At 48.4% G+C, this 66,903-nt stretch overlaps 9 protein-coding genes across 18 annotated transcripts in view; 3 read left to right on the forward strand and 6 right to left on the reverse strand.

The window, feature by feature from the left end:
• Positions 1-1,493, forward strand: part of LOC136964449 (zinc finger protein 25) — a 2,985-nt gene extending 1,492 nt beyond the window's left edge. The window contains exon 2 of the mRNA XM_067258573.1: positions 1-1,493. This exon is cut by the window's left edge and continues 814 nt beyond it. Coding sequence (XP_067114674.1) covers positions 1-655 — 655 coding nt within the window. The 3' untranslated portion in view covers positions 656-1,493.
• Positions 1,494-2,264: 771 nt separating this feature from the next.
• On the reverse strand, positions 2,265-3,467 carry hcar2 (hydroxycarboxylic acid receptor 2-). Its single transcript, XM_067258404.1, has one exon. It carries the CDS (start codon positions 3,437-3,439, stop codon positions 2,558-2,560), a length of 882 nt encoding a protein of 293 aa, XP_067114505.1. The 5' UTR covers positions 3,440-3,467; the 3' UTR covers positions 2,265-2,557.
• A 4,985-nt stretch (positions 3,468-8,452) lies between these two features.
• On the reverse strand, positions 8,453-16,253 carry sapcd2 (suppressor APC domain containing 2). The gene is made up of 6 exons (XM_067258403.1): positions 15,367-16,253; positions 13,422-13,552; positions 10,801-10,947; positions 10,455-10,556; positions 9,905-10,015; positions 8,453-9,790 (listed from the first exon to the last, which is right to left on the reverse strand). Exons 1-6 carry the CDS (start codon positions 16,169-16,171, stop codon positions 9,662-9,664), a joined length of 1,425 nt encoding a protein of 474 aa, XP_067114504.1. The 5' UTR covers positions 16,172-16,253; the 3' UTR covers positions 8,453-9,661.
• A 3,921-nt stretch (positions 16,254-20,174) lies between these two features.
• On the reverse strand, positions 20,175-22,320 carry tmem141 (transmembrane protein 141). Of its 2 annotated transcripts, none has more exons than XM_067258439.1 (5): positions 22,160-22,320; positions 21,859-21,925; positions 21,597-21,680; positions 21,186-21,293; positions 20,175-20,815 (listed from the first exon to the last, which is right to left on the reverse strand). In XM_067258439.1, exons 1-5 carry the CDS (start codon positions 22,211-22,213, stop codon positions 20,730-20,732), a joined length of 399 nt encoding a protein of 132 aa, XP_067114540.1. In that variant the 5' UTR covers positions 22,214-22,320; the 3' UTR covers positions 20,175-20,729. The 2 variants fall into 2 exon arrangements, with proteins under 2 accessions (XP_067114540.1, XP_067114539.1); XM_067258438.1 differs by having other exon boundaries at positions 20,175-20,821.
• Positions 22,321-23,024: 704 nt separating this feature from the next.
• zmynd19 (zinc finger, MYND-type containing 19) lies at positions 23,025-29,791 on the reverse strand. The gene is made up of 6 exons (XM_067258499.1): positions 29,596-29,791; positions 28,301-28,360; positions 28,084-28,190; positions 26,806-26,946; positions 25,173-25,353; positions 23,025-24,705 (listed from the first exon to the last, which is right to left on the reverse strand). Exons 1-6 carry the CDS (start codon positions 29,644-29,646, stop codon positions 24,562-24,564), a joined length of 684 nt encoding a protein of 227 aa, XP_067114600.1. The 5' UTR covers positions 29,647-29,791; the 3' UTR covers positions 23,025-24,561.
• A 1,429-nt stretch (positions 29,792-31,220) lies between these two features.
• bspry (B-box and SPRY domain containing) lies at positions 31,221-35,870 on the forward strand. The gene is made up of 6 exons (XM_067258498.1): positions 31,221-31,694; positions 33,283-33,381; positions 33,546-33,776; positions 33,984-34,009; positions 34,116-34,240; positions 34,763-35,870. Exons 1-6 carry the CDS (start codon positions 31,296-31,298, stop codon positions 35,296-35,298), a joined length of 1,416 nt encoding a protein of 471 aa, XP_067114599.1. The 5' UTR covers positions 31,221-31,295; the 3' UTR covers positions 35,299-35,870.
• A 3,181-nt stretch (positions 35,871-39,051) lies between these two features.
• On the reverse strand, positions 39,052-52,520 carry coq4 (coenzyme Q4 homolog (S. cerevisiae)). 5 transcript variants are annotated; one of them, XM_067258645.1, is made up of 7 exons: positions 52,512-52,520; positions 44,203-44,349; positions 43,103-43,199; positions 42,395-42,497; positions 42,058-42,187; positions 41,365-41,458; positions 39,052-40,023 (listed from the first exon to the last, which is right to left on the reverse strand). In XM_067258645.1, exons 2-7 carry the CDS (start codon positions 44,252-44,254, stop codon positions 39,828-39,830), a joined length of 672 nt encoding a protein of 223 aa, XP_067114746.1. In that variant the 5' UTR covers positions 44,255-44,349; positions 52,512-52,520; the 3' UTR covers positions 39,052-39,827. The 5 variants fall into 5 exon arrangements, 4 of the variants coding, with proteins under 4 accessions (XP_067114746.1, XP_067114744.1, XP_067114743.1 ...); XM_067258643.1 differs by lacking the exon at positions 52,512-52,520 and adding an exon at positions 46,014-46,091; XM_067258642.1 differs by lacking the exon at positions 52,512-52,520 and adding an exon at positions 44,959-45,119.
• On the forward strand, positions 45,106-59,622 carry traf2b (Tnf receptor-associated factor 2b). 5 transcript variants are annotated; one of them, XM_067258637.1, is made up of 13 exons: positions 45,165-46,677; positions 47,948-48,063; positions 49,444-49,651; positions 51,049-51,127; positions 51,567-51,665; positions 53,595-53,756; positions 54,431-54,505; positions 54,881-54,955; positions 55,857-56,093; positions 56,435-56,560; positions 57,433-57,610; positions 58,240-58,388; positions 58,510-59,622. In XM_067258637.1, the coding sequence occupies exons 3-13, from the start codon at positions 49,473-49,475 to the stop codon at positions 58,726-58,728; spliced, it is 1,578 nt and encodes a 525-aa protein (XP_067114738.1). In that variant the 5' UTR covers positions 45,165-46,677; positions 47,948-48,063; positions 49,444-49,472; the 3' UTR covers positions 58,729-59,622. The 5 variants fall into 5 exon arrangements, with proteins under 5 accessions (XP_067114741.1, XP_067114738.1, XP_067114740.1 ...); XM_067258640.1 differs by lacking the exons at positions 45,165-46,677; positions 47,948-48,063 and adding an exon at positions 45,106-45,153; XM_067258639.1 differs by lacking the exon at positions 47,948-48,063.
• Positions 59,623-63,487: 3,865 nt separating this feature from the next.
• Positions 63,488-66,903, reverse strand: part of fbxw5 (F-box and WD repeat domain containing 5) — a 5,004-nt gene continuing 1,588 nt past the window's right edge. The window contains exons 3-10 of the mRNA XM_067258425.1: positions 66,824-66,903; positions 66,327-66,510; positions 65,684-65,832; positions 65,253-65,537; positions 64,848-65,022; positions 64,515-64,662; positions 64,059-64,271; positions 63,488-63,826 (exon numbers count right to left, since the gene is read on the reverse strand). The exon at positions 66,824-66,903 is cut by the window's right edge and continues 78 nt beyond it. Coding sequence (XP_067114526.1) covers positions 63,547-63,826; positions 64,059-64,271; positions 64,515-64,662; positions 64,848-65,022; positions 65,253-65,537; positions 65,684-65,832; positions 66,327-66,510; positions 66,824-66,903 — 1,514 coding nt within the window. The 3' untranslated portion in view covers positions 63,488-63,546. The remainder of the gene's footprint in view (positions 63,827-64,058; positions 64,272-64,514; positions 64,663-64,847; positions 65,023-65,252; positions 65,538-65,683; positions 65,833-66,326; positions 66,511-66,823) is intronic.

The following is a 66,903-nucleotide window of genomic DNA, read 5'->3' on the forward strand; positions in this document are numbered from 1 at the left end:
CTGTGAGAAGACCTACAGCCACGCGGGCCAGCTGAGGATACACAAGCGCACCCACACCGGCGAGAGACCGTACTGCTGCCCCTACGCGTCCTGCGGGAAGTGTTTCAGCGAGCACAACCAGCTGAAAGTCCACCTACGAACTCACACGGGAGAAAGACCGTACAGCTGCAAAGTTTGCGGCAAAACCTTCAGCAACGCCGGGAACCTGAAGATCCACGAGAGGATCCACACCGGGGAGAAGCCCTACTGCTGCGGCCAGTGCGGGAAGAGATTCAACAACATGGGGGACCTGAAGACGCACTACAGGATCCACACTGGAGAGAGGCCCTTCCACTGCGACCAGTGTGAGAAGACCTTCAGCCAGGCGGGACACCTCACCATCCACAAGCGCATGCACACAGGAGAGAAGCCCTACTCCTGCTCTGAGTGTGGGAAGAGGTTCAGCGTGACGAGCAGCCTGAAGCTGCACCTGAGGACCCATACGGGGGAGAAGAAGTACAGCTGCTCCTGCTGCAGTAAGACCTTCAGCCGGGCGGGGCACCTGAAGAGGCACGCGCTGGTCCACACCAGAGAGAGACTGCACGAGTGCCAGCAGTGCGGCAAGACCTACACCGACCAGTCCTCCCTGAAGAAACACCTGAAGACACACAGCTGAGAGGCGCTGCTGCCCTGGAGCTGGGAACCCTGACGGAGTGATGAGACTGAGGACGGAATAGTGATGATGATGATGATGTAATGATGATGATGATGACTGTCCATCGCTGTATCAGTGTTCTCTGACGGTATTGACAGTTCAGTTGTCATCCGAGACTGTGCACAGAGCAACACAGCCCTGCTGTGTCGTGTGTCTGTTCATCCTGAGGAGCAGTAGACTCGTGTCTCTCCACTGTGTTACTGGATGGTGTTTATGCAACACCACAAGCAAAACAATATATCATATGAAGATTTGTATTTATAGTTCATGATTGAAAAAACTAAGTAGCTAAAGATGTTATTCTGAATTTGCATCTATTGGAGGTTTTGCTCAAATCCTCCCTGTTCAAGGACCAGTACTATAATCTACTAATCACAGCTAACTAGTATCCCAGAACAACAGCAGTGTTAGGACTCTGATATGTTAGTACTGTGGACACCTGCTGCTTTCACCTGCTGCTACATGCTGGGTCAGTCTGTTATCTCCAGTGGTGGATTTGAGTTCAAGTCAAGACTAACCATCCTTGTTATCAGTGTTGAAGTCACGGTTGTTTTGCCTGTCTTTGTAGTCACCCAAAGGCCATGATTGTAACAATACTAATGTTGTTTTGAATTGTCATGTTTTCACCACCGTGAAATGTCTTAAAAGAATAAGATGTTATATATCTTCAAATATAATGACATATGTAGTTGGCCTATGTATTGTGACATGTAATGCTTTTGTGTTATGGATTTATACAGAGTGAGATCCTAGAAATAGGTTTTTATTTGTAGTACAGGTCTGAATAAAACAGCAAAGTGTTCCAAACACCTCAGACACCTGGTTCTCCAGACAGGAAACACCTCAGACACCTGGTTCTCCAGACAGGAAACACCTCAGACACCTGCTTCTCCAGACAGGAAACACCTCAGACACCTGGTTCTCCAGACAGGAAACACCTCAGACACCTGGTTCTCCAGACAGGAAACACCTCAGACACCTGGTTCTCCAGACAGGAAACAGCTCCTCCTCTCTGGTTACACCGTTCTACTGAACATCGGATTCATTCCGTAACCAGAACCCAAATCATTTAGACACTAAATGTGTATTATAATTGAATCCTTTTAATGCAACATCAAGACATATGAAGAAACAAGTACACACATATACAGCAAACTTATCTCTCCAATACAAATACAATATCTAAACATACATTTCCTCATGACCATATTTGAGTCCTACAGCTGGTTTCACCAGATTTTCTGTTCACCCCAACATGTTCCTCACTTCATCATCATGTTCCTCACTTCATCATCATGTTCCTCACTTCATCATCATGTTCCTCACTTCATCATCATGTTCCTCACTTCATCATCATGTTCCTCACTTCATCATCATGTTCCTCACTTCATCATCATGTTCCTCACTTCATCATCATGTTCCTCACTTCATCAACATGTTCCTCACTTCATCATCATGTTCCTCACTTCATCATCATGTTCCTCACTTCATCATCATGTTCCTCACTTCATCATCATGTTCCTCACTTCATCATCATGTTCCTCACTTCATTATATCTATTACAGCCAGACTTTCAAGAGCAGTAAGATGATACGAGCCCTGGGTGACTGTGTCTTGCTCCACTGTGTGTGTGTGTGTGTAGCACCTGGCAGAGTGTGTAACATTACCTTAAACTGGTATGCAAGTGTGTGTGTGTGTGTGTAGCCCCTGGTGGACAGAGTGTGTGTGTGTAGCCCCTGGTGAACAGAGTGTGTGTGTGTAGCCCCTGGTGAACAGAGTGTGTGTGTGTAGCCCCTGGTGTAGAGAGTGTGTGTGTGTAGCCCCTGGTGTAGAGAGTGTGTGTGTGTGTCCTGGTGCGTGTGGTTACCCAAGGCTGGTCTTGCAGCAGAGCGCTGGGGCTCGTGTGAAGTCCTTGCCAGACAGGTAGAGAACAGGCTGGATGCTGCTGCTGATGTCCATGAAGCCAAACGCAAAGTAATGGATGTAGCAGCGGAACACGTCCGGGGAGTAGTAGTCCTGGAAGGGGAACAGCGCCACAGGGGGGAAGTAGTTAACCACGATGATGGCCAGGATGATCACCACCATCTTGAAGGCTCGTTTCTTCACCGGGTGCATCTCGTCCCGGCCGGGGCCCGACCGCCGCAGCGCCCAGAGGATGGAGATGTTGCAGAACACCATGAACGCAAACGCCCCCAGGATCATCACCGTGAACACCCTCTCGAAGTTCCTGATTTTGCCCACGCACTTGGCGCAGGCGTAGGCCAGCGTGACCAGCCAGACGGCTCCGGCCAGCACGGCGCGGTGCCGCCGGTCCTTCAACTCGGTGAAGGTGATGGGGTGCAGCACGGCCATGTAGCGGTCCAGGCAGATGCAGGACAGGAAGAGCGGAGAGGCGTCCTTGATGCCGTAGAAGAAGCGCAGCACGTACCAGGTGCTGCTGGTGGTCAGGTACACCAGGTTGGCAAACTCCAGCGGAGGGATGAGGCAGAAGAAGACGTCGAGGACGGCCAGGTGCAGGATGAAGATGTCCGAGGTGGACGAGTCTCCCGTGTTCCTGCGCATGAGCCACAGCACCATGATGTTGGCGGGGATCCCTAGGAACATGTTGATGAACTGCAGCCCGAGGTAGAAGATCAGGACGGCAGGCATGTGCTGGCAGCCCTCGTACACGGTCTGCACCTCAGACGTGCGGTTGTCGGGCCGGAGGGAGATGAAGAGCACGGAGGAGTTGAAGAACATTTCCATGCTGACAATCGCGGACGGGGAAGACTGGATCTGAACGACGGACAGAAGAAAAACACAATCACTGCCGTTTAAAAGCCTGTCAAACATTGACGGCTTTTCTGTTTGGTCGTCAAACAAATGAGGGCTGCTCCTTGTGATGCGAAGCGTCTCTGTTCTCTGTGGAGGAACCGGCCGGCCGCGTGACACGTTCTTACCTGATGTCTGGATCCGAAGAACACGACCGGACGGACAGAATTCTCTCAGCTCAGATGCTCATGTTTCCTCATGCAAAGACTTTCTTTGGATTGTTTCTGAAACCAGAAGTGGTCAGGGTGTGAAATCTAGCAGGACTGCTCACAGTGATGTGAACTGATGTCAAAATGTAAAAGAATATGCTGTGTCATCAGTCTGTTGCCTCTCTTCCAGAGAATCCAGTTTATAAAAGCTTCCGTTCTGCATTAATGTACACACTTTAACTCTCTGTTTGTACGAGGGTATCTCTGTATCCAGGGAGACGAAGCTGTCCATATAGAAACCCACTATCAATGAGTTTACATTGTCTGATTAAAGTCCTTGGTTTCAGCGTTGGAAAAATGTCCTCATCAAAATGATAGTTAACCAAACTCCATGACACAGAACAATGCACGGAAACCCAGCTGATATGAACTCAACCATTTGAATGAGCACTGCATGCAAATGTCAGCAAAGACGGATTAGAAAGCCTACCTTGTCTGCGGATGTCAGGAGCTGAAGGCCTGCGCTCTCTCCAGCTCTGAGACTCAGGTGAGAGTGACTGAGTCGCCTACACAGGAGCAGCCCCTCCGCCCCTCTGCCCCTCCGCCCCTCCCACCCCTGCAGGGACGGCACACACCAAACATGGAAATGTGGCACCGCACACTGGAAAAGATCCTGTTTAGTAAAAGTTCCATAAAAAAACATTATAAACCAACATGCATTGTCTTTCCATCAGCTTCGTTAAAATCTGTTTGGTTTGTATGTGTGTGTGTGTTGAAGTAGCAGTGGAGAAGCAGACAGAAGGTGAAGTGGTGGGTTTGATCGGGGAGATTTGTCATTCACCGAGACCGTCTGTGATGCAACAAAACATTGGTGCCTGACGGAAATTTGGTGGTAAACAACTGATGCAACAAGCTTGACTGATCAGCTTTGTAACAAAGTGTAACGTGTTACAGGAGGATCTCTGGTGGAGGCTCACCGGGTTAATGTGCAGCGTGGAGGCTCCCCGGGTTAGTGTGCAGCGTGGAGGCTCACAGGGTTAGTGTGCAGCGTGGAGGCTCACAGGGTTAGTGTGCAGCGTGGAGGCTCACAGGGTTAGTGTGCCCCGTGGAGGCTCACCGGGTTAGTGTGCAGCGTGGAGGCTCACAGGGTTAGTGTGCAGCGTGGAGGCTCACCGGGTTAGTGTGCAGCGTGGAGGCTCACAGGGTTAGTGTGCCCCGTGGAGGCTCACAGGGTTAGGGTGCCCCGTGGAGGCTCACAGGGTTAGTGTGCAGCGTGGAGGCTCCCCGGGTTAGTGTGCAGCGTGGAGGCTCACAGGGTTAGTGTGCAGCGTGGAGGCTCACAGGGTTAGTGTGCAGCGTGGAGGCTCACAGGGTTAGTGTGCCCCGTGGAGGCTCACAGGGTTAGGGTGCCCCGTGGAGGCTCCCCGGGTTAGTGTGCCCCGTGGAGGCTCACCGGGTTAGTGTGCAGCGTGGAGGCTCACAGGGTTAGTGTGCAGCGTGGAGGCTCACAGGGTTAGTGTGCAGCGTGGAGGCTCACAGGGTTAGTGTGCCCCGTGGAGGCTCACAGGGTTAGGGTGCCCCGTGGAGGCTCACAGGGTTAGTGTGCAGCGTGGAGGCTCCCCGGGTTAGTGTGCAGCGTGGAGGCTCACAGGGTTAGTGTGCAGCGTGGAGGCTCACAGGGTTAGTGTGCAGCGTGGAGGCTCACAGGGTTAGTGTGCCCCGTGGAGGCTCACAGGGTTAGGGTGCCCCGTGGAGGCTCCCCGGGTTAGTGTGCCCCGTGGAGGCTCACCGGGTTAGTGTGCAGCGTGGAGGCTCACAGGGTTAGTGTGCAGCGTGGAGGCTCACTGGGTTAGTGTGCAGCGTGGAGGCTCACAGGGTTAGTGTGCAGCGTGGAGGCTCACTGGGTTGGTGTGCAGCGTGGAGGCTCACTGGGTTAGTGTGCAGCGTGGAGGCTCACAGGGTTAGTGTGCCCCGTGGAGGCTCACAGGGTTAGTGTGCCCCGTGGAGGCTCACCGGGTTAGTGTGCCCCGTGGAGGCTCACAGGGTTAGTGAAGCCTTACAACAGCAGCCTGGGTTCAAGTCCGACCTGGGCCCTGGGCCTTGTGCTTCATGGCTCACACTCTCTGTCTCTGCCTGCGTACTTTGTCCAGCAAAACAGGAACGTCTAAACAAGTGCTTCTCTGACCGCCACACAGAGGAAGTCTTACAACGTCTCAAACTGAGACTGCCACAAGATAAAAAAGGGTTCATCATGTGTTATTATAATTAGTTGCTAATTCGAGGGCATTACTGCTTTGGGAGGAGATCATTTTCAGCTACGTCCGACCTCATGTTGTCAGCTGGTCTGTTTCAGCCCGGCGGAGCAGGAACTAGTCTGAAGGTTCAACACATTCTTACACATCAGAGGAAACATTTACATTTACATTTAGTCATTTAGCAGACGCTCTTATCCAGAGCGACTTACAGTAAGTACAGGGACATTCCCCCGAGGCAAGTAGGGTGAAGTGCCTTGCCCAAGGACACAACGTCATCTGGCACAGCCGGGAATCGAACTGGTAACCTTCTGATTACAAGCCTGCTTCCCTAACCGCTCAGCCACCTGACTCACCAGGAAACACGACTAAACCCTCACATCTATAAAACTTTCTGGTAGACAAGCCAGTAATTACAGCAATTTATGAGGCTCTCCCTGACTCTTACATGGCCTGGCCAAAAAGGATTATAATCTAGATTAAAACCTTATCCTTCTGACTCTAATCTAATCTGAGAGTGCTAATTAAATATACTGGATGGATTATGTAACGTGATCCCATTGTGCAGTGACATTAACTTGTAAATGTAAGTGTTGAGATGTTTCTGCTCGGCCTGATAATTACAGACGATTCCTTGACTCCAACCACCATGTATTTACATTTACATTTAGTCATTTAGCAGACGCTCTTATCCAGAGCGACTTACAGTAAGTACAGGGACATTCCCCCGAGGCAAGTAGGGTGAAGTACCTTGCCCAAGGACACAGCGTCAGTTGGCATGACCGGGAATCGAACTGGTAACCTTCGGATTACTAGCCCGATTCTCTCACCGCTCAGCCATTTGAGGATCTTATGCTTTGGTCTAGTTTAGCCTGTTTCACCCTGGTCTGGTCTCTACAACAAGCCTGCTCATTGTCCAGTTGTCTACTTTGCTGTTACACACAACGTTCAATTAAGCTTTGGAAACTTTTTTTTGTTCTTTTAATTTGATCATAAAACAACAAATTGCAAACAAAAGCAGTCACAACTCGTTCATTGTTAAACTGTACTGTGAGGGATAGTTTGGTGTAGCTAATTACAGGCAAATAACTCACACAACAGGGCTGAATAGATCAGCAGATTTGCCTAGGTTGTCTCTCTCTACACACACACACACACACACACAGTTGGTTTCCCTGGCAACAAGTTCAGCCCAAAAAAATCTCTATTGATGACATCATGTCCTCTGGATCTTACAACAATTCCAAGGATGTTCCTCGCGGTGCCTAACGAGTCGTCTACCTCCCCTTCATGGAAAAAGACACTCAAGGGCTGAACATGTTAAAACACACCTATAGTCAACACACCTCACCACACAAACATGTGAGCGGGAGGCTGAATATGATGCAATGTTCCACAGCCAGGTGAGGAGGCGGACAGGATGAAGCCATGTGGTAGAGCACAGTCCAACTCCACAAGTACACAATGTTCATGAAATAAGGTACATGATTTCTAAATGAAGAAATCTTTGTGCAACTAAAAACTACATTAGATTTTCAAACCCCCCAGTAGGAATCCTGCTGGAGTACTTACAGACCCTGTGACACATGAGTGGAAGAGGAAAGCAGAGAAATGTCCACAAGGGTAAACACGATACATCATGGAGAGAAGATGCCCAACAGCACCTTTAAACATGTTCCTCATGCGGGGGGGATGCCCAACAGCACCTTTAAACATGTTCCTCATGCGGGGGCGGGGGGGGCAGGGGAACTGGGAGGTCAATCTGACAAGATGGCTGCCAGACAAGACCAGTGGAAGGACGAGCATGTCTGCGGGTCTGGTGCTTTACGGCCAGCGCTGGGGAGCTGGGGAGGCTTAGGGTTATATATGCTTCTGCGTTTTTCGAAAAACGGACACATGGGGACGCCCTCTTCTCCGAGGAACGCCCTCTACGAGCTCTCCGTCAACCCTCGGAGAGCTCGACGTGCACCTCCTGAATTTTCTAACTATCCGTCGTGAGCGACGGAGAGCTACGGAGACCCCCTTGGCTGTGATTGGTCAGTATTAAGAATCGCTTGCGTCAGGGGCGGGGTTGCCGGGATAAACAGGACGAACAGAATCCTTTGACCGCCATTGCTGTAAGTTTTCACAATTCATATTTCAGCTAAACAGTACATGTAAATCAGCATCTGAATTAAAATGTGACGATAAATGGGCAATGTAGTTGCTGAAAATGTGCGTATTTTATTGATGAAACGGCTAATTTGTAAATTTGCTCCGACTTCTCGATAACCTAGGTAAATAAACACTCCACGACGATTTACAAAAAAACGTTGCGCCACCTACTCTTCTGGCGGTGAATTGTTTTCAGCACCCACAGCCTACGGAGAACCATAAACGCAGTCTATCCGTGCGCCCACCCATCCGTAAACGGAGACGCAGAAGCATATTGCGGCCTTTAGGACACGTTCATATATCAGCCAAGAACACCTCTCCCCTGAGCCCCCCCCCCCTGAGCCCTGCCCCCCCGCCCTCCCCCCCCCCCCTCTCCTCTTCAAGTTTCTTCAACATGCCATCTTCTCTGCTACACTCTCCCCTCGTCTCCACGGCTTCTAGGTTGTTTGTCGTGTCTCCGACGGGTGAAGCCGAATCACTTTCATTACATTTACTTGCTTTTTTTTCTATTTACTAGAAATGGCGGTATCTCTATTCCTCCAGGTCTTGTGTATTTCACACAGACCGGGCAACGTGCAGTTGCTTCTACTTGTTTACTGTGTTTAGGATCGATCAGCAGGCCCTTTCAGGACCTCAACCGTAAACACATCTTCACAGGACAGTTTCAAAGGAAACCGTAATCTAAATTGACACCTAATCTCAGCCCCAGGGCTTCCTAGGGTTCGTAAACACATCCAACGTCATCTCAAGACATCCTCTTTAAACAACGTCTAGCACATACAAACTTTACACCAGAATACCTGTGTAGAGTATAGTTGAGCAAGAGTGGCTCCTCTTAAAGTACTTAGATGAAGGTATATATATATTTATATAAAATGAAAAGTTACAGGTGGAAGTCACAGCAAATCAAATGTGTATGTTTATAAACATTTGAAAAAGTGACGCATCACTCCAGTGAGATACCCCCCCCCCCCCCCTCAGCTGTGGGAGTGACGAGGGGTCACGCTGGGGTCAGACCGGGGTCAGACCGGGGTCACGCTAGGTCACACTGACCCAGGGGGGACTGGAGTGACTGGTGGTTTTAGAGGAAGTCTGTCATCAGATAGCTTATACTGGGCAGTGAGCGTAAACAACGTTTCTAGGAGTGATGAGTTCCATGGATCCAATCAGATCCCAGGGAGGGATCTGGTCACATGGTTCCAGGAGAAGCCCCTCCCCCTGTAAGAGAGCTGAGATCCAGCTGGACCAATGGGAGGCCAGGAGGCATATGGTTGACCCCCTAGACCCCTCCCTAGAAGAAATGTTCAGGAAGGGGAGGAGTCTAGACCCTTCCCTGAAAGGAGTGTTCAGGAAAGGGAGTGTTCAGGAAGGGGAGGAGTCTATCTAAGAAAGGAGTGTTCAGGAAGGGGAGGAGTCTAAAGAAGGAGTGTTCAGGTGTTAAGATGGAGTGGGGGGGGGGGGGGTCTGTGGAGTGGCTTGAACACGGTTGGAACTCCAGAATCCTGTGTGAATGATCAGTTCCTGGTTGCATTGTCAGTTTCTGGTTTTCGAGTGGTCACTTCCTGGCGGTAGTGTGGTGACTTCCGGGTCCAGGCACGGGGTCAGATGAAGGTGGAGTCCATGGTGCTGCTGTCGTGGGTGCTGCGGGCACGAGCCTCAAACAGCTGCTTGATCAGGGCGGACTTCTCCTGCTCCAGCTGGGTAATCCTCTCACTCTTATCTGTCACCTCCTGCACAGGAGAGGAGGAGGTGAGGAGAGGAGGAGGTGAGGATGTGAGGAGGTAGAGGTCAGAAAGCAGTCAGGATATCACCGTGAGACTGTAAGTGAGGGCGTGTCTGGGTACCTGGGTGAGAAGGCGGTTCTGGTCCTTCAGTCTCTGGATGGCTTGAGGGGGGGCGGGGGCTGCTGGCTGAGCACTGCTGGAGAGACCTGCGGTCTGGGAACAGGGGAACGACTGGGGGGGGGGGGGGGGGGGGGACAGAAACAGACCCCGAGAAACAGAGAAAGGGAGAGATTACAGAATCATTATTCGCATTATTATAACGCAACAGTATTTGTTTATGCTGTGCCTGGAGGTAAACACTACTCAGGAAACACAGAGCATCTCCAGCACCACTGTGCTCAGGGAACATGCAGAGCATCTCCAGCACCACTGTGCTCAGGGAACATGCAGAGCATCTCCAGCACCACTGTGCTCAGGGAACATGCAGAGCATCTCCAGCACCACTGTGCTCAGGGGTCACACTCAAGCATTCATTCACCACCGTAAGTGAAGAGTGAGCTGATGGAATTCAAATGGACCTTCACTACTCCATGGTGATGTAGGCTGACTAATGGATGTTTCTGGGGAAACCAGATACAACAGTTCACAGCTACGGGTCATCAACACTCACCATTCCAGAACAGGAAATTAGGTCATTAAGGCAGCGGTTGACTTCCTGAAGTTTAGGAATCAGAACATTCATGCGGCTTTGATTGGATTCTGTGAAAAAATCCTGATAAGAAAAAGAGGAATAGAAAATGAATCCATAACAACATTGTACTGAGTCATGCTGCTGCAGTTAAGTGACTGATCACTGGGATCCTGCAGTTCTAGAACCCTGCAGTTCTAGAACCCTGCAGTTCTAGAACCCTGCAGTTCTAGAACCCTGCAGTTCTAGAACCCTGCAGTTCTAGAACCCTGCAGTTCTAGAACCCTGCAGTTCTAGAAGGTTCCCTGGGTGCTGCTGGTGGTCTCACCGTGCAGGCGCTGCCCTGGCCCACCAGCCTCTGCCTCTCAGCCAGGTGCTGGATCTGGCTCTGGTACCAGTCCCTGGCCTGGTCCAGCACCTCCAGCCCCGCCAGCAGGGAGTCCTTCTCCTGCTCCTGCTCCTTCATCCTCTTCAGCTGCACCACAAGCAGGAGGGTTAGGTTACACACACACACACAGCCTCAGTTTCTCTCTCTGTCCACACTCACAGTCTCTCTGTACATTCTGTCTATCTGACACAAACACACATTCTACATTCATGTTGTCTGTTTCATGTCTGTATTGTTTGGTCCTCAGCTACGTACAACACAGCATCTGTGGCGGTCCCCTTTTGTCCCCAGAGACAATGGCCCCTCCCTCCCTCCCACCAACCTCTTTCCACTCCTCCTCCTGCCCTCCCCTTTCTCCTCCTGCTCCCCCCCCCCCCTCTCTGTTTGGAGGAGTGTCCAGGCCTGTTGTCATGGTAACTTCAGGGAGGAGCAGGCCTCTGCTGCGCTGCGATGTTCTGCTGACCAGGCTGTCCCCACGGCAACCATGCTGTCCCCATGGCGCTCCGCTACGGCAACGGGCAGTGTTCCTGGCCTCCAGCCACCTGGTCTGATACAACCCCTCTCTCTCTCTCTCTCTCTCTCCCCCTCCCCCCCTCTCTCCATCTGGGGCCTGTGTGTGCTTCTACAGCGTAGCAGAGAATCAGCTAAACTTGTGTCTGTGCTGATGGTGTGAGAGCTGGGGAGGGCTGGAGCTCACCTCTCCCCTCCCTCCCCCTCCCCCCCCCCCCCCCCCCAGTGCATTCTAAACACCCCCCTTCACTAGCTCCACAATGGGTCGAGAGGGAGTGAAAGAGAACGAGGGAGAACACACTGAGAGGGACAGAGGGAGAGAGGGAGAGAGGGAGGGGTGAAAGAGAATGAGAGAGAACAGAGAGAGGGGGAGACTGGAATAATGCCTGACCCACTGGCTGTTTGAGTGGAAGTGGTCCCACAGGAAGATCCACTCTATAAAACTGTGATGGGGGCACAGAACAGGGAAACTAAATCATAAAACAGTGATAACAAGAGTGTGGAACAAACAAGGGGTGAGGGGGGTGTGGCATCATAGCTGGGTGTGAAGGACGCCAGCACCCCCTCTCTCTGGCCAAACACCCGAGAACAACACAAACCATGTGGGACACAAGCAGCCTGTTTATCTGTCAGAACAGCAGGGCAGACCTCTCAGCTCATCAATACCACAAACACACAAGCAGATCTCTCAGCTCATCAATACCACAAACACACAAGCAGATCTCTCAGCTCATCAATACCACAAACACACAAGCAGATCTCCCAGCTCATCAATACCACAAACACACGCCTAACAAGGCCTCAGGACACACGCACTGATAACCAGCACACTACAGCACCCCGATAGAGATATGAGAGCTAACTGGCATAGAGAAACAGAATCAGCACATATAACAACACAAAACCGTCCAAATATTCCAGCTTGCATCGTAAAGTCTCTGGTATCTTCCCCTGACCCCACAGTGAAACACTGACCCAACCAGCCACATCAAGCGGAGGTTAAACACAATGTTAACCCCTCACGGACCAGTCCAGGACACCATCTCACCTATCGCCCATCTGCCAACAGTCCAGAAGAATCTTTTGTCCCAACTCACCCAGAGGAAAAACTGGAGTGCCTTGCTGCTGTACAGACTGCTGCTGAGAGGTACGAAGACAGTGGTGTAGGCTGCCCAGACTGCAGTCCAGGCTGGGCCGGGCCGGCCAGGCGAGCCCCCTGCTTCCAGGCCCACACCCCTGGGCCCGACCCGGCTCAACACCATGAGGACTGGAGGCCCGGGGGAGGGGGCAGGGAGGGGGGAGGGAGGGGGAGGGAGGCTGGTACCTCTACTGGTTCAGACGGAGAGAGGGAGTGGAAGGAAATAGTGTGAAGGAGAGGGAGAGAGCTAGAGAGAGAAAGCTGGAGAGAAAAAGTTGGAGAGAGATGGGGGGAGGAAGTGAGCAGGCTCACGGGAAAATTAGAAATGTGAGGCTGGGGGAGAGAGAGAGAGAGAGAGAGAGAGTTAGAGGGGGTTGGACCAGGGAAGCACAGAGAGAGACAGGGGGCGGAGGAGAGGGAGGGGGCTTGAATGGGGAGTAGAGAATGTTGGACGCTGGCCAGTTGAAAAAGAGAGAGAGCGAATAGAAAGAGAGATAATAGAGAGAGTGCTAGAGAGAGAGACCTTCCTAGTTTGAAGTTGTTCTTATCTATGACTGAAAACCCTCCTTTACTACGCTTGCATATACAATTCCTCCACTAACGATGGTGTCAAAGTGGACCTTTACGCAAACATCAAAGTCGTATGTGTGTGTGTGTGTGTGTGTGTGTGTGTGTGTGTGTGTGTGTGTGTGTGTGTGTGTGTATAGGTGTATATGTCTGTGTGTGTGTACCAGTGAGGGAGTCGGGCTAGTAATCTGAAGGTTGCCAGTTCGATTCCCGGTCATGCCAACTGATGTTGTGTCCTTGGGCAAGGCACTTCACCCTACTTGCCTCGGGGGAATGTCCCTGTACTTACTGTAAGTCGCTCTGGATAAGAGCGTCTGCTAAATGACTAAATGTAAATGTAATGTACCAGTCCATAGTCGACTCCGTTGGAGATGGTGTGACGTCTCGGCTCGTCCCGGCTCCGCCCATGTCGTCTGGAGCCGGTGAATCCTGTTGCTGATTCGCTCTGAGATCTCGGCAGCCCCGCCTCCGCTACACCTAAACCAATGAGAGAAGAGGATGCAGTGATCAGAGAACAGATTCCTTCCTGATTTCCTCCCTCTCCTGCGTGGGTCTTGCTGGTGGTGTAGTTCGGGTTAGGGTTGAGGTTAAGGTTGAGGTTAGGCTCTGTTCGCCCCTCCTCTCCTCTGCTCTGCTCTCCTTTCACTGTATATATATTTTTTTATATATTTTTGAAAGGATTAAACGTATTTTTGAAAAAAGGGGTGACAAAATGTTTGCATCATTGATGAGTACTACTGTACTCTGCTCTGCTTTAGGCTTCTCTGTTCTCCTCTCCTCCTCTCCTCTTTGAACCGTTGAAAAGCAATTTTCGCAAAAAAGTTAAATAAAAAACAAGTGAGAAGCCCTCTCCTTCCCCACAGTGACACCGCAGTAACTACACCAACCACAGGAGGGAGCTAGTCTCTAAACTGAACTCGCCAGAAACAGCCTAGATTATATGGAGCTGAGGTCTAGATCCTTGGCTCCAAGCCAGGCTGTTCTACTGGAGGTTCATTGCTGTTTATAGTCCTCCTATCTGCAGATGATGTCATGGTGCCTTCAGCACTAACGGCAGAAGAAGAATGTCCTTATCTGGGTGAGCTCACCGTGAAGACATGACACAATGACAGGTCTGGGTGGGGGGGGGGGGGGGTTCAGAAAGGTGACTAAGAAACAGAAAGAGAGTGTGTGTGTTTGTGTATGTATGTGTCTTAGTGTGTGTGTCTATGCATACCTGCCTCCCGGCGCAGGCAGAAGCCTAACCCTGAGGCATGTTCCTCTCTCCTCACAGCAGCAGTTAGATCTGCATGCTGTGACAGGTCCTCACTCCCGTCTCACACACACACACACACACTTGTCACATGTCACACACACTCCTGCTCTGTCCCACACTAAACACACTCTCCCCCCCACCACACACACTCTCCCCCCCTCAGTAGCAGGACTATTAGAACTACAGACATCTACTCCCTCTCACCAGCCTCCCTACCTCAGAAGACCATGCCACCACCACGCTTCTGGTCACGTGACCTGGACCCACACTTCTGATTGGTCCCCTAACCCCACCAGGCCAGAGCTGGACTGGGATGTCACTGCTCTCGTGCTGTCATGTGCACACACACACACGCTTGCAGGCACAACCCCACATACGCCAACAGGCCCACACAAACCCACTGTTTTGAAAGAGGTCAATTATTCAATTACACACCCTTGGCTGGAGCTGAGTAATTTAGCAGGCCTATCAGGGCTCTGATGTCATGAGTGGCTGCTCACTGTTAGCCTCACCATGAGTACAGGCTCTGGTGAGCCTGGGGGGGGGGGGGGCGGCTCTGGTGAGCCTGGGGGGGGGGGGCTCTGGCCCTATACTTTCATGTAGCATCTGTCTCCAACTGCCCACCAGACTGCTGCTGGCAGGGAGGGCTTCTCACCTGGGGAGGGAGGGAGAGCGCTAGTCACAGCGCACAGTGTGACTGTGCGCGTGCTCAGGCAGCAGCGCGTGTTGACCCGCCTGTAACCCATCTCATCTGATTACCAGAGATGTGAGCTCCACCGTCGTAACAGAACACTTGTTTTAACTACCGCCTGATAACGAGCTGAAAAAACACGGAATCAAGTCAACCCCCTTCTCACAGCCACTCGTCCGCGGGGTTAGTAGGTTAGTCGTGAATATCGATGACTGTCACATACATTTGGTCATATTAGAGACCCGCGTTCCAAATATGAAATAAAATTCCCTCACATGAATACAGGCCCTGTTCTGATAGATCTGATTAGACGGCGGACGCGCTCACGAGTGAAGATCAACTTACATGGTTTTTGGAGCTGTGGAGCCTCGAGCGCGAGGGACTCTATGGAGCGGACTCTGCACTGCTGCGCCTGCGCCTGTTTACCAACACGAACCGACTCCGTTCGGTATATCCCGCTTTCAGGCACGATGGGAATCCGTTCTAAACTTCTGCCGGTTCTCTCAAAACCCACATTGTTGTACCGCGTGGGACCACCACCTGTGGGGTATCCGGTACCGCCGTCCTCGTGTCTGGACCGGCTCTGAAGAGACGTTGCGCGGTGCTGTATATTGATCCCGTTGCTTGGACCAAGAGGACGAACTTTGTTTTCGTTCCGTGTCGCTACGCTGCACGCTGAGAGAGGCGCTGGTTTCTGCGGCGGTAACAGATGCTGTTTAGGATGTGGATGCGCCTGTTGCGGGAGCACAGTAGCCTGGGCCTTCACGTGGCGGTTGTCCGGGTTGAGCATCGAGTACCTGAGCCCCGCCACGAAGCGCTCAAACGTCAGGCACCCGTGAGGTGGTGTAACCCGCCTCAGGCACTCCAGAACCCCGCCGGGCAAGTCCCGCGTGTCCGCTCCCTGCCATCGGCTCTCAATCTCCGAGATGTGCACATAGCCTTTTTTCCCATCGTCTAGTATGTCAAACAGTGTCCGCAAACTGTGTAGAAACGCTTTGGGCAAACCGTCCGTGGAGTATTCCGTGTCCTTAGGTTGCATCGTACCGGTGTTCCTTTTGCCGTGTTGGACTTCTCTCCGTGCGCAAATCCAACTGTAAATTGTCGATGGTCCGTTTAATTTGCTGCTTTGGTCCGTCACTGTCAAAGCCATGAAGTTATCAGTCGCTTTCCGTGAAAGGTAACAAGTAGACTCCGGCACCAAAAACCGCGTCAAGATAGACCATGTCCTTGATAAATCCCATAAACAACTCAGAATTACTGATAGTATAAGTATATGATTTACTTCAGTGTGACAAACCTATCGTATAAAGTATTTTCTTCCGTTGTCAGGTTTCCCTCCCCGAAACTCTTGCTCTCTCCCTAACTCCTCCGTCCAGCAGCACAATAACCTGGAGACTTTCAACAGGAGCACCCTTCACACGCCTGCGCAGCCGTGTTCAGCGACGCTGCCATTGGTCACGGTGGGAAGTGCGGCACGCTCATTGGTAGGACCTGGCGAGAGGCTGAAGTTTGAGTTTTGCGCTTTTGTTATTCATGAAGCAGCGGACGTTATTCACCCCAGGATCCTTCCCCGCCTTCAGGAAAAATTATAAGAATGTTTGGGATAGCTGCCGTTCACTTGTAGCTCAAACACTCTTCACACGTTATTCATTTAGCAGACGCTTTTACCCCAAAACGACGTTCATGAAATACAAATTTAGACATTTTGTCATTCTGTCTTCATCTCTATAAGAGAAATATATATAGTTTTAAAAAGCATGGGAGCAACTGCACGTCTTATCTGATGTTATATCGGTAGTAGAATATTTCTCCTAAAATCCTATCACAGGGTGGATTTCCTCCCCCGGTTACACCGTCACCAAAGAATCTGGCTAAGTTAACGTCGCTTCAGGGATTTCTCAGTCAAACCGCCGTTACCTAACGCCCTGTCATGAAGCGCCACATGAAATGCTACAAACGCGTTTATGAACCCTGTGCCCTTGTATCAACCTTGCATAACAAGCCCCTCCCTTTGTGAAAACAATTAACACACAGCACCAGTCATTAGTGAAAACCGCGTTCAAACACAGCCCGAGGACTAGCTGCTATTGATCGCCACCGTAAAGAAGCCAGCTGCATTAAACACACAGGCCTTTCTGGTCTTTCAGAGTGAGAAAAAGAGAGAGTGAGAGAGAGGGGAAGTGAGATAGGGAGAGTGAGAGATAGAGGGAAGTGAGAGCGTGGTTCAGTGTGGGCAGGTCTCACTAATCGTTGGCTTGAGGACAATTGAGTCCTCAATCCCTGATCCGACTCCCTCCCTCTTTCCTCTCCGCTGTCTATCCCTGTCACGCAAACACACGTACACACACACACGTACATCCACACACACACGTACACACACAGCAGCACAGATCCATAGTGAGGCAGAGTCAGGCCATGCGTGTGCTCAGTGACTGATCCTCTGGCTTGTTTATCTAAGTTATTACAACCATACGCTGCTCACTGCTCCCACAACCCAGCCCCCGGCAACACACACACACAGATACACACACTCACACACACACGCTCACACACACACAGGTACACACACACACGCTCACACACACTCCACAATCTCTTCCCTCTCTGTCTCCTACTCTGTCTCTCCCTTCAGCGATATCACTGCATGTGACGAACGATTGAATAGCTGGGTCATGCAGTCTTCTGAGGAGAGAAGTGACTCAAGCACTCACATCTTCAACCCTGTCACAGTAATCTGAACGGGTCTTCAGTGGGTGGAAGAGAGAGAGACAGAGAGAGACAGACAGAGAGAGAGACAGAGAGAGAGAGAGAAAAGAGGGGGGAGGATTTAGAGCTAGAAAAATTCTTCAGTTTGGTTTGACAGTTTGGTGCCCAAGTGTAAGCCCAGTGGTTAGGGCTTTGACTCTAGATGAAAAAGGTTGCAGGTTCAAATCCCTGTTTGTTGCTTTGGATCTGCTAAATGGGTCAGGGTCATGTGGGTCCCCAGGGTGACAGCCTTCACAGAAGATGGGAGTCAGGTGGCTGAGCGGTGAGGGAATCGGGCTAGTAATCCGAAGGTTGCCAGTTCGATTCCCGGCCGCGCCAACTGACGTTGTGTCCTTGGGCAAGGCACTTCACCCTACTTGCCTCGGGGAGAATGTCCCTGTACTTACTGTAAGTCGCTCTGGATAAGAGCGTCTGCTAAATGACTAAATGTAATGTAAATGTAAGATCATCAACTCTGAGGAGGAGGTGAGCAGGTGGTTTGGGACAGAGGATTTAGACACGTACAGTTAGGTCCATAAGTATTTGGACATTGACACAATTTTCATCATTTTGGCTCTGTATACCACCACAATGGATTTGAAATGAAACAATCAAGATGTGCTTTAAGTGCAGACTTTCAGCTTTAATTTCAGGGTATTTACATCCAAATCAGGTGAACGGTGTAGGAATTACAATACATTTTATATGTGCCCCCCCCCTTTTTAAGGGACCAAAAATAATTGGACAAACTAACATAATCATAAATCTAATTGTCACTTTTAATACTTGGTTGCAAATCCTTTGCAGTCAATGACAGCCTGAAGTCTGGAACCCTGTGCTTTAAGTCTGCACTTAAAGCACATCTTGATTGTTTCATTTCAAATCCATTGTGGTGGTATACAGAGCCAAAATGATGAAAATTGTGTCAATGTCCAACTGTATATCTCCCTCTGAGCAGTCCAGGATCAGCCAGGTAAACAAGCATCACTGCCAGGAGACCTGGGGCCCAGCTCAGCTACCCTGCCCTCCCTACCACCACCCTGACAGAACATGTGCCCTCTGCTAATCCTTGGACGCTGAACTCCATTGTTTAATCTGCCAAAATCCTAAGAGCAACCGGCACAAGTTTATACCCTTGACGTAAATCCAGTATCATCCCGGAGTCCGGTGGCTGAACGGTGAGGGAAGCGGGCTAGTAATCCGAAGGTTGCCAGTTCGATTCCCGGTCATGCAAACTGACGTTGTGTCCTTGGGCAAGGCACTTCAGCCTACTTGCCTCGGGGGAATGTCCCTGTACTTACTGTAAGTCGCTCTGGATAAGAGCGTCTGCTAAAATGACTAAATGTAAAATGTAATCCCGCAGACATGATTCACTTTACAGATTATCGTTCCGTACACAGGCAAGATGGCTCCAGCCTTCAGATGTGAGAGGGGGCAGATGGGGAGACCAAATGAAGAGAGACAGGAAGTCATCTGTGGGTCGCCATGGAATCACAGAAAGTTCCAGCGGGGGTTCTGAGGGGGGAACGTTCTAACATGGACGACAACAGGTCAGCATTTGTAATGTGTTTTGACATTTTCAGGCTTTGTTTGATGGACAGTTTTTAAGTGACGTGTAAAAGGACATGCAGGGTGGGGGAAGAGCGGTTTAAGATGCTGTTGTTTGGACAAGAAGGACAAGTGGAGGACCAAGTTGACTTTAAGGGTCAAACTGATGAACCCACCAAACGATGACATGCCCTCACGCCTCCGAATGACACCTGATGGTGTTCACACCTGAGGTGTGAGGCTGCTGTTCCACATGTTGGAGAAGCGAGAGTGTGTGTGTGTGTGTGAGAGAGAGTGTGTGTGTGTGAGAGTGTGTGTGTGTGTGAGTGTGTGTTTTCACTGTCGCCTCAGCTGTTGCTCTAGTTCTGGTACACTACGGTATGTAGCACAACAAGAAAGCCGTTGTTTACGGAGTAAATCTCAAGCTTATCGCTCACAGGAAATGAACAATTTGGGCTAATCCATTTCAGCCGATCCCTGCTGAACGTTACAGTAGGGTCAGTACTCTGCGAGTTCAGAGTTCACCACTCGCAACTTCACAAATCACTCAAGTGTTGGATAAAAGCGTCTGCTAAATGAATAAATGTAAATGTAAGTGTAACTAAGCTTTTTGTTCCAGAGCATGGTGCCTCTGGTGTCCCTGGTCTGGGAGCTTCTCCTGGGTGTTTCATCGCTCCTCTCAGCTCCCTCTCATCAGGGCCGGTCAGGAAATGACCCCTGGGTTCAGGACTGATGTGAAAGTGGAAGGATTATGTGTGGTAATCTGTAAATAAAGTAGGATCAGAGCACCATTAAACACAAACACCACACAGAACACTTCAACAAAAAACTGCCTCTACTTTGCACATTTTTTTTCTTCAAATAATTTTATTGAATTAAACAGCACATGTTCTGAACAGAAATATGCTCCTAGACTGAGTTTAGAGACAAATGAAATTTCAAACCGTTTGTCATTCAGGATTATTTTTCCTTCCATCATCTTCAGAATCATAAAACTGGACTGAAGCTGTGGGGCCAGTCCTAAACATCTTTCTGACCCTAATTCACCTTCATATAAGGCATCATTTATCTCAAACTTCCTGTACTGCAACCTGTTAATAGTTACACAAGAAAGTGAGAACTGTGCTGGCCACTAGTGGTGTGTGTTGGAACTACACGTTATCTGCAGTACGACAGGCCAGCTAATGCATGAGAATTATACCAAAGCTTAGCATCCGAATCCCATGAAATATGCAAACAGATTTGTGGAACTCCAACAAAGCTGTATCTGCAAATAAGACCGGTGTCTGTGTGTGTGTTACAGGAGAGCATCCTGAAACCACAACAAAGTCAAAGTTAGAATAAATAAAAGTATTTTTTCATGTGTGTGTGTGTGTGTGTGTGTGTAAGAGTGCTGCCGTCATGGTGCGTGGTCATCACTCCATCGTGTCCCCGTACTGAGTCTTCCTGGGCCCCGCGGCCTCACCGGCCTCGTGGGCCTCACCGGCCTCAGGCCTGGCCGCTGCAGCTGACAGAGACACAGACTCACATCACAGCTCCAACATGGACACCATGCACTGTATGTTGCTGTTTATATGTGATGTACTGTTTGTGAATGTAGCTGTATTGGTTTCATTTGTCTGTGTTGTGTTGTGTGTATTGTACTGTTTTAGCTCACTAGCCTGCGCTAAGCAAACTTTCATCCACAGACACTCTGAGGAAGCAGGCTTACACACGGCTACACCAAACCCTGGGACAGGATGTGACAACAGACAAAATGTGTGTGTGTATAAATGTTTTGTGTATGAGTGCGTGTGTGTATAAGTGTATGTGTGTGTGTGTGTAAGTATGTGTGTATGTGTGTGTGTGTGTATGAGTGTGTGTGTGCTCACTCTGTGGTGTTGTGTCCGGTAGCTTGCCCTTCTCTGTCAGGATCCAGAGGTCTGTGCACCGCTTCGTCTCCCAGCGCGTCACAAAGTAGCTCCCGACAGACGAGGCGGCTGGGGGGGTTAGACGCACCAGACACTGTTTACACTCCATAGCTTATATCTTCTCTTCTGTGGTTTATCTTACACATTATAACTCAAATCCATATTATTTCTATTATATATGTCCTAGAATAGTAGTAGGTTTAGGCCTTATTTGTTCTATGTTTAGATGGCTAGGAAAGAGAAGCAGGACCTGATCATTCCTGTGCACCTTGAAAACTCACATGACGTGTACAGCTTTACAGATCTAATGGCTGCTCGTTCAAACATCCTTTACTTTCCCATGCTGTTCCTGTGCATGCTGGTGTGTCTCACCTGTAGAGACGAGCAGGTTCCACTGCAGGGGGTAAGGAAGCTTCTTCTGAAGCAGTCCCTGCACGAGGAACAGCCCCGCGGTGCCTGGGGGGGGGGGGGGGGGGGGGGGGTGTTTATTGTTTAACCATATGAAACATATTACAATGCTGACTGACCCTACATTTCATTTTGCAGACGCAAGATACAAATAGCGCACATCCGACGTTCACAAGTACATATATTCAAAACCAAAATCGATAAATCAACTCAATAAAAAACTCACCTAACATGAAGGTCCCGATTCCTTTCATGAAGGCGTGTGACTGACAGGCTGCATACTGCTGTAAACCCTGAAGAGAACATACATGTTACTAAGGCGCGTTAGGCATCTACCAAGCTATCTCACCAGTAACTTAGAATGTCTCTATCGTTCCAACAAAATCATTGCTCGTAGACAGCAACTTGTTTGGGGTTACGTGCAAGTCCATAATGATGACTATTTGCTAGTTTAGCTAATTTGTCATAGACAGTCATTGTCCTCTGCAGACTGGAACACTGACAGCAGATCAAAAGGTGAAACACACCGGATGTTTTGCAGCAATGGCATCGTCAACCTTCGTAAGCCCAATGTTGACCATCTTGTGTGCGACAGGTTGCGATAAAGTCGCTTAGTTTCTAACCTCTAATGACTTAAACTCGTGCCTTAAAGTCAGAATGCTCATCATTGTTGTTACTTAACATGCAACTTCCGTGTACGGTTGGAGGAAAGCACGAAGAAGACAAGGAAACGGAAAGTTCTCTGTACATCTAATGAACAACGACCTCGTGTGGATTGGTATCGACATTGCAACTATTGCTCGTCCAAACAATGAAAACGATCATAAAAGTTTAGCATATTTAACTTTTTAACGCACTAAATGATAACCTGGGTTAGGGTTAGCATTTTTCTGACAGTTTGGTCATTTTTAAAACACTGCACTCAAAACGCACACATAGAAATCGTAAATACCGTAATCCCAATACACAAAAAAACACGATTCAGGTATGGTTAGGTTTTCCCCTGACTTCACTTCTCCCCTGGGTCCTAAAGGCATATCCTGGAAAAGAGAGGGAAAAAACATTGAGGAAACGAGTGGAGGTAAGAAAAACTGAGAATTTTGAACGTATTTCCAGTCAGTCTGTCTCACCCGTCTCTTGCCTGCTTGGGTTTACTCTGAGACATAAATAAGGCTCAGAAGGACAACGATTTTGGTGAGATTTAAATGTTTTACATTTTAATTCAGACACCCACACACTTCTACCAGGGTCAGGTTGGGTCTGGTCCGAATCAGACCGTTTCTACCGCCCTCCCTCTGGGCTTCCATCATCCTGGTCCTGGTTCATCGACTTTACATGAAGCATGAAAACAACATTTCTCAAAAATTCACACAAACTCCTAACAGCAAGACGTCAAACATTCTTTAAACTTTATTTTATTTTTCATTTTACAGTGAAAAGAGGTCAGTTAACCTCAACTGCTCTTCCATTCACAAACTGCAGCTCCTTATGCTATGTAATTAATGTTTTATTCTTTCTTTAAAAAAAAGAAAATCTGACGCCCGACATTTCAAACTCGTCCTCCCCCTAATCTCTCCTCCTCTATGACTGTTAAAGATACTGGTGGGAGAGCAGGTACAGCAGGTCAGTGCACAGTGTTCTGAATCCGTCCACACACACGCTAAACAGCCAAGCGAAGAGTCACGTGTCAGATCCCAACACCCAGGAGCGAGAGCCTTCATCGGGATTCATCACCAGGAAGCGGACAGGAAGACGCGCTGGGCAGGTGAGCGGAGAGATTACGAGTGGGCAGGGTAAGCAGTCTCCAAAAACAAACATGAGCATCATTTCTGCTACAATCACGTTGACACACAAAACAATTTATTTTAATGTCCGACGGAAAACAATAACTGGAATTGATAGTAGAGGCTCCGTGTTTCCTTTGAGAGGAATCCAACCAGGTGTGTGTGGGAGGGGTTCAGGTTCATCATCCCAGAACCCCCACTGTCCTGGAGCGCTTAGTGACTGAGCATCTGGAGGGATGAGTCGTTGCATCGACACAGAGTGAGACAGACAGGAAGGACGTTTCAGGAAGTTTAACACCAGAGAAACAGCTCCGAACAGCACATCTTCTAACCCTCTCCCTCCCACACACAAAGTGAAAATACCAAAAACAAAAAAAGACAAGTTCTCACGTTCACATGTCATCAATGTCCTTCAGTCCATGTTGGCAACACACACACACACACACACACACACACACACACACACACACACACACTGTACACGCACAACACTGGTAGTGCGACACCAGTGATGGGGAGGTGGAGGTGAGGGATGGGGAGGTGAGGGATGGGGAGGTGAGGGATGGGGAGGTGAGGGATGGGGAGGTGAGGGATGGGGAGGTGAGGGATGGGGAGGTGAGGGATGGGAAGGTGAGGGATGGGGAGGTGAGTGATGGGCAGATGGTCCTTGAGAGCTCTCAGTGATGAGATCCGTGTCTCAAAGTACCAGATGACTTGCAGGCAGCTAAAGTCATCCCTCGATCCCCACGGTTACACACACACGCTCACACACACACTACTGGTTGGTGGGTGGAAGGAGAAAGCTGATGATGATGATGACGACTGTACGTAGCCAATCACAGTTCAGAGAAGCACACGCAGTTTCGTCCAATGGGACCTCTTCGTTACCCAAACATACAAATCCATAGCAGCAGGTAGATCGAGGGTCTCCCTCTCACGAAGAAATCAAAATAATAAAATAAAAAATACATTTCCCATCATCCCCATCGACGTGGTTAGCAAGCTATGGAGATTTACCAGTCTCTGGGAAATGTAGTTTTTCGTGCCTCCCTCATCTCCCCATCCAAACCAACACTGTCCTCTGTCAGCAGACCACCCTCCTCCTCCCAGGTCCTCCTCCCCGGGCTCCTCCCCAGGAGAGGGGATCATCGCTCCGGCTCAGACTCCAGCGCCAGCACCCTCTTGCGTTCCCGACACTGTTTCTTATGGGCAGGCCAGTCTCTCTGCTGGCACTGGGAGCCGCAGTAGCGCGCCACCTGGCAGCGGCCGCAAATGTTGAACTCTCTCAGCTGAGGAGAGAAGAAGAGAGTTAACACACAGACAGGAAGTAGAGCTACACAACAACACACCTAAAAGAAGAGCTGAGACAGACAGGAAGTAAAGCTACACAGCAGCACACCAGAGATCAACGAAACAACTTAGTATTTCTCAAAACAAGATAAAAGTATTTAGTATTTCTCAAAACAAGATACGCAGGCCCTATGTAGTACTGTGGTTGAGATGTTGTAATGCAGTTGTGATATTATTAATGCTCAGTGGTTGGAGCATGTTACTGCAGATCAAGAGGTTTAAGGTTTAATTCCCTCCCCTGGACGTCGCTTCGGATAAAAACATTTGATAAACAAAGTTCTTCCAGTTCTAAACACCACAGGCGAACACACCCAGACTCCTCCACACCCAGACTCCTCCACACCCAGACTCCTCCACACCCAGACTCCTCCACACCCTCCTCTCCACCAGGGGGCGGTGTACGTACCCTCCTCTCTATGAGTGAGCAGGGAGGATAGTGACACTCGTAGTAGGTGCAGGAACACTCCTCCTCCTCCACCAGCTCCCCGTTAGCGTTGTAGTAGCGCGTCCGGCTCAGCTCCAGGTACTGCTCCTCCACAGGGTCAGCTGGCACCTGCTGGATGGCCAGCCAGTACAGGGACTGCTCTCTGGGGGAGGAGGGGACAGTGAGGTGGGGACTGCTCTCTGGGGGAGGAGGGGGCAGTGAGGAGGGGACTGCTCTCTGGGGGAGGAGGGGACAGTGAGGAGGGGACTGCTCTCTGGGGGAGGAGGGGACAGTGAGGAGGGGACTGCTCTCTGGGGGAGGAGGGGACAGTGAGGAGGGGACAGTGAGGAGGGGACTGCTCTCTGGGGGAGGAGGGGACAGTGAGGAGGGGACTGCTCTCTGGGGGAGGAGGGGACAGTGAGGAGGGGACTGCTCTCTGGGGGAGGAGGGGACAGTGAGGAGGGGACAGTGAGGAGGGGACTGCTCTCTGGGGGAGGAGGGGGCAGTGAGGAGGGGACTGCTCTCTGGGGGAGGAGGGGGCAGTGAGGAGGGGGCAGCCCTTTCTCAAAGCTACGTTTTATACATCAAGGTACACATTGAGCCTTGCAGTAGCATCTACAGCACTAGGTAGGTCAGGTCACTCTAAAACAGGGACGGGCATTACAACCAAAAATACTCACTGGACCTCTTCGAACATTATTTGGTCCAGGTCCCCCACACACGGAGCGTGGGGTGAGGGGGGCGTGCAAGGGCAGCGTGGGGTGAGGGGGGCGTGCGAGGGCAGCGTGGGGTGAGGGGGGCGTGCGAGGGCAGCGTGGGGTGAGGGGGGCGTGCGAGGGCAGCGTGGGGTGTGCGAGGGCAGCGTGGGGTGAGGGGGCGTGCGAGGGTAGCGTGGGTTGAGGGGGGCGTGCGAGGGCAGCGTGGGGTGAGGGGGGCGTGCGAGGGCAGCGTGGGGTGAGGGGGGCGTGCGAGGGCAGCGTGGGGTGAGGGGGGCGTGCGAGGGCAGCGTGCGGTGAGGGGGGCGTGCGAGGGCAGCGTGGGGTGAGGGGGGCGTGCGAGGGCAGCGTGGGGTGTGCGAGGGCAGCGTGGGGTGAGGGGGCGTGCGAGGGCAGCGTGGGGTGAGGGGGGCGTGCGAGGGCAGCGTGGGGTGTGCGAGGGCAGCGTGGGGTGAGGGGGCGTGCGAGGGCAGCGTGGGGTGAGGGGGGCGTGCGAGGGCAGCGTGGGTTGAGGGGGGCGTGCAAGGGCAGCGTGGGGTGAGGGGGGCGTGCGAGGGCAGCGTGGGGTGAGGGGGGCGTGCGAGGGCAGCGTGGGGTGTGCGAGGGCAGCGTGGGGTGAGGGGGCGTGCGAGGGCAGCGTGGGGTGAGGGGGGCGTGCGAGGGCAGCGTGGGTTGAGGGGGGCGTGCGAGGGCAGCGTGGGGTGAGGGGGGCGTGCGAGGGCAGCGTGAGTTGAGGGGGGCGTGCGAGGGCAGCGTGGGGTGAGGGGGGCATGCGAGGGCAGCGTGGGTTGAGGGGGGCGTGCGAGGGCAGCGTGGGGTGAGGGGGGCGTGCGAGGGCAGCGTGGGGTGAGGGGGGGCGTGCGAGGGAAGCGTGGGGTGAGGGGGGCGTGCAAGGTTACCTCTGCTTGCTGGAGATCTCCTCGGGCTTGGGGCACCAGCCCACAGGGACAAGTCGAAGGTTGTCCAGACGGTTGTCCACGGTGACCGAGTTGATGTGGACCACCTGGAAACTGGGGGCGATGCCTCCTCTGTGCTTCTCCCTGGGGGGAGGGGGAACAGGAATTAATTAATAAAAAAAGAAGTGTGTTCATCAAGCAGACATTTAATCTGAGGGGAATTCAAACCTGCCGCCTCTTCTTCAGCAGTCGAATGCTCTAACCACTGAGCTATGCCCATCCCTAGATCAGCTGTTGTCTCCAACTACCCTATGAATCACCCCCCCCCCCCCCCTCACCACCAGCTACACCCACACACCAAACACTGTTCATTTAGAAGACGCTTCGATCAAAAAGTCGCTTACAGGTGGGGATTCGAACCTGCCACCTCTAGATCAGCAGTCAAATGCTCTAACCCAGGGGTGTTCAACCCTGTCCTCAGGGCCCACTGTCCTCAGGGCCCACTGTCCTCAGGGCCCACTGTCCTCAGGGCCCACTGTCCTCAGGGCCCACTGTCCTCAGGGCCCACTGTCCTCAGGGCCCACTGTCCTGTATGTTTCCCATGTTTCCCTGCTCCAGCACACCTGATTCTAAGGAGCGCTTGTTACCAGATTCACAGAGCTTGACGACAGGCCAGCTGGAGCAGTGAAGCATGTAGAGCATACAGGACAGGGGGCACCAGGACCAGGGCTGAACACCCCTGCTCTAACCGCTGGGCTACATTTACATTACATTTAGCAGACGCTCTTATCCAGAGCGACTTACAGTAAGTACAGGGACATTCCCCCGAAGCAAGTAGGGTGAAGTGCCTTGCCCAAGGACACAACGTCATTTGGCACGGCCGGGAATCGAACTGGCAACCTTCAGATTACTAGCCCGATTCCCTAACTGCTCAGCCACCTGACTCCCACCCTGTGTGACTGTGCAGGGCTACACCCTGTGTGACTGTGCAGGGCTACACCCTGTGTGACTGTGCTGGGCTACACCCTGTGTGACTGTGCTGGGCTACACCCTGTGTGACTGTGCTGGGCTACACCCTGTGTGACTGTGCAGGGCTACACCACCCTGTGTGACTGTGCAGGGCTACACCACCCTGTGTGACTGTGCAGGGCTACACCCTGTGTGACTGTGCAGGGCTACACCCTGTGTGACTGTGCAGGGCTACACCCTGTGTGACTGTGCAGGGCTACACCCTGTGTGACTGTGCAGGGCTACACCCTGTGTGACTGTGCAGGGACTCACCAGAGCAGCTCGTGGAGAGGCCGTCCGGCCCACCGGCCCTTACCGATGTCGAAGGCGTATGCAAAGATCTTGGCGCCGTTTCCGTCCGCATCTACCTCCATGCGTGCCTGAAACACAACGAGGGCTAAATACAGTATCCACTGGTACTGACATCTTACATTTATGTATTATTCATCTGTATTCACATTTGAGCTTGAATATATCCCTGTTCTCTTACCTCAAAAGCATAGTTCTCCACCAGCGGTATGTCTTGTTCATCTATTAGTGTGTATTTTGTCTGCAACACAAAGCAAAGGAGTCATCTTAAATGGTTGACTAACTCATAAGCAGTCTTGATGCTACTGTATGAAGATGGGAAACACATTCTTCATAACTTGAAGCTGGAGGGTGATGCTCAAGAAACAGCAACTGCCAGAGAATCACACTAGCTGGGTATATAAAATGGAAGGCAGGACAAAAAACGGAGCTGTTTAAGTTAAGGTGTGTGGAATGACACTACGGATCACATGATCCGAGCATGTGACGATTTAATATAATCAAAACCTTGAAGTCTGGTTAGGAATTATAGATAGGTCTGAACATGATATGCAGGCGCTCTGGGACCGACTATTGTGCTTTAGTACAACACTGGCGTTCAGAGGTCCAAGCTGGCACGTGATGTGTCAGTGGTTTAACGGTTTGGAAAAAATGTCAGGCAAAAGGATGGCAGAAAAATGTCTTAACCGTAACACGAATTCACTCTACAATCAGGCAAATGTAATATTGTATGAATACACGATTGTTACATCGGATATGTTGAATAAGGGCATCAAAACGTCAAGTAACAGACTCAACTCAAATTAATCCGTTGTTCAGCTCAACTAGCTAACGCAACTCTAGTATACAGCCATGACAAACCAGACAACCGCGCTGTCTCATGAATCACACATTTACTTTAGCGTTAACGGACATCGCACATATATACAATTTATTTATTTTAACTGGTAGACAAATGCCGGGCTGTCATGCCGGTGCACTGTCACGTTGCAAAGAAGATCTAGGATGGAGCGTGGCAATGGCTTCCTCATTACAATTTCACACGGCTAGCTATCAACCTGCAAGTCTGTTGCATGGAAATTACACCAATCTACATGAAAGCCTAGAGAAACGGATCATTTTTTACACTTCTCAAAGAATGTCGTTGCTCCATATCAGCTAGCTGGCCTATGTCTAGACGCTGGCTAACTTCGCTATCCAGAGCTAGTTAGCTAGCTAACCATTTAGCAAGCCGCTAGCTTAGCTAGTTATAGCTGGGTGGCTTTGCTTCGTGAGCGAATTCGCCCAAACTATACGAGGTGGGCCAACAACCTAAAGCTGTCCAAAATGACAACCCAAAGTAGACTGTTCCCTTTTTAGAGTACAATCTGAATTAAGCCCCAACCGGTGCCATCATCTATCTCAACGAGCCATTTTGTAAGAGCTTTTGTGATCCCCTCCCCTTGTCGCACATGGCAGCCCTCAGATCCAGCTCACCTTCCCGGCCACACGGCCAAGTCGAACAATCCCGAGCTTGAAATCCGACATTGGAAGAGCGTACGATCAAGTAACTAACTGTAAGAACAGGTGAGGCGATCTTTGGGTTTAAAACTCGTCAGGGCGACCCCCCAGCCCCGATGAGCTCCCAGGTTCGGTAAATAGGGTCAGTAACTACCCGATTTTGGTCCTTCCCACCCGCTTCCAAACCTCGGATACACACACCGCTGGCGTAGGAAACGGTGATGTGAATTTTGCAAAGGATCCGAATCTTTTCAATGAACCGAACGACTCATCAAAACGATTTAAACGTCTGAACAAGTACGCTGTTGTGATCATATAAAGAATAATCGGCTCTTTGAGAAGAATTGAGTGGGGAGATTCGGTTTTGTTCAGTGATTCAAAACGTAGACCATAAGGAAATCCGAGCAAGATTTGGGGGCGGGACAAAGGCGAATAGATCTTAACCAATGGAAATACTTTTTATAAAACATGAAAAGGCCAATCGATAAGCCCGTTCCGTTTCATCCCCCCATAAAGCCCCGACGTCAATCTGTCCGATCCCATCCCCCAATAGAAAACGAGGAATTGTCGTTGCACCGCCCATTTTGTTGTCCAAATTCCGTCACTTCCCTATTACGTGTTCCTCGTCTTGTATTTTAGCGCGAAACTGTGGAACCTGTTAGCGGGGTGCAGTGACATGTTCCAGATGATGATAACCAATTTGCGGTTGATGGACCAAACTACCTTTCTTTCTTTGGAAAAAATCAAGACATTACATTTCTAATAATGTTATTTAGGCCTACTAATGATCAAATTGATTCAAACGTTTATCACAATGGATATTTCTTATTTAAAAGACACCGTACACATTTCTCGTTCATACAGAATTATAATTATGTATCCTGACTTCAATAGCCTAATTGAATGTTAATACAGCGTTGATCAAATCTAAATCTAAATTCAGATATCATATGAAGAAAATCTGATATTAAGACTATACTGTAAATCGTATTGGTGACTTAGGACTGTATTGAAGATATTTTCAGTCTTTACAAACCTATTTCCTATCAGTCAAGTTTAGTTTTATTCTGTATGAGACATATAGCTACTCGACTGTACTCTGCTCTGTTTTACTGTTTTAGGTTTCTCTTTTCTGCTCTCCTCCTCTTCTCTAATTTCACTGTGTGGAGAAAAAAAGTTTTGAATGGTTCTAAAAATATTTTCCAAAAAAACGTTTCGAAAAAAACGTTTAGAATAAAACGTTAAAAAGATTACAAAATATTTTTGAAAAAAAGTCCAACAGGTATGGCTACTTTTTACTTAGGCCTAAGTTAATGTCCACACCTCTTTACTATGACTTGAGTGAAAAAGTGTTTATTTTTTAACTTAAGTAGGCCTATCTGTAGGCTACTTCTTCTTGAGTGAAAGATGTGTGTACTTTTGCCATCACTGATGTCGGCTATATGTCCATTGTCCACATTCAGGCATCTACATTGTAAATAAACCAACATTTTATCTTTGGGGCACAAACAGTAAACTGGGAGTGAAACTGTGCCCTCACCTGCTCAACTTGCTTGTCAGCTCTGACCTCAGTCTCTCTGTTACTTCCGCGTTCACCGACTACCCGAATACACCTGTGTTGTGTAGGTGCGGCAGTGCACCTGACTCGATCCGCGCAGCTAGGTGTCCTAGTCGTCATGAGTGCGGAGGAGGATACATGTGATTTAATACCGGTGTCTTTACTGGACGATGGCCCTGACACCGGGGAAGGTGACAGTTTTAAAAACGTTAAAATAGAATTTCAACAACCCATTCTTTCCGCTTTGAATACAAGTGGACTTCAGCAGAGCGGAAATCACCCTAGCAAGGAAGGAGTCACAGCGCTGTCCGGCGCCTCGAGCCCTTCAGCCGTGACCATCTCCGACTCAGAATCGGGAATATTCTCCAGTGAATCTGAACTGTGCATGGAACATGACTCTGAACTCGACTCGTTTTGCTGCACCGAGCAGAAAGTCGTCTGCTCGCAGTGTCCCGTCGTGGGGTCTTGCCAGGGCCACACGGTAACGCGACTGGCCAGCAGAGCAACCGTAGTACGGGTGAGTCACAAACAACAGCCTAATTAATCGATTAATGTACCGTTTTTATTGTCGCCAGTAAGTATGTAGACTTGAGTTGGTCCGGTTAAAGTTTATGCACCATAGACCTAAATCACAAATTTGAATACATAACAGACTCTGACAATGTTTACGTAAATCGCACTGGGTCAGCCAAATTCAGCTGCCACCAGGAATTAGCTTGTTTTTGTTGGGGGTTTGTGTGTGTATGCCTGTGTGTGTGTGTGGGCCTGTGTGTGTATACTTGTGTGTGTGCGCTGGTATGTGTGTTGTGATACACTTTAATATGTGTATGTGGGTGTGTATGTGGGTGTGGTGTGGGTGTGTAGTGTGACACACTTTAATGTCATGACACTTGTTAAAAACCACCAGTAGAGCTCTCTGTTGATGCGCTGTGATGGAATGAAAGAAAACATGAATATCAAGAATCTAACGAGACACACTGAGTCAGACACGGATCACCTGTGTGTTATTGTGTGTTTGTCTGTGATAGTGCGCGTGTTTGAGGGTGTAAACCTGTGTGTTATTGTGTGTTTGTCTGTGATAGTGCGCGTGTTTGAGGGTGTAAACCTGTGTGTTATTGTGTGTTTGTCTGTGATAGTGCGCATGTTTGAGGGTGTAAACCTGTGTGTTATTGTGTGTTTGTCTGTGATAGTGCGCGTGTTTGAGGGTGTAAACCTGTGTGTTATTGTGTGTTTGTCTGTGATAGTGCACGTGTTTGAGGGTGTAAACCTGTGTGTTATTGTGTGTTTGTCTGTGATAGTGCGCATGTTTGAGGGTGTAAACCTGTGTGTTATTGTGTGTTTGTCTGTGATAGTGCGCGTGTTTGAGGGTGTAAACATGTGTGTTATTGTGTGTTTGTCTGTGATAGTGCGCGTGTTTGAGGGTGTAAACCTGTGTGTTATTGTGTGTTTGTCTGTGATAGTGCGCGTGTTTGAGGGTGTAAACATGTGTAAGCTGTAAGGCTGGGTGTCAAACCTGCTCCAACCTCTCATATGCTAAAGTATGGAGTTTCTGCAGAAACTGGACGGTCTCAACTTGATGGCTCTCACACCCCATTCAAGATTTGGTCTGATTGATTGTCCTTGTGTATAAAGGGAATTGTAATGATTTGTTCTGTGGATTCTTCATCTCCTGAGACCTTCTCCTCAGTTCTCCCTTTTCCTACTCCTTGCTCACCTCTTTCTTCTCTCTGATTTACAATGATCATGGTAGAGTAGGTAAGATTTAAAGCCTTCATTTTGTAACATGTTTGCCTTGTAATTGATTTCATTAATTTGCAATGTTATTAAATGTGTATTTCATTTTAACCTTACTTTGACCATTCTTGCTCTGATTTAACCCAGAGTCAAATAACTGTAATTCTATTTGTATTGGCATTATTTGGTTCATGCTAATACACTGTTCAGTTTCCCATCTTCCTTTAAACCATAGGGAATTAGTTTGTGTTTTTTTGGCCAATATTTAACCCCCTACAAAGCTATTTGTATATTCATGTGTGTGTTTGGGTGTATTTGTGTATATTGATATATGTGTGTGTGTGTGTGTGTGTGTGTGTGTGTGGGATCAGAACCAGCTGGTGGACGTGTGTGAGCAGATACAGCTGCAGGCCTTGAGGATCGAGCGCTTTATCACACACACTCTGAGCAGTAAGGAGCGCACTCTGCAGGTGAGGACCACACACACACACACACACCCACCCACACACACACACACACTCTGAGCAGTAAGGAGCGCACCCTGCAGGTGAGGACCACACACACACATACACACGTGCTGTCAACATTCACACACACTCATGATTGTGTGTGAATACGTGTGTGTCTCTCCCAGCTGGAGGCGGCAGGCGCGCGGGAGCGCGTGGTGTCCCAGGGCAGCGCGGTGCGGGAGGCGGTGGAGGAGGAGGAGCAGAGGCTGCTGGAGGAGGTGCAGACGGAGCAGGAGAGGGTGGAGCAGTGTCTCCTCACACAGAGAGCCCACTGGAGCCAGGCCCTGGCCACGCTCACCAACACACGAGCACGCCTGGTGCACACCCTCACACACTCACCCGACACGCTGCTAGTGGTGAGAGGAACGAGGGGGAGAGTTAGAGAGGAGAGGGGGAGAGGAGAGAGTGAGACAGAGGGGGGTGATAGGGGATAGAGAAAGAGAGAGAAAGAGAGAAAGGATGAATGAGGGAGGGTTATCATAGTAGGAAATGTTGGGTGTGTGTGTAGATGTTAATAAAGATGATGATGATGGTGAATCACAGATCTGGTTTCTCTCTTTCAGTCAGCAGGCTCAGAAATAGCTGAAAGGTAAAACTGTTCAAAATCATTTTGACTTATAACAATTATCTACAAATGAATACCATTCTGGAGAACACCCTTTATCTAATAGTACATGTGTGTGTGTGTCTGTCAGGGTGGAGGAGGCGGAGGGTGTGGGGGAGCCATGTGACACGGAGCAGCTCTCTCTGCCCACAGGCTGTGGGGCCAGCAGGCTGATGAGGGCCCTGTGGGCCAGCGCGCTGCTGCTGGGGCCCTCTGGTGAGGACACACACACACCTACACACACACACACCAGCGCCCTGCTGCTGGGGCCCTCTGGCGAGGACACACACACACCTACACACACATACACACACATACACACACACACACCAGCGCCCTGCTGCTTGGGCCCTCTGGTGAGGACACACACACCTACACACACACACGTTCACACACACACACACACACACACCAGCGCCCTGCTGCTGGGGCCCTCTGGTGAGGCAGCACAGCAGCACCCTGTACAGGAGACACACACATACACACACAGGCAGGTACACACATAAACACACAAAAACACATTTAAATAAGAACAAACATACACTCATACACAACTTTGATCAAACAATGGCATATTATGTTATCCCAGTCATAAGACACTGTAGTAACATTACATTGCAGGGAGATCCTCTAGCAGTGGTACCACTAGTGTATGTGCATAGTTAATAACCCTGTACTCCCCCCTCCTCTCTCCCCTCCCCCTCCTCCTCCCCTCCCCTCCCCCCCTCCCCTCTCCAGCTCACGGTTCAGCCAACCTGACATTTAACGAGCGCACCGTCAGCTCTCTGCTCTCCCTCTCTGATGACCTTTGCACCCTGACCTTCCTGCCCAAGCGGGCCCGCCAGTCCCCGCCCTACGACCCCGCTCGTTTCGACTGCTGGCCCAACGCCCTGGGCTCCCTCTCCCTGTCCTCTGGTACCCACAGCTGGGTGCTGGACGTGGGGCAGAGCGCGGCCTTCAAGGTGGGCGTGTGCTACGCCAGCGTGGAGCGCAAGGGCTCCGGGAAGGAGGCTCGCCTGGGCTACAACGCCCAGTCCTGGGTTCTGTCGCACTACGACGGAGACTTCTCCTTCTGCCACGCGGGGAAGAGCACTGCCCTGCAGGTGGTGCACAGGCCCAGCACCATCGGCCTGCTGCTGGACTGGCCCAGCCAGACGCTGCTGTTCTACGACCCAGAATCCTTTGCGGTGCTGCACTCTGTCAGACACACGTTCAGCGCGCCTCTCCTTCCCGCCTGCGCTGTGGCCGACCGCAGCATCACCATCCTGCACTGAGCGCACGCCAGCAACGCTGCCACCTGCTGGTCACTACTGGTCACTGCTGGTCACTACCGGTTTGGAAGGAAAATAACTGAGAATTAAGTTAAAGAATTGTTGTTGGAAAAGCTTCCTTTCATGCATTTTGTCATCTGGTTTTCACTGTATGCAATCTGAAAGCCATAGTGATGGAATTAGTCTTATATTTTATTTATCATAGGACTCTAATCTGACATAATGACATTTTTCAAGATATCTGTATGTCTGTTGATCAAATTTTACAGTAGTCCTCTGTAGCTCTGTCCATTCATAATTTTGGCAAAATATTGTACATTTACAATTCTATTATATTTCCTGTAATTTATATACTTTGTATTTTTATAATCTGTAAATCAACATTTTACTACATACAGATGTTTTTTTTTATGTCTGAAACTTTTAAAAGCTAAATATTTAACTGGTTGATCCAGTGGAACAGTTTAATGTGTTTCAGACAGTAGATGATTATTTCCGTTTAGTGTATTGTTATGGACATTATGGAAAACATGGCCTATTTTCCCATTATGGATATTAAATCAATTACATTTCAGTCAACACAAGTGGTATGGTGGAAAAGCAGTTTATTTTAGAAATACACACGAAAACTGTTTATACATTTTCACACAAAATAGTTGTTTGTGTGTGTGCAGCACACACACGGAAACATGTTTGTAAAGTTTATATGTTTATATGTTAAAGTTTATAACGGCTGAAAGCTGTGGGGAGTTAATCACAGAAAGGCATGCCAAGCTGGTTCAGCAGTATTGTTAAGGCCGTATTTTGTAATCGTTCTACTTCACCCGTCCGTGTTTTGGGATACTAAGGTCGGTGCTGCCAGTTATAAGTACAGTTCAAAACAATAGTGGCGACACCACACACACCTAGGCCTGCCACCTTCAATACAGAAAAATAAGGGACGCCTGCTGCAGCGCGGGGGGGGGGGGGGGGGGGGGGGGGGGGGGGGGGGGCAGTTGTGGTGGTAAATCACAACTTGTTTTCATAAAAATATTAAGGTTGGTAAATGGACATTATAAAAAGATATCTGCTATTGAAATCAATGTGAACAGATGCACTCAGTCTCTATCACAACTCAAGTGGTCAGCTATGACGATAATAAACAGACCAACAAAGTTTGACAGCGAGACCACAAAAAAAGGCTTTAAACATCAGTGGCTATTATATCAGCTATTTTATTCTCAAATACGGGACGATTCCGTATTTTAAGGGACGGGTGGAAACCCTACACACACCCTAAATTAAACAAACTTACAAGTGTCACCGTATTTCTGCCAACGTTGTTTAGTTATCCGTTAATCACCGCGTCTGAAACTAGAATCAGAAGACTGATGATGAGCCACGAGCCTGAGACAAGCGGGACCACATGATGGCGCCGAAGAGCTACCCGTTGGCAAGCTAAATAGGCAAACAACAGTTTTCCTATCAGAATGAAAAATTACTATTACCCTAAAATATATAATAGCCTACCCTATTTGCGTAGTTAATGTTAGTTTTTATAACTATACAAAAGTTTAGTAACTGTTTAGAAGAGTGGGAAAATGTTCCTGTTCCATGTAGTATTGCCGGTTAGGAATCTACATTTACTGTAGTGGTTAGATGGATCTGTTATTAGCAGGTTTGCTGATGCCCCTGGTTGAAGCAGGATACTGGGTACCATGGACAGAGACGTTGTGATGTCATTAAAGGGACAGTTCAACATTCACTTATTTCATCATCATCCAAGTCCAGATTCGAACAAGTACCTAAAGACAGTATAATAGAACATATGCCATCAAATATTAGATTAGACTAGAAAGTGCATTTCCTGAATAAAATGCGTTGGAATGGTGAAAGCTGAAAAAAAAAAATTTAATTGCTGAAAATACAGAAATTAGAAAATACCCGCAAGCTGAAATGAATTTCTAAAATGTGTGAGTCACACAAAAGAGGCAGTGTGGAAGCTGAACTGCATCATCTTAACAAAGCTAAGAGCTTAAATAGCCTACAATGCGGGAGAAGCTGAAAGCTGAACTGTTAAACATAAGTAGGCTAGCTAGTCGTAACAAGAATATTATAGTTTTAACAGCTGAAATTATAGTTGGGATAGTAATAGCAGTAGCAGATGTAGCCTACCATTGAGTGCGTTTACTCGGCTTTCTTAGTAGGATTCAATGTGTTGATGGAATGAAACATACAGCAGTAGGGCCGATACAAGAAGACACGGCGACACTTTGTTGCAGAAGGATGATGGTGCAAGTTTTGTCCGTGGAGCATACAACGATTAATAAAAAGAATCATGTAGACGCGTTCATTGAGTAATCGCATAACTAATTACTGTACACATGTAAACGGAGTAATCGTAGCCTATTATTGGCATAAACCGACAATTGCTAGTAATCGGGTTTCTCATGGTCAAGTGAACGCACTCAGTGGCGTAGTAGAACAAAACAGTTCCATTAGCAATAGTAGTAAAACAGATATTAGCAGCACCTGCAGTCACCTCTTGTAAATTGTATTAGGTTGAAATACTATCAAACTCTGTCTTGTGACTCCACTAATCAGCTAATACCAATCACCTGCGTGAGACTGAGAGGTGCGTGTCTGTCGTTGCCACGGTGATGGTGCAGCTATGCTTGCTAACGCGCTGAGGGCAGAGAATAACAGAAATGTAGCTAGAATCCACACCTCAAACAAGTTAACCTAGACGCAAAACTATACGTCCAATCCAAAAAATAAGGATATTTTCCGAGACCCAAGACTCTGCCGAAACCAGAGATGTCATTTATATGTCTGTGCAGAAATACGACTCTACCGGCAGTTTCAAAATTTTGTTCCTTCTGCTTTCTCTGAGAATTGTGTCACCAGATTTGCATTGGTCTCTATGGGGCGAGAGTTGGACTTTGTCTCGTTTTCGTGGGGCTCTGAACAAATGTGTACGTCTGTTGGATTCCACAGACAACTGTCTACGACCAGCACAAAATTAGCTATCTATTGATCCAAAAATGAAGCATGAAGAGGGAAAATTGTGGCAATGCTGGCAAACTAGAAATACTTTTTGAAACTGATTTCGAAGCTCCCCTCCACTCTAAGCGTTTCAGTCAGCACTCTAGGCTCTCACATACACACCCATGTAAATCTCAGAAACGGTTTGAAAAACTCATGAAACAATCAGTGATATTAAAAAAAGTTGCATTTAAAAAAAAATAGTTTAGGGTTTTGTCAACATTTTAATTTACAACATTTACAATTAACAAGTTTAAATGGTGGCTGTAGCTGAATGATTGAGGAAGAAGAAGGATTTGAAAGTTGAAGAAGTTTAAGAGGATTGAGAGGATTTAAAAAAAAACTCAATTGGAAAACCATGTTAAAAATATTATGAATATTGATTTATATTAATTCAAGCATAAGAGGTACAAAGCTGAAAATATATAGCAGTCATAGCCTGAAACTGCTGAATTTTTTGATAGCTGAACGGTTTTAATAGCTGAAGATTTGAAGGAGCTGAAAGGTGTCGCAGAAGAAATAGAAGATTAAGAAGTTGAATAAAGATTCAAAAGAACAATACTTGGATATGCCAGTATGGTAAGGGTTGATTAACATCTGGGGACATTCCCAGAACAATCTAGAAAGGAAGAAGGAAGTTAAGGAATTCAGATTTCCTGTAATGACAGACAATAATGTATGTGTATTCAGCCAGGAATGTTGAACTTTAGTGAAACATTAATGCAAGTCAAGTAACTTATCAAGCATTTAATACTCAAAACACTGTGCTGTTTCTCACAGTTGAAATACACGAATCAGGAAATCTCCAAATGAAGCGCAAAACAAATAATATTTTTTAACACTAGAGTACAAGCTGTGAACCCGATCTTCCATGTAAAGACAGTATTGGGCGGTCATTCAGCAGACATGATGACTAAAAGCCCAGGGATGTTCAGCTGCTGCAACCAGCAGCAAGGCTGGTGAGTGACATCCACTCACCAAAGTGGAGCTGTTCTAACCCTGGAAAACACCAGGGCTTTTAACACCACCACAAGGCAACCAGTCATGCATAGCCTCCAGTTAGTCAGCTTGATAAAACACATGGGCTGTTGAAATCAGAGAGACTGGTGGGTGGGTATAACCTGTTCACTTATCCCTCCTTCTCCCTTGCATGCATCACGTTACCCTGCGGTTAGTAATGGAGCGCTCATATGCTTCAGCGATGCTGCCAACGCAGACAATACCTTTCTTTCATTCTTCGGAGATGGTTTAGTGTTTTGTTCCCTGAAGGAGGGTTATGTGTCCTACACAAAACACACTTCCCATGTTGGCGCAAGTGTGTCTGCTGGCAGATGGCGCTGATAGTTAGCACGGCCGCTATACGTGGTCCAGCGTTAGCGGTTAGCACGGCCGCTATACGTGGTCCAGCGTTAGCGGTTAGCACGGCCGCTATACGTGGTCCAGCGTTAGCGGTTAGCATGGCCGCTATGTGGTCCAGCAGTTAGCACAGCCGCTACATGATGCAGCCGTTAGCGGTTAGCACGGCTGCTACGCGGTCGGGCGGCGCTGATGGCAAGTGGCGGGGGCTCGATGTTCATCTCATGCCGCAGCTCGTCCACGCTCTGGTCCCAGCGCCGCTCGTAGAACACGCTGAGAACACAGCGCGACCGCCGGCCGTTCCTCAGCGCCCACGGGCCCAGAGACGACACCAGCGGGCCCAGGCGGCTGGGGATCAAGCAGAGCACACACACGTTATGACATCAAGTTATCCAGCACACGCACTTTATGACATCAAGTTATCCAGCACACGCACGTTATGACAAACAAGGATGTACTGTATTCATTCCAGAAGCAGGGATGTCCAAGTCATATGCAGTCACATTGTTAACACCATGCCACGGGATATGAAGACAATCAGTCCTATCATTGTCATGGGTTTTACCAGTCATAAGATACTTTGACACATTAGACATAATATGTTGCTGTCCCAGATTCTGTAATTTCCCCACTGCGGGACAAATAAAGCATTATCTTATCTTAACACAATGCAGTACTTCCTGTTTTTAGAGGATGTAAATGGAATGTAAGGACGTTTGAAGTAGAACAGTATGTTACACTGTACATGAGAACCATTACAGTCAGGAATCAAACTGTATAGCTATATATAGTTATTGCAAAATGCTGTCATTCAAAATAAAAAATATGATGTGTGCCAGCCAGCTATTTTATGATTTAACCCTTGTGTTATCTTTGGGTCATTCTGACCCATCAGTCATTGTGACCCACCGTCGTATTGCGACAACTTTACCACATACAAAAACAAAGTGAAGCATTTTCTTTTAACCTTCGGGCCGTCTCAGACCCCCCACATTACAAAGGTTAAAAGAAAATGATTTTTTGTTTTTGTATTGGGTAAAATTGGGTAAACACAACGATGGTTTGTTGTGAACCTTTGGGTCATGTGACCTGAAGGCAGCACAAGGGTTAAATAGCTATATTGTGACAGTTTTCAAATATTTTCCCATCACGCTTTGACCCAGTGCCCCATAAAAGTAAACTAAGATTCAGAATGCCCTTTTCATAACAAGACCCACAGACTTTGGGAATCTGTCAGTGATCTGAAAACAGCATGAGAGGAGAAATGTTGGTGTGAACTTCTGGACTTTCTACCTGCACGATTCACATTGTTTTAGATAAAAGTGTCTGCTAAATGAATATGCGGAAATGTGAGTGTGTATGTGAGACTGTATGTGCGAGAGTGTGTGTGTGTGAGTGAGAGTGAGCATGAGAGTGTGTGTACGTGTCTGAGTGAGTGTGTACATTTACATTTACATTTAGTCATTTAGCAGACGCTCTTATCCAGAGCGACTTACAGTAAGTACAGGGACATTCCCCCGAGGCAAGCAGGGTGAAGTGCCTTGCCCAAGGACACAACGTCAGTTGGCATGACCGGGAATCGAACTGGCAACCTTCGGATTACTAGCCCGATTCCCTCACCGCTCAGCCACCTCACTCCCACCTGTACACTCCTGTGTGAGTGATTGTGTGTGTGTGAGAGGGCAGCACCTTGCAGACAGGCGCAGGGGGCCCAGGGTGGCCCCCAGGAGGCACATGGGCAGGCCCGTCTGAGCCGCCTCGAACCACTTCACAGCCAGCTCCCCTGCGGGAGACAGGTGCTTTTACTCAAACTGAAACAGAAAACAGCACGTTCTAGAAAGCACCGAGAATCATTTCTGTCAGCCAGTCAACTATGTAATTCCACAAGGAGTTACAAACCTCATGGTCAAGTGAACGCACTCAGTGGCGTAGTAGAACAAAACAGTTCCATTAGCAATAGTAGTAAAACAGATATTAGCAGCACCTGCAGTCACCTCTTGTAAATTGTATTAGGTTGAAATACTATCAAACTCTGTCTTGTGACTCCACTAATCAGCTAATACAAATCACCTGTGTGAGAGACTGAGAGGTGCGTGTCTGTCGTTACGGTGATGGTGCAGCTATGATTGCTAACGCGCTGAGGGCAGAGAATAACAGAAATGTAGCTAGAATCCACACCTCAAACAAGATAACCTAGACGCAAAACTATACGTCCAATCCAAAAAATAAGGATATTTTCCGAGACCCCTTAAATGATTTAGTCAGTTTTTCATTACATTTCATTACATTTCATTTCATTACATTTCATTACATTTCGTATTTCGGTAAATCGATGTTTGTGTTGAAAGCGAAAAGAAAGGTTCTGTGCGGTGCTGTACTGACCCAGCATGTTAGTGGGCATGCCCAGTAGGGTGTGCAGCAGGTCGTGAACCTCCCGGTACCTCTGCATCACATAGGCCAACTCCTCGTCATCCACAAACTTCACATCTGCCCTGGAGTCAGGGGTCACTCTCTGACAGGGAGACAGACAGGTACAGAGAGACAGACAGATACAGAGACAGACAGATCAGAGAGAGACAAAGAGAAAGATTTTCTGTTTAACCTGAACATTCATGGAGAAGAAGCATTTTGAACTGAACTGAGAGTAGTTTAAAAAACACAAAACTATACAAGTTTTGTAGAAGCTATAAGAGTGTTGTGCCATCCTCCGCAGACTCACGTTGTCCTCCAGGAACCGGAGGTACTCTCTTCCAAACGAGCCCTCGGGGAGAGAGGCCAAGCTGGCAGGGTCCAACGTGGACAGGCGGATCCTCGGACGTTCTCTGGGGGACAACAGATTAAACCAGATGACCTTGTTTGGATTGGAGACAGAAATGGAAGGATTTAACGCGTCTGTGTTAGTCACAGTGTAGTCGCACTACTTGATTAGAATCCTATATTGTTACATTTACGTTTTATTCATTTAGCGTATATAGAAAGTACAGCAGAAGATCAAGGATCAGAAGAGCAGGATTCTACAGTAGTCAGTCAACAGTCTGTATTTACCAACCACATCACAAAGGAAACACATCTCAACTACCAAGAACTGTATCCTAAATGTGGTTTTCCAAGTATCCCTGACCCTAACCCTAACTCTGAATCCCAGAAGGGCAGCTGTGGAGGCAACTTTAATTCAAAGGGACAGAGCAGGACATGATTTGATTCCCCCTCATAAAAACGGCCGTAAACAGACTTCAGAGACTTCAAAGCTGCAGACTGTTTCTGATGTTCTTCTCTCTCTCCAGATGACTGACAGATCAGCAGAACCTCCAGAACCGTGACTGAAGTCACACCCTGGTGGAGACCCCCCCCCCCCGCCCTCCTTCTCCCCTAAACGTGAGGATGTGAGGTGTGGTCCCTACGTGAGGACGTGAGGTGTGGTCCCTACGTGAGGATGGTGCAGCCCTCTGGATCTCCTCCCATCCTGTCCCTCAGTCTCAGGAGGGCCAGGCGACCAGTCGTCTCTCCCAGAACAGCCACCATGTCTGCAGAACACACACACACACACCACCCACACACCACCCACACACACCTTTTATTAATCAAATGTGACAGCGTCACCTGGACAATTAAACAATTCAGATGAGGAGCTAGCCACAAAAAAAATATTAAGCTAAAGTGTTGAGTATACAATTTAAATAAATGAAGAGTCTGTGCCAAATGACGTTGTGTACTTGGGCAAGGCACTTCACCCTACTTGCCTCTGGGGGAATGTCCCTGTACTTACTGTAAGTCTCTCTGGATAAGAGCGTCTGGTAAATGACTAAATTTAAATGTAAGAGTATAGAAGGTGAAACTGAGTACAAAATTGTTTCACCACCATTTCTATTTAGGATATTGACTTGAGCATCGAGCCTACAGCTATGATTAGGCTTGATAGACAAGAAAAACCTCCCCATCCTTGAAATAGAAATGACTGAGAAACAACCCTAGAAAAAAAAAAAAAAACTTTCAATTCGCAAGAAATGAAAGTGAGAGATAAGTCAACTGAAATCTCAGGATTCCCACACAGTATGAAAGTGTTAATGTTAAGAGTTTCAGGGTAAATGATAAGAGGTTCAAATAAAAGGTTCGCAAAAAGTACATCGTCAGTTATATGGTTCCTTTGGGCCAAGGTTTGGAAAGCACACATACTTCATTTGAACGGATTATAAGCAGTACATTTGACATGTTGTCACTGACAACCTTCATATCACTAATGCTCTTATAAGTGTAAAATATTATACTAAAAAGAGAACGTTCACTCTGTTTAAACACAACACGATCATGGCTGCAGCTGTATCGTTTCCCCCATAGACATCTGAATTCAAACAATGGCTCACACACTACACAAATATATTCCGTTAAATATTTGATTACATCGTTAGGCGGAAATAGGGAGGTTGGGAACCAACCACATATCAGCTTCCAGGCACCGTGGAGACCAACCCCCCATAACACTTATCTTCACCACAATACTATACCTCGTCTATGGGTCTTATGTCGTACCGTGTCTGTATGGGTCTCTCAGAGCAGCCACCCCGGAGCCCACCGCCAGCATGGCCTTCTGGACCGGGTTAGTGGGAATGTGTCCCGGGTAGAGCCTGTCATAGTGCTGGTCTGAAGAGTCGGAGTGCTGCTGACGAACACATATAGCTACGGAGACGAAGTGAAATAAATGGCTTCAGACAACTTGCAGTCCTCAGTAAACGTGTTCAGATATAACCCACCGTCTAAGTGCTTAATATAAACCCACCAAGATATCACAGTACACAAAACTGCAATACTATTATTATTATTATTTTACTTGAACGCACTGCAGAATACATTGCTTGTGTGTGCGTTTGCGTGCTTGTTTTGCCCTGGCTCGGTAGCTAGTATACCGGCGAAAGTTCAACTAATCGTATCTAGCTACTTTATGTTTACACATAGCTAGCATTACTTAACACGCCAGGGTAGGATAGTGGTCAAGTGTATTATCTGTGATACATCTTCTTTTCGCATGTTATGAAACTATACTTGGGAAGTTACGGGATAGCTATTCAAGTTAGCTAGCAAGCCTAACTTGTATGCTACCAGCTCTAGCCAACGTTCAATGCACTTGAACGATGCCAGCGAGATAAGTAGAGCTAGCCTAGCTGTACTCTAGCCTAGCCAAGTAGCTAGCACTACCGACCTTGGCGACAAACGAGGACAGATATGCTCAAATACCAGGTTGTCCGATAAATCGACAGCTAATTTAAATTACTCTAAATTAAATCATACCTTTGAAAACGTATTTGACTTGAATGTCCCATTGGGATGTTCGAACGTATAAACGCAACATTAGTCTAGCTCCACTTGATGTCATAAGATGGAAACAGCCGGACTAGGACACACCTCCTTGGATGAGGTGTGGTTTAAGCGTTTTAACAAAAGTTCTACTCAAACGATGTAACCGAAAATTGGGGCATTTACTTGGTGAGTAGAACTTTCAACTGCAGTTTGTATGCTAGTGTAGTTGTCTGACTACGTTTTGTGGATGGGAATACACTGCTTATCTTAGCCAGTTCGTCTGTAGCTTGGTTGCGTATCGTGCGGTTTACGAAGCAATGGCTGCGTTCGCCCTGTGCAGGAAGAGATCAGTGTAATAGGAGAAGGGAGACATTTTACTGACTGTTGAGAAACAACAACCTTTACCCTGAGTGTTAACAAAGTGTTTAGTTGTGTATGCCTATATGGCCCACTTATGAATGGATCAAACTTACATAGCATACGACCCTTCAACGTTTAGTGTCAACGAAGAATCAGTTAAACCACTTTTGACAAACACGGTTTCTTCACAAATAGGCTAATTAGCTAGACTGTAGGGATATCAAGGGTTATACTTGTGTATACTTATGCTTTCCACTGTCATTACCCTTGTATTGTATGGAGCAATGCTTTTCTTATGTAGCAAACTTAAACACGTACATATATATTTGACATGTATATTATACAGCATTTAATGTCTGTAGTCACAATATTTGGGTCACAGTAGATGGTTAAAAAATCAAGACCCAACGCCTTACAAACTTACACTTAAGTCAGAATGTTAAATTATAGGTGTAAACCAATAATAAATGTTCTTGAAGTAGGACCAGCCACAAAAATATCTAAAACACAGGCGTTGGCTATGTATCCTTGGCAAAAAAATATTCACAATGTATTGACTTACATTACGTAGAAGTACCAGAGGGTCTCCTGATCACAGTGTATGTGTGAATATGTAGGTATGTATCTAGTTAATGGCACTTATTTGTGATTTTTTTTCCAAAAGCTTCTTTTAGTTATAAACTTACTCCTGTTGGGGATGAAAAATGATGACTTGGCAGAGCTGGTGTCTAGCTAGTTCCTAAGGTCTGGGTCAAGGATCAAATGAAACACTGGAACCCTTTTAAAACCATCTATTTCAGATTTTAAAAAATCCCCAAGAGGAAGTGAATGTGAAAACATTTGTTGAGTGGTTCGACTAAATGATAATATATCCAGCTCAGCAAGTTGCCTCCTTCTGAGTTGAGCGACTGGCTGAAAGAACCTTTTGATTCGTCCTTTAATACGTTTACGATTGGATCTACAAATGAACCTTCTGGAGTTGAGATGGTCAGCTGTCCTCTCTCTGACCACTCCTCCAGGGGCCTCACCTCCGAGGAGAACATTATGGGCTGCCTGCTTAAGGAGTGTAGCAACATCCCAGCTTGCTTCACATTTCAAATGTTCAATTGAAATTGCATAACGTCCAGACTTGCAGAAGAATTTCGAAACGTTCCAAAATATATTTTGCTGTTGCTGATGGGTGTCTCCAGTCATGCGTTTTGAGGTTCTGTGACGTACGTTGAACGGCCTCTTTACAGAACCGCTCCGATCCAAGTGCCGCTGGGAACGACCGCAGTCTGTTTACGTGACGACAGTCGAAGAGATGTCGCCAGAAGATATGATCGCCGCGTCAGTGCTACCTTCTTGCAGGTACACGCCAAACACTATGACTGAAGAGTGGTCGGCAAATGTTTATGAAAATCCACTCTTTCCTATTGGGTGGGTGGGTCGCTTTGAGAGGTTGTCTGCATATTAACGTAGAAAGACTCTTGAAGAAGCTTCTCATGGCTTCACCTGGTGGCTGCATGGGGAACTGCACCAGAAAACACTTGAAGTTGTGGTTTTAGCTACCCGACAGAATCACAATTTTGACTGTATATTACCACAGGATAAATACTATTGATATACTTGGACACTGCGGCAATGATGTCCCTGGTTTGTGCAGACTCTTAACAGCCTGCACCCTCGTGGACAATCCCAGCTCGCCTCGAGGCAGTGTCATGCTCGTTAGCATTGACGCAGAGACCTCCACACCCCAGAAGAGGCTGCTTTAACATAAAGAGAACCAAGGTTCTGTACTTCTGGTCTTCCTTCACTTGCGTGAAATCGTTCTGGCGTTCAGGGTAGGAAATTCACATATTTTTTAGGGGGCAATTTTTGAAACTTGTGAAATAACATTCAACCTTTGTTCAAGATTTTAAATATACTTATTTAGGCTTACAGTATATGAGCAATTGTCATCAAATGGCAATAATACTATTCTTAAGCAGTAGTCTACAGATTCAGTGTTTTATTAGATTTTTTTTTCACAAAAAAAGAAAACATAAATCAGACCATCATAATCAATTTTATTTGTATTTCTTTGTGGTTATTATAATATATTTTTTATCAGTCAACTGCAGTCTCAACTTTACCCAAATAGAGGATTGGTTGTCAACCACAAGATGGCAGTTACGTATGAGGATGGGGGGGGGGAATCAATCACTCACTGACTGCACGCCTGCAAGCCTTTGTCAGAGCTAGCTAACGTTAGCTAACTAAAAATGATTATTACTAGTTATCACCGTAGGCAACGGCGTGTTGCTGGTGACGAAAGGCCACAATTTCTTAATGTTTTCGCTCCCCTTGATGAAGTCAGCAGAATAATTCATCTATGCTGGATTGACAACGACTTTGGCAACTCGTTGTCCACAAGTTTGACGCTTTGCAAAACATTCAGGTCTTTTTCTCGTCGTCGTCTCCCTCCACCCCAAGACAATCTAGCTTTCATTGTTCGATGGTCGCTGGGTGAGTCACTCTCATCTTTGGAACCTGAGATGGTGACGGAGACTGTGTTTGCTGATTCCTCATTTGCCCTTTTGCCCTCGTGTATTTCCGACGCTGCTCAGAATGTAACGCACGTTCAACAGCCTCTTTACAGAACCGCTCCGATCGAAGTGCCGCTGGGTACGACCGCAGCTTGTCTGTTTACGTGACGACAGTCGAAGAGATGTCGCCAGAAGATATGATCGCCGCCTCAGTGCTGCCTTCTTGCAGGTACACGCGCAAATGTTTACGAAAATCCACTCTTTCCTATGGGATGGGTCGCTTTGAGAGGTCATCTGCATATTAACGTAGAAACGAAGAAGCCGTCTCATGGCTCCACCTGGTGGCTGCATGGGAAGCTGCACCAGAAAACACTTGAAGTTTACACTTAGTAATTTAGCAGACGCTCTTATCCAGAGCGACTTACAGTAAGTACAGGGACATTCCCCCCGAGGCAAGTAGGGTGAAGTGCCTTGCCCAAGGACTCGATGTCTTTTTTCACAGCCGGTAATCGAACCGGCAACCTTCTGATTAATAGCCCGATTCTCTAACCGCTCAGCCATCTGATCCCCTAAGTTGTGATTTTAGCAACCAGCAAGGTGAACTTTGTGCTTTTTGCACCCGAATAATACAGCCTATTTTGGCATTCTGCCCTCTACGGTTGCAGACGTTGCAGATGTCTGTTTGAAAACGGCATCAACAGGGGAGTTCCTGTATTTTTATGAAAGGTCGTTATGGAAGCAGCTGCAATCACTCCGGATACAAATCATTCGTTTGGCTTTCTGCAGGTTAACTATGTTTGTCTCTATGGGCATAGCTTCTGTTGATAACAAAATCCATGGAACCAGGATGTGCCTTTCCCAGAGTTCAAGGGGATTTATTCACCACCAACCCTCACGGCAGTCAGTGTCATGTTTACCATATAAACACAACCATGTTTACTTTATAAACACAACCATACACCGTTCACCCTTGAGACACCTGCCGCTGCAGCTGTTCTCTGAACTGATCCTGCACCCTCAACAGGCGTAACTGATATGTCTAATCTTCATTCACCTGCGATGTGGAACCTCAGCAGGCTGTGTGCCTCTCTCTGTCACTGTCTCTGTCTGTCTGTCTGTCTGTCTGTCTGTCTCTCCTCTCTCTCTCTCCTCACCCTTGTATGGCTTCTTCTGAGGCCTGTTTGTGTGAATGTTTAATCTACAATTCAGAACAGAATGTTCTCATTCTTGGCACAGCCTCATGTCTTACGTAAGCTCGGGGCCCAGGTTCAAGCAACTGACGGTTGACTGAAAACCAATATTATTTGCGTTATAACTCTCGTGTTGAGGTTTTGTGATCTAATGCTCAATCTTATCAAGGCCTAACGTCAAATGACTTGGTGTTAGTTTGAATGTTGTTTTTCCAGTAAAATTATATGCAAATATCACCTACCAGGGTTAGTCAAATCATATGTTAGGCCATAAGAAATTCAAAAATAAATGTTTGACTTCACAGTTGTGCTTGTGGGAGGGTCTTGTGCAGCTGTTGTGCATGCAGCTGTTCAACAGCGAGCTGTTCACATGCTGGCAGCTGCAGTAAGACTCCTGTATGCCTTTCCTGTCCCTGCAGGATTCATCCCCAGGTGTTGATGGAGAGGCATGGCTCGTGTCTCCCTGGACGCCGCCCCCCGATCCCTCACAGGGATCCCCAGCAGCGTGCTGACGGTACCCATGGAAAATAAGTACCAATGCCAGCAGTGTCACCAGGTCCTCCGCAAGCCTGTCCAAGCGCAGTGCGGACATCGCTTCTGTGTCCACTGTTTTAAACTCCTCACCAGGTAGACAGGAGCTCCACAGCTCTCTCCTCCTCCTCCCCCCTCTACTGGGCATGCTCACTTTCCTCCCTGGTCCTGCTGTAGCTAGGCAGCATCCCCCTGTGGCGTGGTGCGTTTGTGCTTGCTTGACTCCACTACCTCATCAGTATTCGCCCCGGCGAGCTCATCTTGACTCAGCGGACGTTTGCGGCCTGATGCAACTCGTCTGAACCGAGGACGATCACTCTGGATCAATGCCTACCTGTGGAAATACTGCTTCACTGGAACATCTGCTCTCTCTGACTCACAAGAGATATATCACCATGGCTTCAACCCTCTAATCTGTCACCATGTAATGCTAAAATGTGTTGGTGCGTTCTTCACTAAGTTTAATGGTGTATACTCAATTAATGAATGAATTGGTGTGATTTAATTCATTCATTTCACTTTGTGTCTTCTACTTAACTACTTAATTCTTTTTAACTTGATCTCCAAAGTATTTCTGATATCTCAAACACTTTCATGGTGAGACCACCTAAGGAGCCAGTAACACGGCTATCCTGTGTCTCAGATGATGATTACACCAAAGCTCTTGAAACATTAAGCTCTCCTTCAAGCCCTGTGGGGGGTTTCCGTTACAGTTCACAGTTCAGTACCCTGAGCCTTTAATGTCAGGAAAGGTATTTCGTAATCAAGTATGTTGCCCAACCTTTCCTTAGAACTCTATAGCTATTGGGAAACGTCTTGAGTAACTCTGAGCCATGCTGTTGCATTAAACTCTTATCTTGAAAGACAGCTTCATGCTAGTAAGAGACTACTGAGGTTGTACCTGATGTTGGTTGTGGCTGTACAGCAGAGACGTGCACCAGTATAGCCAGCTGTGCACCAGTATAGCCAGCTGTGCACCAGTATAGCTAGCCATGCAGCACTGAAGCTAAAGCTTGTGCTTTATCAGCAATACTGTCTTCCCCTTTTGGACTCTGCTGCAAAGCGTTAGGGTTAACATCTGCTGGCTTCCTGCTGCGCTGCTCTCTGCTTGTGCACCATTATCCCTTTTCAAACCCTAGTGATTATGGTGCACACACCCTGTTATGATTATAGGTACATAATTATAATGTTCATTTGGAACGTTTGTTTTGCACCCACCCAGTCTGGTACACAGCCTGTAACTTGTAAATAAAGTTTAGCTCAGTGGTCAGAGCATTTGAGGGCAGATCAATATGTCGCAGGTTCAAATCCCCCTCTGTGCGTCGCTTTGGATAAAAGCGTCTGCTTGCTATAATTTCACTGTTACCTTATTGATCTCTGTAGCTCGACCCAGCCCCCTGGAGGTGGAGAGAGAGGGTGGTGTTGTGTAGGTGCCCGCCAGCCAGCCGCTGAGGAGGGGAGGGTACATTCACTAACAGCCTCTCTCTCCCCAGTAACGGCCCCAAGCCCTGCCAGGCGTGCAGGCAGGAGGAGATCTACGAGGAGCCGCAGTCCATCCTGAACAGCAGCGAGGTGAGCCTGTCCTCACTGAGCCTGTCCTCACTGAGCCTGTCCTCACTGAGCCTGTCCTCAGCGAGCCTATCCTCACTGAGCCTGTCCTCACTGAGCCTGTCCTCAGCGAGCCCAGAGACCGCAGGAAGGTCTGCATCTGGATAGTGACACATTAGCTGTTTGGATCATGTCTGCCAAATTACTACGTTGTTATTGTCTGCGGTTCTGTCGAGACATCACAGAAGTTCAGGTCTATGCAAGTCTTCCACCGGGTGTCTGGAAAGTGGGACTGACTACCCAGGGTCATAGTGGGGGTAGGGTCCTCAAAGCTTAGAATGAAGCCGGGGGAGGGGGGGGGGGGGGGGGGGCGGGGGGCAAGGGGGGATTGCAATCTCTTCATGGTGCCCAAGAGTTTTTGTGCTGCAGTCATCATAACATCCTGTTCCGTTTATTCTGCCAGGCATTTGCGGACAACGCAGCAGGAAGGGAGATCGCCAGCCTTCCTGCCAAGTGTCTGAATGAGGAGTGCTCATGGTGTGGAACGGTCAAGGACTATGAGGTACAGAATGCTCTGGCTGTGAGGTGGCAGGATGTCTACTGTGCTGTTTTGTGTGGTGTTGATTAAAGTGTCCGATGACTGTAGTCTAGTACTGAGCCCACACACACACACACACTATTTGAAAAAAAACACACCAATGGCATCAAAGCCCGCGAAAGGACAGTCTGCAGGCTTTGATGCCATTGGTGTGGGTGTTTTTTTTCAAACGCGAACTCGAGACCTGCCAGTCCCACTTCCTTGTTCGGTTGGAAAGTCCCCAGCACTCCAGACCTGCTGGTTTCATTTTCTCAGTTTATCCTTGCTAAATATGTCAAATACTGTGAAACTGAGAAACCAGTTTGTGTGGTTTTGAGAGGAGTTTCAGGAATGAAGATAAAGAAAGAGGTAGAATTAAAACAGAACTTTAGAGTTGTATAGCAGGATCATGTTCCTTTTTATGTTTTTCCAGTGCGGAACAGTGCGGTTAACTAATCTTGCAAATGTCAGGCAGTTTCCATGACGTCATGCAGGCACGCCTTGTCTGTGGGTGGGTATGGCTTTCAAAGGTATCAAGGGGAAAGATTTATTTTAATAAAAGATCCCCACCCCTGCATATTAAACATTGTTCTCTTATTGTAGTACGTGTGGTGCTGAATGGAAAACACCCTAGCTAACTAGACGGGTGTGGGACTAATTCAGCTTTTCATTTTGGTAAAATTAGACAGTAAAATGAGTAACCGGAAAGTTAACCATCGACACAGTTAGGTTTTGGCGTTTAAATAGCTTGCAGGCGTGTGGGTTGGAGGAGAAGTAAAGTATTGAACGGCTGTTTTTTAGCTTAGCCAGAGCAAAAATGTGTTGACTCACCAGCTTCCTCCTGGCCTCTATGCGACGAGCTTCTTCCCAGAGTGTTTGAAGACTGAACAGAGAAATAATCCCCAAGACAGTGACCCCACCCACCTGTCAGGACCCACCTTCTCCATCACCCTCCCCTAATCATTTATTTATATATTTAAGATGTTTACATGAGTGTCCAGTTTGACAGTCTGTGCCCCTAATGAATATTCAAGACTTAATTTGAGTTCATCTGAGAGGGAGGCCTGAAAGTACCTGCAATGATGGGGCTTATAACTTTATATTATTATTATTATTATTTTACAACATATTTGCAAAGTAATGTTTACTCAGCGTACTACTGTAGACGAGTATGTCTCACTGATCTGAATGCAGGGGAGTTAGAGGGTGCTCTTCCGAGAACATGTCTCACATTTCCCCTCCCTCCACCCCGCCATGACTGTGGGACACTCTGAGGAAGAGGTTCTCATAGTGAGTCAGTGTGGGCGCGGTTTGACGCCTCATACATCAATAAGTTTATAGATGTAGATGAAGAGGTCACTGGTTCAAGACCCACACCACGCCTGTGTGGGTGGAGGAGAGGGGCTAACTTAACTGATATGTGGTTCACACGTGGCTAGCTGGCCTTCACGGAGCAGTGAGTTCTGAAGGTTGTGCTAAGAGGGTTTTTTTGTAGTGTTATCTGTAGGTGAAGTACACTGTGTTCCAGTACATAAAAGCACAGGAAATACCTGCTAGGCCTGTTGTGTTTGGCCTTGAATACTTTCCTTTTACCTGCATGCATGATGTTGATGGTCTGGTTGACAAGGAAAGCAATACATTATGTACAGTGTGACAGTGTCATTCAGAGATCCGTGCACTTATTCAGGTCATCATTGTTACATTGTTTTATGAGCTTGTTGTGGATATTTTCCACGCTGTCAAATTGTTTTCGTTTCATGATATGCTTCATGAAAGCATGTTTGCTTTTTGTTGTGTCGAGGCTTTGTCTAAAACTAACATGCCCAACCTACAATGTGTCAATGCTGACGTCAATTTGACAAGAGGGCGACACAAAGTATGTCTAAAAAATGACAGCCATATTTTTGTTCACAGGCCCATCATGAGAACGAGTGTGAGTTCGACCGCGTGGTGTGTGACGCGTGCCACAGCACCGTCCAGAGGAGGGACAAGGAGAGGCACAGCGAGAGGGAATGTGAAGCGAGAACTCTCAACTGCAAGTTCTGCAAAGTTACCTTCCCTTTTAAGGAGATCAAGGTTAGAGTGCTTCTCTAGGAACTTCCAGAACTAGATCAGATTTTTTGTTGCTAAATCTAGCGACATCAGTTTGTAGCTCTGGCCGTTATCTGGGGCGGGAGCGCCTTTTCCGTCTGCAAGGTTAAGACCCTGGTTAGCATATTCGCAAACGTTCCTATTGATTGTCTGCAGTATGGTTTCGTTTTAGTGGCATAACTTATTGGGGAAAGTTATTTTAAAGTTATATTTCATCCAACGATATTCAGCTGTTTAGATGCATGCTAGGCCTATATCCTCTTTCACTCGGCCGTTCCTGCTTAGACGGACATTGGCACAAATGCCAACTGTCTGTCTGCAGGTTATTGACGCTTTGAAAGAAGGATTTATGAGAGCAGAAGAGCCAAGATGATGAGGGTAATGCATACGCAATAAGCCGATCAATGCTCCTTTGGACGATGGCGCCTCAGCAAAAAAATAAAATAAAAAAGTGAGTCCGGCTAACGGGTACTGTTGCAGTTAGCCGGTTTCTTCTATCTGAAAGCAGGAAATGGTCCATCATGTAGCCTGTGACCTATCCCTCCTGGAAGGGCCGTATCGTTTTTTTTCTAATGTGGGTGAAACAGCTTTAATAGCTGAACATTTTCTCCTGCCTCCTGGTTTTCCTGATCTAAATCTGACTCGTTTTTTTATTTTAGGCCCACGATGAGATCTGCATTAAGTTTCCCATACAGTGCAAAGACTGCGGGAAAAAGAAGATACCTCGGGAAAAGGTTGGTGCTGGCTCGACCCTGCAGCTCCATGTCCTCCTTGTCAAGGTCCATTTTGTATAATGTACCATAGTTAATCTTATCAGCCAGCCAACTGGCGCCCGAGTGTTCATACTTTATACGAGGCTAAACTGACGTTATCTCGTGGGTGGGTGGGGGTTTTCCCAAGAATTTATTCAGGACTCGTTTATAGAAGTCCTCATTGTATTTCTTGTATAATAGAGCTAGTTTTAATAGATGGGTACACATTCGAGGAGATTTACTGCTTATAGTACCTATTTGAGTAGCCTATCTTCTTTCACTTTTGAAATGAGGGGAAATCTCGTCCTCCATCTTAACTGTCTTAACCTTTTACTTTCTGTTCTGCACCCCCTGTAGATGAGTGACCATGCCAGGAACTGTGCCAAGTCTAAGAGCGGATGTCCTTTCAGCGAGGTTGGCTGCAAGACAGTGGTAGGTACTTTAGTGAACTCTCCCAGGCACGCTGCATTAGTAGCAAGGCGTAGTTTTGTTTTCACATGTCTCACCCATGTTTAATTAAATCGAGTGGAAAGCCCTGCACAGTCATCACAAGTGTGTGTGTGTGTGTGTGTGTGTGTGTGTGTGTGTGTGTAAAAGCACTTTGTCATTACCTTCTTGGGAGTCCCTATATTTTAATACCATTTTCATGTTCCCTAGGCCTGGAAGATAATGTTATCTACGTTATTTAGTCTACAGTGACACCACATAATCATACCCTGAGTAATGTTTCAACAGTAACTCGTCTGTGTCACAGTCTTGTGATGAACAGTCTCATGTCTGGTCTATAGTTAGACATAATGGCAACCTAGCAACAAAGCTGAACAAAGACATCAGCCATGTGCCCTGCCCACAAGTTTCCAAAATATAATAATAATAATGGTCCCCATGTAATGGACGAATCAGTTTCTAAATGGAGACATCTAGTGGTGATTCAGGGTAATGAACACAAATATGACCTTGATCACCAACCTCTCTCCCTCCCCAACCTCTCTCCCTCCCCAACCTCTCTCCCTCCCCAACCTCTCTCCCTCCCCAACCTCTCTCTCTCCCCAACCTCTCTCCCTCCCCAACCTCTCTCCCTCCCCAACCTCTCTCCCTCCCCAACCTCTCTCCCTCCCCAACCTCTCTCTCTCTCCCCAACCTCTCTCTCTCCCCAACCTCTCTCCCTCCCCAACCTCTCTCCCTCCCCAACCTCTCTCTCCCCCCAACCTCTCTCCCTCCCCAACCTCTCTCCCTCCCCAACCTCTCTCCCTCCCCAACCTCTCTCTCTCTCCCCAACCTCTCTCTCTCCCCAACCTCTCTCCCCCCCCCCCCCCCCCCCCCCCCCCCCCAGATGGAGAACGGGAAGACCCTGGGCGACCACGAGCAGGGCAGCGTGATGGAGCACCTGCGTCTGCTGCTGGCCATGGTGCTGTCTCTGCTGCGGCCGCGTGCCGAGGCCCCGGGGCCGGGCGAGTGGCAGGAGGACTCCGGGCTGGGCCTGTACCGGGCCCCCGAGGAGGGAGGCTTGGCCGGGGCTGGGGCCGGGGTAGGGGCCGGGGCCGGGCACTCTGTCAGCCTGGAGACCAAGGTGGGTCACTGCTGCTCTTTAAAGAGAAGTTGTCATGATAATAATAATCAGGGTCAAAGTATTTGAGAAAATACACAGAACTGACATGACAGGTCGTCCTGAAGGCCCAGACAGTCGCTACCTGTTGTGGGCCCTCTCCTTTTTATGATTTCAAAACATAATATTTGTTGGCATTTTTCATGCTGTTTTGGACAGTTTTAAGTGTGACAGGAAATGCAGGCAGGGGAAGAGAAGGGAAAACGTGTAGCAAAGGAGCCCTGAGGCTGGATTCGAACCTGGAAGTCTGTTTGAACGGTTGACTTGCTGTCAGACGCTCTAACCCCTGAGCTGTGTTTGTGTAGGTGGTGGCGCTGGAGAACATTGTGACGGTGCTGAACAGGGAGGTGGAGAGGAGCGCCCTCTCCCTGGAGGCTGCCTCACGTCAGCACCGCCTCGACCAGGACAAGATCGAGGCCCTGAGCGGCAAGGTAACCCTCCCCCCGGCCTCCTCCCCCCTGTCCTCCCCCCTAGCCTCCTGCCCCCCCCCCCCCGGCCTCCTCCCCTCTGGCCTCCTCCCCCCCCCCGGCCTCCCCCCCCCCGGCCTCCTCCCCCCTAGCCTCCTGCCCCCCCCCCCCGGCCTCCTCCCCTCTGGCCTCCTCCCCCCCCGGCCTCCTCCCCCTGGCCTCCTCCCCCCTAGCCTCCTGCCCCCCCCCCCCCCCCCCGGCCTCCTCCCCCCCCGGCCTCCTCCCCCCTGGCCTCCTCCCCCCTAGCCTCCTGCCCCCCCCCCCCCCCCCGGCCTCCTCCCCCCTGGCCTCCTCCCCCCTAGCCTCCTGCCCCCTCCTCCCCCCCCGGCCTCCTCCCCCCTGGCCTCCTCCCCCCTAGCCTCCTGCCCCCCCCCCCCCCCCCCCCGGCCTCCTCCCCCCTGGCCTCCCCATCTGGCTTCCTTTTAATAACTGAGGTTGTATCCGTTAAAATACAATGTCCTTAATAATCAGTGGAGGGGACAGATTAGCCGTTTTGTCAAAGTGTGTGTGTGTGGGGGGGCGGCGTGTCCCAGCTCTGTGTGATGACAGCTGCCCCCCAGACTGGGTCAGACTCACAGTCCAGAGGATGGACGTCCTGTTAGTGTAGATCCACAGGAAGCTCTCCCTGCTCCAGTAATGACAAACAAAATCCTTCCGTTTGTTCTCCGAGTTGAATCAATGGGTTAAGAAAAGATTGCTGGGAAACTCCCCTCTGGAAGTTTTAATGACGCCCTGTTATTGAAGCGTCCACAGTGACACTGTAAACACTGAGGGGAGACACGTCAGCGAGCCAGGTGTGGTGGCCAGGTGTGGTGACCAGGTGCTTGTTCCTCCAGGTGCACCAGCTGGAGAGGACCCTGAACACCAGAGAGCTGCAGCTGGCTGACAGCGAGCGCATCCTGCGAGAGCTGCAACACTGCACCTACGACGGCGTGTTCGTCTGGAAGATCTCCGACTTCGCCAAGCGCCGGCAGGACGCCACGGCCGGGAGGATGCCCGCCATGTTCTCTCCAGGTGAGGCCAGGTCACTCTGCCGCCATGTTCTCTCCAGGTGAGACCAGGTCACTCTGCCGCCATGTTCTCTCCAGGTGAGACCAGGTCACTCTGCCGCCATGTTCTCTCCAGGTGAGACCAGGTCACTCTGCCGCCATGTTCTGTCCAGGTGACAGCAGGTCACTCTGGCAGACCGCAACAAAGGCCCTCCTGTGACAGTTGAGGAAATGAACTGACCTAGTGTGACAGGTGTAGTCATAAGCACATCCTGGAGTTTGAACTCAGCTCCTCTGACTTGCAAACGTGGCCACCACCTTTATACACACCGCTTCAACCAGCTACGCCAAAGAAATGCTAACTTCAATGGCGCGGGCGGTATATATATATTTTTTATACTGATGGACAATGAAGTGGATTGTGAAGAAGGCTGACGTTGTTATGGTCAGGGACAAAGGGCGCATTGATACTTGTGAAACATGTTGGTGGCTGGCCAGGATATTTTGATGCAGACATGAAGCCTGAGATAACTGACACATGGCTTCTACTAGTCTTCAGTTTGACTCACCATGTTTCCTTATATGTCTGACCTGATTGATCTCCCTCTCCTCTCAATCTCCTCTCTCCCTCTTCTCCCCTCTCCTCCTGTGCAGCTTTCTACTCCAGTAAATATGGGTACAAGATGTGCCTGAGGCTGTACCTGAACGGAGATGGGACAGGCCGAGGGACTCACCTCTCTCTCTTCTTCGTGGTCATGAGGGGCAAGTGTGACGCTCTGCTCAAATGGCCCTTCAGTCAGAAGGTGAGGACCACAAGCACAGCAGGAGACCCAGGCTCAGAAGAGCTCAGTTCTAACAGTGTTTCAGTGGTCAGAGTCGAGGAACAGTCCGTGTGTAACGGTGTTTGTGTCCGCTGCCTCCCAGGTGACCCTGATGCTGCTGGATCAGAACAACAGGGAGCACATCATCGACGCGTTCCGTCCGGACGTCAGCTCCACGTCCTTCCAGCGGCCCGTCAGCGAGATGAACATCGCCAGCGGCTGCCCGCTCTTCTGCCCCCTGGCCAAACTGACGGGCAAAAGCTCGTACCTGCGGGACGACACCATCTTCATTAAGGCCATCGTCGATCTCACTGGTTTGTAGACGCGGAGTCTATGGAGATAAAAGATCCAACAATGAAAGAATTATTATATTATTAATGTTATTATTGGATATCAATTATATGGTTTATTTAGCCGGCTAAAGGGACTTTGTGAAGTTGGCGTGGCGCGACAGTCTCTAGTGTCAGCTCCAAGGATGTTGTCGAGGCAGTTGGGCGTATCGCATCAGCAAACCCCTCATTAATAACAACCGTTTACCATTAGGATTCACTACCAGGTCAAGCCTGAAGTTCATTACCACAAACCGGAAGTCCATGAACTTGTATCTTTATTATTTCTAGTATGAAGACCTCCCAAGAGACTCAGCGAGACTAGCACAGTGACAGTGTGAGGGATTCTTATGTTTTAACTCTGCCTAGATTAAATATAAAATGACTTGATGGTTGTGAGTGTGACACCTGTCACTAATTTCTACTGCAGTGACTTCAGCCTCAAAACAACAGCAATGTTGTGGCTGAACGATAAACATGATTTTTTTTCTTGAGGCTGTTAGAGCACAAAAAGGAAGATGGGAAGTTAGTAGGATGGATGGAATGGAGGTGGGACAGAAGGAAGGAACGTGTGTAGAAAGTTAGGTAGCTGGGGTTGGAACAGAAAAGAGGGAGAGAAAAATAAACCGAGATGTGACGAAGATGAAGGTTTAAATGGTGATGGAGTCTTAAATCATTTAAAGTAGATAGTATGTAAAGGAGTTATTACTGCAGCTAAAATAGATAGCCGGTCCTAAGCCCGGAAAAAGAGGAAGGTTGAGTGTGGGGCTCGTCCAATCAAACACAACCCCAGCTCTTAAAAACAAACACCCCATTTCGTCCTTGATCAGAATCAGAATCAGAATCAGAATCAGAAAGGGATTTATTCGCCATGAAAGTTTGCACAGACAAGGAATTTGCTTTGGCAGGAAGGTGCATACAATAAACATATACCTAAAATTTAAATATGTGGACTTAAATTTTAGGTATATGTTTATTGTATGCACCTTCCTGCCAAAGCAAATCACTTTAGTCTCTCGTGTTGACAGTCGTAAGCTAAAAGACCATCTGACTTCAACAGCAAATAACCTGAGGTTTCCAACTTCACTCTAAAGCCTAGGGTTGTTAACGTACATAATTTAGTCTCTAGTCCCTCAATAATCTTCTGAATCTTACTGGCTCTAGAACAAGAGAACGATGCACAACCCGCCTGTGCACCTCCTCGTAACGGGCATGAGATCAGCGAAGGCGTTGAATGATCACGCTGTAGCCTGCGTCCGTTCGGTGGATGAGGGATGGTTCCTGGGCTGGCCCTGTGGCAAGGCTGCCTAGGTACCCTGTTATCCCTGAGGCTCCAGGTTGATTATGTCGAGGTTGAGACAACGCCGTCGTCACAACGCGGAAGTTGTTATTTCGACAAACGGCAACTCATCACCCACAGCAACGTAACCTGAAATTTGCTCGAAGCGAACGAGCTAGCTAGGCTAACTCGTTCCTTGAAACAAACAAAATGCAAAGGCTCTGGTAAAGTCTGTCAATATGTCTCGACTCTCATATTCATCCCAACTCTCCTACCTGGGTACTTTAGAGTGTATCTTGAGTAGCATTGGCCTGCATTACATAGTCTCAAGTAGTCTAATAGTTTCCTTTGACTACTGTACAGTAGGCTAGTTAGCTAGTGCTACAGTAACCATGCCTATTAGCCGGCTAAATAAACAAGTAAATTAATAAATGACTTAAGTATACATAACCAATTATACAACTATGTATATAATGTACACATACAGATGTGTGGAGGTGGTCATATGATTAATATATTATAACTAGCTAAATATTATATAAATATTATAAAATTATATAAATATATGATGAATATTGATGCAGCCTACATGTGTAGGCTAGTAAATAGCTAACGCTTGTAACAAAACTCACAATAAGTAGGCTTTATATATATATATACACGTTCTTATACCATATCTATCTTCATTTGTTGTAATCTATTATTATCTATAGTACTTTGACATAGCTTGGGCGTGTAAGATGATAACTCATAACTGTACTGCAGCATCATATTTTATTTAGACATCTAGTTGTATACACCTGTATAAATCTTTCTTGTGACTATGATTAGGCTCTATTGATGTGTGAATGTTTTCTCATGTCTTTCATTACATTAAACTCGTTATACTAGTTGTTCACCATCATTATTTTACCACATGTAATAAAAATGATATGGCATGTTGACTTGGTGATTCTATGCATGGTGCTCATCAGGGATTACCTATATGGCAGATTTCCCCTGCTGGTACCTAATAACCCTTTTACACAGGAAATAGAATTCCCTCTCTGGGCCCTTCGGAATATCAAGAAGTCATGGCAAAGTAAAGCACAATCTAAAACAGACAGCCCTGGCAAATTCAAGAGCAGACACATGTTTAATACACCAGTGCCAGTTGTATCCTTCATCAGATTGGGAGAGTCGTCCATTTCCAAGTCCCAGATCTTGAACAGTGTCATTAGCAAACAAAAGCACGGTGTGTTTTTCCATCGTCATTGCAAAGGCAGCACCCGAGACTGTCTCCTCATGGACGGAGTTGTGGAGATCGCCTGGTACTGTCCAGCGGGGAAGGAAGATGATGTTTTTGATGATTGTGTGGCTTTTCTGAACCTTTATGGTGATGCCAGAGACCATCCACAGCAACTTGAATTCATGCAGTCAGTGAGCACTGTGAATGTTGTTCTACTTTCAGAACGTCCCTTAAATGAAAAAAACAAAGACATTTTCAACAACCTTCATACATCTCCTGTCCCTCTGATTGTCCTTTTCTCCGGACAGGAAAAAAGTCTGACTCTAAAAAACCCAACAAAGGTGAGATTAGCTGCCAAAAACAGGAACGAGGCTGAGCTGAATGAAGAAATAAAATCACACATCCAACACTGTGTCAACACGTACGAAAACAAGACAAGCATTGAACTATTTTGTGATGAAGCAAGAAAACATCAGTTTAAAGTGGACGAAGCAAGCCCCCACCCCTCGGCTTGAAGCAACGGCCCCGGTGGATGTAGATGTTATTGCATTTGTTGTTAGACTTCCAGCTCTTCCGGTCGTTTTTATTCTATTAACTCCAGTCAACATTTACAAAACTATCTCCCCCAATAATTTTTGTTCGATTCTCAAACCTGGCTCATACTACTAGCTTTTTCATAAAATAATTTTTCCTGATTTTTGCTAAATTTGAAACCAATCAGAAATGGGTAAACTCAATTATGTCTATGGGCAGTAGCGTTCGATGCGGCGTCTATTCTTTATTATGTCTATGACAGCAGTAACTCCAGGGGGTTCTTTTGTCTCCATGGTAATCAACTTGCTTGTGATGTAACAATGGAAGGACTGTCATGGCTGCCTTTCTTTGTACACAGCAACTTGCAGGAAGTCACACTTACCTTGTGTTAATGTAACCTTGACAACAACAAAGGGGAAACTGCAGCACAGTTCATACATTTATTAGTTTCACTTTAGGAATATTCAGACGAAGGGCTATGAAACCACTTAAAACTGCACAAAGTTCTGGGTATTTAAGACAAACAAGTTTAATATGAATCAGACAAACATGGCAGTTTAAGCTGTCTCTCCCAGACAGAACGCTGTGATGTGAAACAAAGAGAAAAGGATCGATGTTCTCTGAGAGACCAGTCTGAACTCTGACCTCTCCAAAGCTCTCCCATCATGACCTCACCGACCCGCAAACACATTCTAACATATAAAAACAACGTCAAATAAGATACACTGAAAGCCTTAAAACAAAGACACACAAGAAATAAGGTGATATATGTTACTGTACACGGCTCCTTAACTGTCCTTGAAATGAACACATTACGTATCATAATTTCTTCTTCTTAGGTCCAGGGAATCCTAGTCAGTTCATTGTATATCCTGTGTATGAACACGTGTCAGACCTAGACAGCACTCGGCCCTCTTCAGCCAGTCTGTAAAACAGCAGGACTGTGTAGCAACAGCGCCCCCGTGTGTCTGTAACGGGGTAATTACATCTCATGTCCTTCCTGATTCTGAGTCACCACATCTCACATTCGTAAGAGTTGAAGCTGAAACTGGGCACTTGTTGACCACAACACCAACACTCCTGGAGTGTGTCACCCACGGGAGAGAAGCACCTGTCTCTGTCTCTCCCTCTGTCTCTCTCTGTCTCTCTCTCTCTCTCTGTTCCTGTCTCTCCCTCGGACTGACCCACCCGCCCCCCTCCTCCACGCTCCAACCTGCACCATTTAACTTGGTCCAGGTTGTCCCATTGATCCAATGACAGGAGCACCTCTCCCTCCCTCTTCCTCTCTATCTTCTCTATCCCTCCTCACTCTTTCTCTCCCTCCCTTCCTCCATCCTCCTCTCTGTCTCTCTCTCTCTTCCTCTCTCTCTCTCTTTTTCCCCCTCCTCTCCATCTTCTCTTTCTCTCCTCCCCCTCTCAGTCTGGTCTAACTGGGTCCAGGCCCCCCCCTCTCTCTCCCCCCCTCTCAGTCTGGTCTAACTGGGTCCAGGCCCCCCTCTCTCTCCCCCCCCCCCCTCTCAGTCTGGTCTAACTGGGTCCAGGCCCCCCTCTCTCTCCCCTCCTCTCAGCCTGGTCTAACTGGGTCCAGGCCCCCCTCTCTCTCCCCCCCCCCCTCTCAGTCTGGTCTAACTGGGTCCAGGCCCCCCTCTCTCTCCCCTCCTCTCAGCCTGGTCTAACTGGGTCCAGGCCCCCCTCTCTCTCCCCCCCCCCCTCTCAGTCTGGTCTAACTGGGTCCAGGCCCCTCTCTCTCTCCCCTCCTCTCAGTCTGGTCTAACTGGGTCCAGGCTTCCCGTTGGCCTGGCTGCTGCCTCGGCGGCCCAGCCAGGAGAGCAGGTTCCGTGGCCTCGGGGGGCGTGCGGGCGTCTGAGCCAGGCGCACCATGCGAGGCGAGCGCCACACCTTGATGGTGGAGTCGTCGCTGGCAGACAGCAGCAGCTCCTGGTCGGCCGGGCTGAAGGCCACTGAGTTCACCACATCATCGTGCTGCAGGCGTGCCAGGCAGATGTTGTAGTGGCGGTCCCAGATGTAGCCGTGCTTGTCCTCCGCGCCACTGGGGGGCGACGGAGAGGTCAATGGAGGTGTTGTCAACTGGGTTTTTGGGTACTTAACTGATTTAGGCTTCACATACACACATTTCTTTTTGACTATATGCACTGTGTTCTAGGGTCTAATTATACTGTTTCTGGCAGATATGTGCTGATATGAATAAAAAATTATAATAATATACACACAGTATATCTTTGAAAACAAACATGAAAGTGAAGCGTAGGCCGCTGCTCTACCTGGCGACGAAGTCTCGGCTGACGTCCAGGAAGATGAAGAAGCACTCGTCGTTGGGCGTGAAGGCCCGGTGCGCCCGCAGGCTCCGCCTCTCCTCACGCAGGCTCTTCAGGTCGATGACGTGCAGGTCGATCTCCTCGGCGATGGGGGGCGGGGCCATGGGGTCGGAGATCACGCAGCCCGCCGGCCACGCCCGGCTGTTCACGTACAGGTACCTGGGCAACGGGAGATGGGCGCTTAGCAACCCTCTAACACGTGTGATCATAAACGGTCTCTGACGCTAACCTAGTTACCCTCAACCACATATGTCCAGAGTTACTGTACCTGTCCAGAGTTACTGTACCTGTCCAGGGTCTACTGTACCTGTCCAGAGTTACTGTAAATGTCCAGAGTTACTGTACCTGTCTAGGTCTACTGTACCTGTCCAGAGTTACTGTAAATGTCCAGGTGTACTGTACCTGTGGTCTGGAGACAGGCCCATGCCGATGATGTGTCCGTGGATGTCGATCACGTGGTCCAGAGAGTCGAAGAACTCGTCCGAGTTGCGTTCCTTCCCCAGAACAGGACCGCTCGTGCTCATCTGGTCCGGCCGGATCCGCTTGATGCCTGCAGAACCACACAGAACCACGCAGAACCACACAGAACCACGCAGAACCACGCAGAACCACGCAGAACCAGCTATGAGTCTCTCTTGCAGAAAGATGCCCTAGCTGTCTGGTGTGTGTGTGTGTGTGTGTGTGTGTGAGGCTGCTCTACCTATCTGGTGAGGAGAGTAGGTGAGGCTGGTCTACCTATCTGGTGAGGAGAGTAGGTGAGGCTGCCGGTGGTGAACAGCAGGTAGGTCTTGTCCTCTCCCTCCCCGGGGGCAGAGGGGGTGATGAGGGAGGGGTCCAGGGGCTTGGTGCGGGCACGACTCATCATCCGGACCACCTTGGCCTCCAGCTCCAACTCCCTGGCAGCCACGCCCTGGGGGTGGTGGGGGGGAAAGAGATACATTTAGGAATTGGTTACAGTCGTGCATACAGTTTTCATTGACTGTCTTTGTTAATATTCGCTAGAGAAAAAACATACTCTTTTCCACATTCACATGAATGTATTCGTGTTCTGTTTTACTGTGCATAACATAATGTTCATATGACAATTTATATTGTCCCCTCCCCCCCTCCTCTCCCCCCCCTCCTGCCCCCCCCTCCTACCTGGATGACATGCTCCAGCCCTGGGGCCGAGGGGTACGCCTGTCGCCCCCTCACCTCCCTGGGACGCCCCCCCCCCTCCTCCTCCTCCTCCTCACTGTCGGGGGTGCCCAGGTCGAACAGCAGGGGGGCGGAGCGGGCCTGGGACTGGGCCTCGTAGTCCAGGAGGAGGTCCGGGGTGTCGTGGCGACGGCAGTGTGCCACCATGACGGTTCTGATGGTGCTGGCGTTGACGTTCTGGATCTTGAACAGACGCTTCACCACGTTCACGTTCTCCGACTCGATATCCTGAAGGAGAGAAGGAGCAGCTCTGAATCAGGAGAGGGGACGGGCACAGCTCAGTGTAGAGCTCTGGAATCTGTGGAACTAGTGAATACAGGTCTGTGTGTGTCTGTCTGTGTATCTGTCTGTCTGTGTGTGTCTGTGTGCCGGACCTGGAAGGCCTTGTTGAGCCAGAGCACCGAGCAGGAGGTCATGTTTCCTATCCAGTGCAGGTTCCCTGAGATCAGGTGGGTCTCGTTGAGCCAGCAGCCAAACACGTCGTACGGCTTGTTCCTCACGCGAGACAGAAGCGTGTAGTTGTCTGGAACACACGTGTGTATACACACACACACTGACGTCAACACACACATATGTACACACACACAGACAGTATATGTACCACCCAGAGCATTATGCTGGCTACTGCAAGCATGTTTACAGTCATGACCCAGAGCATTAGATCCTCTCTGCATCAGGTTTCTCACAACATTTCTGTTTTCTGTCTGCAATGAAATCAAGTTTCTGTGATCTCTGAGGTGCTGTTATGTCTGAAACACATGTCCAATGTTCCTGAACAAAGTATTTAGCCTAACTTGTCATTTAATTTGTACACAGGATCATGTGAGGAACAATTCTGAAAGAAATGAGGAAAGAGAGACTGTGTGTGCGTGCTGTTACATGCGTGTGTGTTTATCCATGTGTGTGTGTCTGTATAGACGTGTGTGTGTATAGATGTGGTGTGTGCGTGTATATAGATGTGTGTGTGTCTGTATAGATGTGTGTGTGTGTGTGTATGTGTGTGTGTGTGTCTCCTACCCAGGCTGAGGACGGCGATCTCCCCTGAGGAGGAGTGGTGCGGGCCCAGGTAGACCCCCGACACCAGCAGCAGGGTGTCGTCTGCGTTGAACTGGGAGAACTGGGTGTAGCCCCAGTTAAACTGGCGCATGCTGCAGCTGTGGACCAGCGTGATGTTCCCATCAGGACGCTCCGTGTCCCACAGCTGAAACACACCGTGTTCCACCTCTCAGGTTAAGCTGCCATTCGTAACAAGTACAGGTGGATTGTAGTACAGTTCATATGTATGTATAGAGAGAGACTACATGTAATTACATTACGTTTTTTTACAGTATATATCCTAGCTGTGCCATGTGGGGTATAACATTTACTCTATATAGAGAGTATATAGTGTACATCTCCTGTCTAGGTTGCGTGGGTATATAACACTGTATATAGAGAGTATATAGTGTATGTCTCTTGTCTAGGCTGTGTGGGTATATAACACTGTATATAGAGAGCAGGGAGGCTGGGTGGACCTTGACGGTGCAGTCCTTGGAGCAGGAGGAGAAGCGATGTCCTCTGTGAGAGAAGGCCAGGTGCAGCACCTGGTCATGGT

This window comes from Osmerus mordax, chromosome 20 (genome assembly GCF_038355195.1).
Source record: "Osmerus mordax isolate fOsmMor3 chromosome 20, fOsmMor3.pri, whole genome shotgun sequence".
Lineage (NCBI taxonomy): Eukaryota > Metazoa > Chordata > Actinopteri > Osmeriformes > Osmeridae > Osmerus > Osmerus mordax.

What these genes read in the sequence shown, in the direction of transcription:
- hcar2 (XM_067258404.1), bottom strand. Translation starts at nt 3,439, where the DNA reads ATGGAAATGTTCTTCAACTCCTCCGTGCTCTTCATCTCCCTCCGGCCC.
- sapcd2 (XM_067258403.1), bottom strand. Translation starts at nt 16,171, where the DNA reads ATGGCTTTGACAGTGACGGACCAAAGCAGCAAATTAAACGGACCATCG. An exon ending in ACGGAGTCGACTATGGACTG is followed by an intron (nt 10,948 to 13,421) that starts GTACATTACATT and finishes CTTGTGGTGCAG; the next exon opens with CTGAAGAGGATGAAGGAGCA. An exon ending in TAATTTCCTGTTCTGGAATG is followed by an intron (nt 10,016 to 10,454) that starts GTGAGTGTTGAT and finishes CCCCCCCCCCAG; the next exon opens with TCGTTCCCCTGTTCCCAGAC.
- tmem141 (XM_067258438.1), bottom strand. Translation starts at nt 22,213, where the DNA reads ATGGTCAACATTGGGCTTACGAAGGTTGACGATGCCATTGCTGCAAAA. An exon ending in AATCGGGACCTTCATGTTAG is followed by an intron (nt 21,681 to 21,858) that starts GTGAGTTTTTTA and finishes CCCCCCCCCCAG; the next exon opens with GCACCGCGGGGCTGTTCCTC. An exon ending in GAACCTGCTCGTCTCTACAG is followed by an intron (nt 21,294 to 21,596) that starts GTGAGACACACC and finishes TAACCCCCCCAG; the next exon opens with CCGCCTCGTCTGTCGGGAGC.
- zmynd19 (XM_067258499.1), bottom strand. Translation starts at nt 29,646, where the DNA reads ATGTCGGATTTCAAGCTCGGGATTGTTCGACTTGGCCGTGTGGCCGGG. An exon ending in TGGAGAACTATGCTTTTGAG is followed by an intron (nt 28,191 to 28,300) that starts GTAAGAGAACAG and finishes GTTGTGTTTCAG; the next exon opens with GCACGCATGGAGGTAGATGC. An exon ending in GCTCACTCATAGAGAGGAGG is followed by an intron (nt 24,706 to 25,172) that starts GTACGTACACCG and finishes TTCTCTCCTCAG; the next exon opens with CTGAGAGAGTTCAACATTTG.
- bspry (XM_067258498.1), top strand. Translation starts at nt 31,296, where the DNA reads ATGAGTGCGGAGGAGGATACATGTGATTTAATACCGGTGTCTTTACTG. An exon ending in GGCTCAGAAATAGCTGAAAG is followed by an intron (nt 34,010 to 34,115) that starts GTAAAACTGTTC and finishes TGTGTCTGTCAG; the next exon opens with GGTGGAGGAGGCGGAGGGTG. An exon ending in GCTGCTGCTGGGGCCCTCTG is followed by an intron (nt 34,241 to 34,762) that starts GTGAGGACACAC and finishes TCCCCTCTCCAG; the next exon opens with CTCACGGTTCAGCCAACCTG.
- coq4 (XM_067258642.1), bottom strand. Translation starts at nt 45,043, where the DNA reads ATGACATCAAGTGGAGCTAGACTAATGTTGCGTTTATACGTTCGAACA. An exon ending in AGTCAAATACGTTTTCAAAG is followed by an intron (nt 44,350 to 44,958) that starts GTATGATTTAAT and finishes TCGTCTCCGTAG; the next exon opens with CTATATGTGTTCGTCAGCAG. An exon ending in TCCGGTTCCTGGAGGACAAC is followed by an intron (nt 42,188 to 42,394) that starts GTGAGTCTGCGG and finishes TCTCCCTGTCAG; the next exon opens with AGAGTGACCCCTGACTCCAG.
- traf2b (XM_067258640.1), top strand. Translation starts at nt 49,473, where the DNA reads ATGGCTCGTGTCTCCCTGGACGCCGCCCCCCGATCCCTCACAGGGATC. An exon ending in AGGTTGGCTGCAAGACAGTG is followed by an intron (nt 54,956 to 55,856) that starts GTAGGTACTTTA and finishes CCCCCCCCCCAG; the next exon opens with ATGGAGAACGGGAAGACCCT. An exon ending in TCGAGGCCCTGAGCGGCAAG is followed by an intron (nt 56,561 to 57,432) that starts GTAACCCTCCCC and finishes TTGTTCCTCCAG; the next exon opens with GTGCACCAGCTGGAGAGGAC.